This window comes from Syzygium oleosum, unplaced genomic scaffold (assembly GCF_021117445.2).
Source record: "Syzygium oleosum isolate NSW1041296 unplaced genomic scaffold, Sole_v2.1 Sole_v2.50, whole genome shotgun sequence".
NCBI lineage: Eukaryota > Viridiplantae > Streptophyta > Magnoliopsida > Myrtales > Myrtaceae > Syzygium > Syzygium oleosum.
In genome coordinates this window covers 1304060-1376148 of record NW_026607534.1, presented here as the reverse complement: position 1 = coordinate 1376148, position 72089 = coordinate 1304060, and the positions used below count along the sequence as shown (strand labels likewise).

At 39.5% G+C, this 72089-nt stretch overlaps 3 protein-coding genes across 4 annotated transcripts; 2 read left to right on the top strand and 1 right to left on the bottom strand.

Moving 5' to 3' along the window:
* Positions 1 to 7344: 7344 nt before the first annotated feature.
* Positions 7345 to 18214, top strand: LOC115689497 (uncharacterized). Of its 2 annotated transcripts, none has more exons than XM_030615552.2 (16): positions 7345 to 7543; positions 7672 to 7716; positions 7803 to 7843; positions 7941 to 8022; positions 8570 to 8614; positions 9184 to 9240; positions 9593 to 9652; positions 9737 to 9864; positions 9965 to 10235; positions 10331 to 10397; positions 11285 to 11355; positions 11452 to 11541; positions 13247 to 13355; positions 14760 to 14851; positions 17095 to 17200; positions 17878 to 18214. In XM_030615552.2, exons 1-16 carry the CDS (start codon positions 7418 to 7420, stop codon positions 18009 to 18011), a joined length of 1524 nt encoding a protein of 507 aa, XP_030471412.1. In that variant the 5' UTR covers positions 7345 to 7417; the 3' UTR covers positions 18012 to 18214. The 2 variants fall into 2 exon arrangements, with proteins under 2 accessions (XP_030471412.1, XP_056163115.1); XM_056307140.1 differs by lacking the exon at positions 17878 to 18214 and adding an exon at positions 17473 to 17815.
* A 4432-nt stretch (positions 18215 to 22646) lies between these two features.
* LOC115689488 (uncharacterized) lies at positions 22647 to 26317 on the top strand. Its single transcript, XM_030615532.2, has 4 exons — positions 22647 to 22880; positions 23004 to 23096; positions 24710 to 24891; positions 25895 to 26317. Exons 1-4 carry the CDS (start codon positions 22730 to 22732, stop codon positions 25967 to 25969), a joined length of 501 nt encoding a protein of 166 aa, XP_030471392.2. The 5' UTR covers positions 22647 to 22729; the 3' UTR covers positions 25970 to 26317.
* A 1649-nt stretch (positions 26318 to 27966) lies between these two features.
* Positions 27967 to 36483, bottom strand: LOC115689495 (protein NARROW LEAF 1-like). The gene is made up of 6 exons (XM_030615547.2): positions 36322 to 36483; positions 35184 to 35832; positions 34501 to 34644; positions 32869 to 33109; positions 29483 to 29983; positions 27967 to 28818 (listed from the first exon to the last, which is right to left on the bottom strand). Exons 2-6 carry the CDS (start codon positions 35676 to 35678, stop codon positions 28418 to 28420), a joined length of 1782 nt encoding a protein of 593 aa, XP_030471407.2. The 5' UTR covers positions 35679 to 35832; positions 36322 to 36483; the 3' UTR covers positions 27967 to 28417.
* Between the last annotated feature and the right edge of the window lie 35606 nt (positions 36484 to 72089).

Here is a 72089-nt window from a genome sequence, read left to right as displayed (position 1 = left end):
ATTCGAAAGCGATCTTTGAAAGCGATTGTAAGGTCTTAATTGATGCCATCTAACAAAAGGGTCTTTGCCCTTGGAGTATTCAACCTTTCGTTGCAAATTCTCGCTTTCAATTTCAGCACAATCCATGTTGGAGCTTGGACTGGACCCGTAGATCCAAGAATGGAGCTGCTCATGCACTTGCAAATTGGGCCTCCAATCATATAGGCACCAAATCCTCTTTTCTTTACCATGATCTCCCTGCTAGAGTTAAAAATATTGTACTAGTAGAGTCTTCTTTTATATTTCGCTCTAATGTAGGTAATGCTTCCTTTTTGTAATTGCTTTGTTTGCAATATAAAGTTTAATTTCTAGCAAAAAAAACGTATGTATCCCGACACTCTCCATTTCAGTTTCAAATAGAAATACCCGGGGATAATTGTTCAAAACGTACTAAACCTATTATACAAAACCCAAACAGGTTAAATTTAACACAAAAGTCACAGTCGCCCACATAGCGAAAAACCTAAATAAAACAGGAGAATGTTTATCCAAACACGTCGGGCAGTCAACGCCCCGGACCTTTCTTTCAAAAAAATGTGGCACGGCAAGCAAGGGACCGGCAAACCACCAATAACACCCAAGCACAAAAAATCAAGTGGAAGAATACACCAACAACGAAGCACTGAGCAAAAACACATACACCAAAGATCAATAACAAGCAATCACCAATTCTGATTCACTTATTAAAGAAATCAGCCAACAATGACACAAAAACAGCGATAACACCAGCAGCAAACAGCGCACGACGAAATATTTTTGTTTAGGGGTTAAAAATTTAATCCCTAATTTTCTATGCAAATTACACTAAATGATACGCCAAAATTTAGGTGTCAACAGCGATCAATTCACTCATAAATCTTTTAATTGTGTCAATTTAGTCTTAAACATTTTGTCGACTTGCCAATTTAGTCCACGTGTAAAATGACTCGAGCCTTTCCATGCCTCTCGAGATTTCTTGGATTTGCCGTAATATGCTTCCCTGTATAAATGAGAACGTGGGGATTATGCCGATTGTTTCTTTTCTAATTGCCGCGTGACCTAAATCTTGATAATATAAAGCTTTATTGTTTCAATTTTTCCTAACTTGGCACACATAATTTCGGCAAGCTTAATCCAATTAATTTAATTAAGCTCAAAACCTCTCTCGCTTAAGTCCATTGGCTCCAGTTGAATTATATGGGCTTAATTAAAATGCTCATAATATCATATGCAATTATTATCCGAATTATTATTAGTTATTGCAGCAATATTATTAGTAAATTCAACTCTAATTCCGTCACCTTTATTGCTATTTAACTTAAAGCAATTTCTTCTAAGATGTCCCCTATAGACAACACCACCAGTTTCAAACTGATTTCATCTATTTATATTCACATTACTCTTACTAACACAAGCACTAATTCTTCATCTATCTTCACTTACTAAAGCAGTAGGCATGAGTTCACCATATTCTCTCTACGGATGTCTTCACTCAAAATCAAATAGGGAACCTCATTAAACGTCAAACATCTTGATCCAGAAGAATTACTAACAACAGTGACAATAGTATTCTAACTATTAGGCAATGAAGATAATATAATCAAAGCAAGTACCACATCATCAAAGTCAATCTCAACTGAATTCAATTTATTAACAACCACATTGAATTTATTAATATGATCAACAATTGACGCATATTCACCCATCTTTAAGTTAAACAAACATTGCATCAAGTAGATTTTGTTCATCGCAGATGGCTTCTCATATATGTCCAACATACCTTCATCAAACCCGCAATAGTCTTCTCTTTTGTGATGTTAAACACAAAAAGAATGAGCCAACGTGAACCGGATACCACACAATACTGGTCTATTCACCAATTTCCAATCAGCTTATTTCATCAGCTCTAACTTCTTCCCAAATAAAGGTACGTGTAGATTTCACTGGTACAAAATAATCATTAATTTTTTTTTTTTGGTAACCGAGGTGTCCGGGCCAGCTTGCGCGCACCTCGACTATTCCTCGGGGGAGACTAGAACAGCAACCCACCGCCATGACCCCCCACTTAAATCACAAGTGTTCAGCTGGGGAATCGAACCTGGGACCAGTGCGCCTAACCACACAATCCCAAGTACGCCATAACCAACTGAGCTACCTATGGGTGGGTAATAATCATTAATTTGCGTCTTCTAGAAACCAAAACCTTTTCCCATCAAATCTGTTGATTTTTGCTTTTCCTTCCTCTCTTGCCATTGATTCGCTTCAACTTAGCTAAGCTTGGTTTTGATACTAATTATTGCTGATAGTAAGCGATCTAATGATAAAATAAACAAAACAATAAAATAAATTGAACATTAGATTTTACATGATCAGTTGGTGTAACCAACGTCCATGGAGAAAGCAGCAAACATTCTACTATAAATCAAACTATACAACAAAAATTTACAGTTATACTCAAATCACTCAATTACTCTTGGTGTTTCCCATTCCCCTATTACATCGAATAACCACACACAATTTTTAGCCTTCACAATTTCTCATGAAATAATTTTTCAATCTCACGAAAGAATTAAGCATATTTTATCACAAGATTTATTGCCTTCAATACTCTCGAATTTTTCCGGATGTAATTTGACGTAAAAGCTCCCACCTTGGATTACGGGCAGAATAGCTTACGGCCGCAACAATCTAAGACAACTCACTCAATACCGATTCTTCGTGATCAACAGAGAAAACCACAAGTATATATACACACACACACACACACACAGCCCACGAAAAAGCAAAAGCCCTAAGAATCCATGCATTGAATGTATTCCGAAACAAAAACAGGAAATTTGTTTCCTCCCGTGACTTGGACTCCAATATTGACTTTCCTCTTTACGGTCAAAGTCTAATATTACTTTGGACTCCAATGCCAAACTGGAAATGTAGATTTCAATGGCGGACGTACACAAATATTCACCTTTGGTGACTTTTCTTTGATCGACCGGGCTTCCTTTATGATTTATCTTGGGTTGGCTTTCGTTCACGTGCTTAAATTCGAGATATAATTTCAACAAGAACGACGAAAAAATTATCATCAAACTAAATGAACTCACGGATACGCTGATCAACTCGAAAGGGGTTACTTTGCTCTCACAACTTCATACTTCGTCTTGTCATATAGAATTTCAAAGTCATCACTCCTGAAGGAGGGGCAATACGAAAGTGGGCTGAGTACCATGATAACCACAATGAACATTTGGCCAACTGTCCTTATAATCTTTAGGCCTAGTGGATATCTACTGGAAGACAGAGGAAAGAGAGTTTTGAAAGAAAAGTTCTTTCGCATTGAGGAAGGTAAACCTCTTGTGGTGCTGAAGATCGATGGAGCCGTAAGGGAGGCCCCCCATCCACACTTGCGCGTTTGCACTTGGCTGACTATTGTTCATCTACCTGAAGGTAGCTATTGTTGTTTACGTCGCTTTAAGTTCTTGATATTGTTGGTGGGCAGGGCATATTCACCACGAGAATAGAGTAACAAGACCTCATCCATCCAACTTGCCATCTAACGGAACGAGAAGAGGAAGAAGTGGATCTTGACACGACAGTCTTACCATACAATGAGGGCCGTTCATGTCCAGAATCTCCACCTCTTTAATTATAGGGATAAGCGCATTAAAAGTCCTAAAAATTATCACGAAAGTGAAATTAAGTCCTAAAATTTTAAAAATGTAATCTAGTCCTAAAACTTATCAAATTAGTCCAATCAAGTCATTCCGTTGATTTCACTTTTTAAAAGTTTTTGGACTCGATTAAACTTTCGTGATAAGTTTTATGACTTGATTGTACTTTTTAAAAGTTTTAAGGCTTTCCGTACACTTATCCTATGTCTATGCCTCCAGTGTTGTTTCTATCTTTATATCTACTTCTAATCGAGTTAATTTTGTTGAAGTCTGGTGTTTGTTTTTATGGATGTCTATGTTGCCCCGCTATATGTCTTATGACATGGGTGTGATCTGTTTCTTTGATTTATTTCTGAATGTATTAGCGCGGTTCATCCGTGTAATCTCAATCTATGCTATGTTTTGGTTTTCACTCTACTATCTTTTGTGCTTTTCTGTGGAGCGGTATCGCTAGCCGCTACAGTGGGACGTTTGTGAAACATATGCGCTCCGCTGAAACATCCCAGAATGGGCCTCCAAGACATATTTGAATCTGTCCCGTTATGGATTGCTTACTTAAGCGTCCTATCCCATAATCAGAAACTATTTTTTAAAATATGGCTAGGTCTTGACGCTCGGGTACCGAGACCCCACACCTATATCCATGCTCTCGAGATCCTAGTGCCTATGCCTCAGTCGTCGGCAACTATGCCCGATTACCCTATTCCCACGCCCAATTCATTTGCGCTTGGGCCCAAGTCCATCGACATCGAGCCTGGTTCCATGGCAGCCAAGCTCGAGTCTGCCGAGGATAGGCCCAAGTCCCTCAAGGCTGGATTAGGACCCTAGTGCTCGTGCTCGGGTCCTAGGTGCCCATGCATGAGTTCCTAGTGGCTGAACCAAGAAACTCTGGCTCTTGCGACCGAAATCCAGGCACTTGGGCTTGGTGACCTAGCGGCTCGACCCAAGTACCCCTAGGCCCGACGCTTGACCTGGGGTCCTCGGCATTCTAGTCTAGTACCTTGGCAGCCAAGCTTGGGTCTCTCAACGCTAAGCCCAAAACCGCAGTGCTCATGCTGAGTTTAAGGCGGCTGTGCCCAAATCCAAGGAATCCCAAAGGCCGATCAGGAGTCCCCTGTGGCATCTACACTTTTAAGGTTTTCAAGAGGTTTCAAAATTGAGGTACTTGGGACATTTGGACATCCTCCAGCAAGAGATGAACTTGAAACGGTTTCCACATTTGTAGTCGCAGATTTCGAAAACACGAACACTTCGTGGTCAAATCGGATCCAGAAAGATAAGAAATCACCTGCTTACGTGGCTCTTTCGAGGACAATGGGTTCCTTCGTTGTCATTTATTGTGTGTGCTCTAGTATGTTGATATTTTTCTGGTTTCACCTCATTATATTCCAAAGGTATACTAACATAAATAGTTTCTGAACTTTGACTCAATATGTAATATAGTCCTTAAACTTTGAATTTGTTCAATGAGTTCTTGAACTTTATTTCAATGTGTAATGTCATTCCAGAACTTTTAATTTATTCAATATGTCTCTAAACTTTTAGTTTATGTCCAATCTAGTTCCTAAATTATATGAAATATTCAATGCTATCCTTGAGCTTGAATTAATAGATGGACAATATTGAACATTTCATATAGTCTATGAACTAAATTGAACATGTATCAACAGTTCAAGGACTACATTGAATAAATTTAAAGTTCAAGGACGATATTTCACATTGGGCTAAATTTCAGAGATCACATTGAACAAATTAATAGTTTAGGGACTACATTATATATTGGGCCAAATTTCAGGGACCATTCATGTCATTTTTTCAAATTTGAATAGGTGGACAAGATATGTACAAGGTGGCTATACACAGGTGAAAAATCAAAAAGAAACAATGTGTACAAGGAGAAAACTGTAACCGAAAACAAAAAAAATAGTGAACAGTTCTTGTAACGAAAAAAAAGAAAGAAAGGTCTACTTAAATAGTTAGCACATATCATATGGAGAGAAAAACATAATAATTTAGTTTCCATCACACAACATATAAAAAGTAACTTATTTTGTTCATTCATTAGAGTTGCTTATTTCAACCATAATGATAAAACAAATGCCGACAAAAACCATAAGAGAAAAAAATAAATTATTTTACAATTTATAGAAGTATTTATGTTATGAAAAATTTAACTCAATAAAACTTATATTATACTTTAATGATGTAGCATATGTAGCCTTTAAATAACACGAGAAAATACTAACAAGTTTTCCTTAAAATGATGGAAAATAATTTCGAGTTCATTTCTAGATTTCAGGCAAACACTATAAAATATTGTGACGTCTTGGATAATATTTTTCAGGAAAATCAAATTTTCAGCTAAAAACATAAGACTAAATGGATGAGTCCATGGACCTTGAACTTTGATCTTTGTATGGGGAGATAATCTATTGTATATAATTTGAAAGGTTAAAGTGATCATCTTACTTTTAAAAGATCTCAACTCAATTTTTTTTTTCGTTCCCGAGATATCTTTGATTAATTACTTCACAAATAATTTCTCCATGGATAAATAAGTAAGCTGATGGTTCAGTTTTATCTCTCCCGTATCTTAATATTAGAATGCAGTTTTTTTTTTATATCCAACAACAACCTTTTCTGAAATATGTTTCTCTTTTCCACATATATTAATACAAGTTCTTTGTATTATTCATCTTAATGAATAATTTATTTTCCTAATTTAATTACCCAGATGTTTTGTAATAAATTAATTTTACTTAATATTTTAAATAGCAATTTCTTAGATACATATATTGTGTGTGCACCGAATAGAAATCCAAACTACTATAAAAAAAAAAAGGAGACCTAGCTAATTTTCTAAGGAATCTCAATACATAATTATCTTCCTTCAAATTTCTTTAATTACTTATTTTACAAATATCGTGTCCATAGCCACATGCCTAATTTCATTTTACCTCTCACATTTTTCTATATTAAAATTTGGATATTTTCTATCATACGAACATTTTTCCTAAAAAGATTCCAGATCTCAAAATATTTTTCTCTTTCCATAAACATTTATACGACGTTCTACATACTTTTGTTTTAACCGTAATTTCTTTTATATTATATAATAATTCGAATATTGGTTAATAAAATTGTTTCTTTCTACTCTACACTTTTTGCACATTAAAGAATATATTTACGGGAAAATGACAAATGATTTTTGAACTTTGATCCAATATGTAATATGGTTTCTGAAATTTTAATTTATTTAATGTGGTCATTGAATTGTAACCCGATGTGCAATGTGATTCATAAACTTCTAATTTATTCAATGTGATCTCTAGATTTTTAGTATATATTCAATTTAGTTCATGAACTATATGAAAAAATTCAAGGTTGTCCTTGAACTTGTATTAACGGAAATATTTTCAAACAGTTCAGAAATTATGTTGAACATGTACCAAATTGAAAGTTCACGTATCTCATTATATATCGGGGACCATATTGCATGTTAAGTAATAACTCAGGGACCATTTGTCTGCATTTTACGCGTGGCTTCGAAGTTATGCGGGAAATAGCACAATCTAGAGCGGGCTGGAGTTCTCTGTCGGGATCGTTAGTGGGCCCCGCAGCAGCCTCCGAAGAACCCAACCCTACGACCGTTTAAGACTCCTCCTCCTCCTCCTCCACCGTCCGAGCGAAACTGGAACATCGCCGACGAGGAAGAGGAAGAAGACCACGACATGGGCGCGAGCGACACGAAGGAGCAAATCGACGTGAGGTCGGTCGTGGAAGCTATCTCCGCCGACGACGCCGGCGGCGCCCCTCTCTACCAGGTCGAGAGCCTCTGCATGCGCTGCCACGAAAACGTACCCTCCCTCTCTCTCTCTCTCTCGCGCGCAATGTGTTCGTTGGCGATTGCTTACTGTCTTGCGATGACGAATTGCTGTGCCCCCTGTCTTCGTTTTTCGCTGAATGATCATCGTTTGGTCGGCAGGGAGTGACGAGATTCCTGCTTACGTTGATTCCTCACTTTAGAAAGGTATGTCGATGCTTTGTTTCGATGAGGTTTGCAAATGATCGTTGGTTCTTTTTTTTTTTTTAACTGAATTCTTCCCGCTCTTGCAGGTCTTGCTGTCGGCTTTCGATTGCCCACACTGTGGTGAGAGGTAAATTAACTTCTTCTTCTTCTTCTTTGGCGACTGCGGTAGTTTGTTGCAAATGCGGCATTTTTGTTTGTTTGTTTTGAACCCTTGTATGTCGCAGGAACAATGAAGTTCAGTTTGCTGGCGAGATCCAACCTCGGGGATGTTGCTACAGGTTGGAGGTTCCTGCAGGCGACCAGAAGGTTTTGCTAATTGGAGTTTGATGCTTTTCGTTTTTAATTGGTCATGATTTTTGTTGTTCTCCTTATAGTTCCTCCTTTTTGTTTGTCGTGAAAGGACGAAGTAAAGTTTCTTAAATTTGTTAATGAAACTGCTGCTGCTGACATGTTGTCTGGTCATTTGGATGCCATCTTTTTTTTCTTTTTAACCTTATTGACTTCTAGTTTCGCTTTGTGTAAAAAGAGTTTGTGTGGAAGATCTTCATTGTATGAAACTGCAGCTGCCGATATACTGTTAGGAGTTAATAATTTGTATATTAGTTTTTTCGGGTGTTGACTCGTTTGCGACTTTTAATTTTGCATTGTGTAAAAAGAGATTATGTTGAATTTCTTGTTGTTTCGCATTTTACACATGCAGTGCATTGGTTTTGATGAGGTAGTATCTTGGTTGTGGGTTGCTGTTCCCTGTATTGAGAATGCCAGTGCTTATTATCTCTCTTGATGAAGAGTGAAGTGAAGATCATCCTGCGAACTTTTTTATGTACTTATTGTAGACGCTTTATGATTGCAGATGCTCAACCGGCAAGTTGTGAAATCTGAATCTGCCACTATCAAGGTATTTCAATGTGTAATCTATTAGGTAATGTACCGGTTTTCCACTTCATTGGCTCTCCCCTACCCAAAAAGAAAATAAAGAGCAGCCCAATCTTGCTTCAGTAATTTGATGTTACTGCAGGTTAAGTTGCATGTTGGCTAGTTGTGCATAGTGATATATAAACATGTTTGGATTCAAGTGGCTCTATCGTGATGATGCAGCACTCATTTGGTGAATGTGCTACTGGGCCATGTTTTTGGAAAATGACATGCCAAAGTAGTCAGCTTGCTATCTCTGCATTATATACTGTGATGAGGCAGTTTGTCCATTTAATTGGAATTTTTTTCTTGAAACTGCTGCTTAGCATGAACCTTTATGGCTGTTGGAATGAGGAGTCTTATATTATCTCAGTTGAACTTCCAGAAGTTAGATCTCCACACGTATTCATCTACCTCTGAGCAATTTTGGCTATTTTGTGCTTTTGAATTCCTTGACAAATACGTTTGAATTCTCTTGTTTTAAATATACTGATTGGATAATTTTATCTGTGTGCACTCGGGAGTTTAATTTAGCTATCCTTTTTACCGCAGATTCCTGAATTGGATTTCGAAATTCCTCCTGAGGCTCAAAGGGGATCCTTGTCAACGGTAGCCTCTAAACCTTTCTTTCTTTCAATTTGTGATTAGGCATTCTTCTTTTGTCCGTATCTGATGCAGTGCACCTTCCTTTGTTATTTTTTTTCTCAAGCGGAGACTTTTTAAATCTGTTAGGTGGCTAATAGTTGGATGACTTTCTGGGTTTTCCTGCAGTAATTCATTAAGTTCATTGATATCCTGAAAATCTCGGGTTTTCTGGATTTGCTTGTGTAATAGATTTAAAGATGCATAGGCAGTCTCTGATTCAGATGTCCTCAATATGCAGCATTTTCATCTCCATTCTTTCTTACTTTTCGTCACTGCTGCAGTTCTAATAACATCTCCTATGATCTTATGGGCATAGGTTGAAGGGATATTGGTACGAGCCACAGAAGAACTGCAAGCCCTCCAAGAAGAACGCAAGGTTCCTGAAAATCTTAGTTCCAGTAATTATTGCTGTATTACTTGTGTGCATTGTCTCTCAGTATATCAAACACCCTCTTTCCAGAAAGTGGACCCGCAGACAGCTGAAGCGATTGATCAGTTTTTGTTAAAACTGAAAGCTTGTGCCTCAGGAGATTCTCCATTTACCTTTATCTTGGATGATCCCGCTGGAAACAGCTTCATTGAGAACCTGTAAGGAATATCTGGCCTCAATTGGGTAGTTCATGAATGATTGTCATATAATTGGTACCTGTAAATTCTTTATCTGAACAAATATATTGACATGCAACAGTTTTGCCCCATCCCCTGATCCCTCACTTACTATCAAGTTTTATGAGCGGACACCAGAACAACAAGCTTTATTAGGGTACCTTGTCGACCCTGCACAGTGTAGAGAAGTTGGTGATGGAGTGACAACAGAGGAAATGGAAAGTGTTGTTCCAGAACCAAGAAGAAGAGAACCGCATGGTGCAGTTGGAGCAGCAGCCGCTCATCGTGCAATTGCTCAGAGTAATAGTGTAGAGATTGCTGATGTTATGTTTCGTTACTCAGCGCCCGAAGAAGTAAGTGTTGCCAATTTTGGAAAAGAAGCTTTGTGGCCATGCTGGCAATTTTGTTATTGCTTCAGATAATTGCTCATGGATCTCCTCTTTAATAGGTTATGACTTTCCCTTCGACTTGTGGAGCTTGTGCTGCTAGTTGTGAAACTCGAATGTTCGTCACCAGTATCCTTTTCAATTCTATGACACTTGGTGATAGTTTTGTCAATTGAGTAGTTTTAATATTCTAGTATACATCCGTGGTTTTTTGTTTTGAATGAGTAAATGTATAGGACATTCATTTTTCTGACATGGGAGAGCTTTTCTTCTGGTTTACTTTGTTATGGTTTTAGTAGATATTTCAATTGCGTATTGGCTCCATCCAATTTTTAGGACATATGCTAAGTAAAAGTAAACAAGTGTAATTGTTAATCTCAATTGTGTATTGGCTCTATCCTATTTTTTAGAATATGTGCTCAGTAACAGTAAACAAGTGTAACCACCCGCCTGGGTGGCGCTGCTGGAAAGGGCACTCTTCCTCTCACAAAAGGTTGGGTGTTCGAATTCCAGGCGCCGCAGGGTGACTTAACCGGTGCACGTGTGTGGTGGCTAGCACGTGTCGCCCCCAGGGTTTACCTCCCGGCTGTCGGCCGTGCGGAGGTTCCCTGGGTTACCCAAAAAAAAAAAAAAAAAAAAAACAGTAAACAAGTGTAATTATTAATCTGGGATTGATTTGATGAATCTATTTCTTCATGCTTGAAATTACTTGACATAATCAAGCTGTCTGTTATGTGAGATATAAGATAGCAGGACAAGGATTAGTTTCTTCTTTAGATGACATGCTAATATATCTATGAAAGTAAAAAGCAGGAGGAGGAGGAGAATTCTCTCTGGGCAGAAAGACCAAATATCCATTGGGAAAATCCTAAGAATAGTCAGGGACAGATTGGAACTTTAGGATTATATGTTACTATTAACAGGGTATGTTTGTTCTGAAGGGCGATAGTGCTTTTATGTGTGGAGCTTTAGATACAGTTTTCAAAATACATATTTGTTGAGCTTAAGTCATGAAGATATCCCATACTTTCAAGAAGTAATTGTGATGGCGTCGACATGCGATGCCTGTGGTTATCGTAATTCAGAGGTTTGCAGTTGTTGTTCGTGTAGCTTACTCCTAGTCCATGTACTTTGTCGTTTATTTACCATAGCAGCTTGTCAACATTAATGTTTTATCTTGCAGTTGAAGCCTGGTGGTCGAATTCCTGAGAAGGGGAAGAGAATATCTCTTTGTGTGAAGAATACAGAAGATTTAAGCCGTGATGTTATTAAGGTTTGGATGATATTCTTGCAAGCAATTTATGTTAATCTTATCTCGTTATTTGTTCGTGTTCCATATATTCCTGACTGCCTCCTGCTTCTGCTGATTTAATTCAATAATGACTTAAATGTTGACATCACAATGAGCTCATAGCCCATTGAAAGGTTGTTTCCTAGATTCCATCACCTTATCCATTGTGTCAACAGTAGTTACATTATTTCAAATAATGCATTGTGCGGGACCTCTAATTTGTTATGGTGGTCAGAACTGGTTTAAGGAAGTGGCTAGCTGTACGAAAGTCAAATTTCTATCTTCTCAATTGCTGAAAGCAGGATAATCAGTTTTTGAAAATAATGACAACGGTCTAGCAAAATCATGGCTCCTTTCTCTCTGATTCCTTGCCATTTGTTCTTTGTCTATGACAATGTAGTATAATAAGTTCCTTCTATGTCCTCCCTCACTTTTTCCCTTCAGTGTTAGTGAGTTCTTCTCAGTTACCTTCAGCTGCCTCTGCCCCAAGCTCGTAGGTTTTAGAGAGAAGGACAGTATTTTCGCCCACCATAAACTTAAACAGCTTTTGGATGGTGTAATATTGCACTACTTTAGGTTCTGTATTATGCCTTCCTGGATTGCTCCTCCTAGTTTCAGTGCTGTCCTGATAAGTTACAGAGAATATTTCTCGATTTCAGGTGACAGGACTCCACTTTTCATTACGTCAAGTGCGTCACTACTGTTTCTACCTGAGATATTTATCAAATAATTCAATCAAAACTTCTACCTCTTGCACCTTTGGTTTTTTTTTTTGTCTTCTGGATTGTTGTTTTTTCCTGGGTAACAATTTTTTTTATCTTCTCGATCCTTTCTTTATTGAAGTCTTTTGCCCTCTTTTGTGCCGCTGGCTTTCATTCTCATCTGTCGTTTTCTATCCTCAGACAGCAGCTGACATGAAATAATTACTGCTTTGGTCTCCCACTTCCTATTTGACTAGAATGCACATTGGCTTTCACATTCATCTTTAATTTCTGATCTCATCAAAGTTTCACATTTTCTTTTTAATTCTGTTATCGATTGTTGTCCTGGTTTTCTAACCTGGACCTTCCATTACTTCCCTCCATGTTAGTCACTTTCCTTGCCTTACACTCGTGGACAGCATTTTATTATTTTCTTCATACTTTTAATGTCTCTATCATAGTATGATGCAGAGCAAATTTGCCATAAGATCTCTACAGCAAATGAAGGATTGTTATGAGTAGGAAAATTTTTTCCAGAGCTTGAACTTCTAGTTCCTGAGGATAGTTATTTCTGTTTTCTTCCCTTTTTTGTGGAGTAAGGAAAGTGGAAATGGCCAGAATATAGTTTCTCTTCTTTTCTTTGGCCTTCAGGATTACTGAAGGAAGAAATTCTGATGAAGGCACAAGTTTGGTGCCCAGGATCAGAGAGAAGGGATTTTAAGAACAGAAAGACGGAATGAAATCAAAATATTACATGAGCTATTGCCAACAAAACCTGTTTATTGTAGATTGACTCTGTAGGAAAGAAAACATCGTTATTCTTTCTTTGTTTTATGATGTTGTGTGACTGCTATAGACGTAATCGAGGAGTATGTGGCAAAGCATAATCAATATGTCTAGAACTAATACATGAGAGCTGAAAGATGTTTCTTGTATTTTACAGTCATAAACTCTCATCTGATTGGAAACTTTATGAATTTCTGTAGTCTGATACTGCCAGCGTGAGTGTTCCAGAGCTTGAGTTGGAGCTTGCGAGTGGCACTTTAGGTGGAGTCGTTACCACTGTTGAAGGATTGATCTCCAAGATAAGTGAAAGTGAGTATTCATACTGCTCTGTTCTATCATTCTATCACTTTATTGTCCTGTGTACCCAGTTTGGTTTACCTTTTGTAATTGAATTGAGTGAGGCCAAATATAGATCTGAAGCACACATGAAGTATTTTTTATGTTTGAGTTGCATGCTGTGAAATTGAACATAAATGATGCTCATGCCTGGTTGGAAATCCTAATGTTAATCAGTTGGAATCGCCATTTGGTGACGTGGAAACAGAGTTAACAATAAATGCCTAATAGTCAAGTTTGTCTTTGCTCAAAAGAGGCTTTCCTACCCTGTTAAAAATGAATGTCAACTGATGATTACTGGTGGTATCGGAACTGAGATGATTTCATCATTGACTCTGCACTGTCGGGCTAGTGCCTGGCTCTTGAGTTGGACTTTTGGCGCAAGTTAATCGAATGATATTCTCATTGAAGTCAATTGAGTTGCTTGTCATTTATCTCATGATTCTTTACTACCTTTGCAAACATCCGGCTTCTTTTGGGTGCATATCTTTATGTTTTGGGATACGAACTAAGTGGTTGTTCAGGGGAGTTCTTGAAAACTTATTCTAAAATGTTTTTGCTGATAGAAAAGATTTTTAGTTGCTTTTAAGAATGTAAATGTGCTTGCTGGGCTTCAATTTGATAATTATTTTCACCAAGTAAGTACCTTGTTAAAATCACTCGCATACTATTACAAAATGTTCCAGAAGTTCAAGTAAGTTTTTGAGTCAAGGAAATGGAATCGATCGTATTTGTCCAAATTGTAGGCTTTTTTTTAATGAGGAAACCTATCTCAGATAGGAAAACCTCGGCCCTTAAATGTTCCTCTTACCTCATGGTTCAAGTAAGATGCAAGCCAAAGCATAGCTAGGTGGCCCAAATATGAAATTATATGCACTTGGTGTTATGTGCAATCGAACCTATGCCATGCACCTAATCAACACATGCAAGACTATGAGTTTAATTACTTGATATAATAGTTGCAAAGTGTTTTTTTTTTAATGTAGAGATGGCATTATCAAAGAACTTTAAGAGTAGGGATGATATGATTTCAGACATGGAATTTCATGGGATCTCAAGCTGACTTTAAAATCTCAGTGGAAGATGCATCTTATGTGAATAATTTCATTTTCAATTCAACATGTTTGTCTGTTTGAAGAATTGGGTGGAAAGATTATATCAATGGATACATAGAAAATTGGAAACTTTAAGTACCACGAATTGATTGTCTTGTGTGCATTTATAGTTTATTCATTGGTTCCACTTCAAGTGATAAGGTTTATAAGATTGTTTAGCAGATTATTCCGAGAGCATTTCTTGTTCTGTATGTATAATGGTCAGTAGTATATTCGTCAATAAGGCAGTTTTTAACTTAAGTGAACATCCCTATGACTGTAGGCCTTGAGAGGGTGCATGGATTTACTTTTGGAGATAGTCTGGATGATCACAAGAAAGCAAAGTGGAAAGACTTTAAAGAAAGACTACGGAAGGTAAAGTATGATTGCAAAGAAAAAACTTTTATTAGGTTGAAGGATTGTTTAGATATGCCTCCCTTCATAATGATCTGTCATCCCATGTTGCATATTTCCTTTTTTCCTTCGCTCTTCTTTTTTACGTGTTATTTTGAGTCAACTTTTTTACTGATAGGACTGTGCAATTAATTGAGTGTGGAAGTGCCATGATGAGATGGAGCAGATTCCAAAAATTCAGTTTTGCCGAAAACGGAATTTTTTTCATGGATGGTAAATATGTAAATATTGATGGCAAGTAAAAAGTGACTGGTAATTTGTTAGTCCAGTCTACTATTTATAATTTACCAATGATATGACAATTTTACCATCAACGAACCCAATAGTGTATTACCACTTGTTTTTAGATTTTTACAAGTAGGCGCATAATCGCTTGTAAGTTAAATATTAAAAACTATCAATGAAATTATCAATGAAATTACAATTTTACGATAAACAAACACAATAACAGATTTCTGCTTTTTTTTTTTTTTTTTTTTTTTTACAATTGGTTGTATAACTGTTTGTAAGTTAACTATTAAATGATAATTTTACCATCCACAAACCCAATAGTGGCTTACCGCTTGTTTTTTAGATTTTACAAGTGGGTCTGTTATATAGTTTACTAGAAGTCTCGGTTAACGTTTGTAACTTATGAACAAAGTAACTATTTTACTATTGTAAATTTTTAGTTGATTAGTAACATTCTTTCGAATCCAGACAATTAAACCTTCAAATCCAGAAGAAATTAGAGAAAACATTTCTTATTTCTTTCCTTCGTGAAACCTGAATTGATTTCTAATACTACCATGCTAAAGCAATTTTAGTAGACACAACAAACGAATACCTGGGATCGATTCCCCAGCACTGCTATCGCGATTTAAGTGGGGGGCCATGGCGGTGGGTTGCTGTGCTAGTTCCCCTTGAGGTATAGTCGTTGTTGGCTGTCGGCCGTACGTGCGGTTCCTTGATTATCAAAATATATATATATAGATTATCTCCTTACGAAACTTAACTTTTTCTTAGATCTTACTTCCATAATCATCAATAATCTCCTTCAGTTTAACATATGCAGTAACGATTTCATCAAGAAAAATCAATGAATAGAGAAATCGAAGTTCTCAAAGTAATATTTAGAACCTTATAATTGATCGAAACCTCAATTATTTATTGTGCAACTTATTACCTAGTTACCTCAAAAAACTAAGATGTTAGCGTGTGAGTTACAAGATTTAGATGAAGGGAAAAATTTAGAACTAAAAGTCAATCCCCACAGGATGATTTGTAGATGTTCTATTCTCACTGCTAGGATTTGGCTTTGAGTAGTAAACATATAAGATACTTCGTGAGTATCTCCTGTTGCTTGGACTTGCTTTTTGGTTTAGCAATGAGGTTGGGACCAACTGCAGGCCTTTTAATTCACCCCTTTTTAGTTTAGTCTTTCATTTTCTTTAAATGTCAATTGGCAGCTGAGGTGCAGACATATTTGAAAGAACTTGTCCTCTTACAGCTTGAAATGGGACTCTTTAGAGGCTTTTCTGATGTGATTGAGTTCTGAAAGTTAACACTTTCAGCACTTAATTTGCATATATTGCAGTTGGTAATTATTCCTTACATTAGATGCGAAAATCATTTTGGATTAGGGTATGACGCAGGAATTTACCGAGAAATAAGCTGCTTAGTACGCATATAAATTAGTTTGTCAGATCATTGATTGGTGAATTTCAGTGTACATTTCCACCTATTTTCCCATTGCTAAAGAAAAGTTGACTTTATTAAATAACTTAATTGTAAGTCTTTAAACATTACAATTCACATTCTGCATAATATAACATGTATTCTCGTATAATTTCCAAGTAATTAGAGCACAATATAATCGAAGCAATGGGGTTTTTCCACATTTCATCAAGTTGAGTACTTTATGAACATTCTCCTTGTGGATGCATTTCCGAATTGGTGTTGTTGTTCTTTTTTATTTTTTTATTTTTTTGAGGGGGGGGGGGGTGGGGGGGTGTTTGGATAAATCAGCTGTAATCATATCCAAACAGCACAGATGAAGCAGGCTCAGTCAGCAAGAAATAGATGGCTAGTTTTTCTTTCACTATGTCCTTTGAGAAGGAAAGAAGTATTTTATTATCTGCTTCAGACATTCGTGGCTTGTTCTGTTAAGTTCAAGTAGTTGCTTATGTTCGTCTAGTCACTCTGGAAGCTTGAATATGCTGCAGCTTTTAAGTCTGGAGGACCACTGGACTTTGGTTCTGGATGATGCACTGGCAAATTCTTTCATTGCCCCAATAACTGACGATATTAAGGACGACCATCAGTTGACATGTAAGTTTGTTTTTCCCTACTAGCTTGCCTGTCCTACTACTATTGGGATGTGAGATTGACATGTTACTGGAAAAAGAAAAAGGAGGCTACATTGGCAAATTTACATTTGGTATTAATGATTTGTCCTCATTTTCAAAAAAGTGCCCAAAAAGCTGCTTGAGGACTATATGTCCCTTTGTAGTAGCTGTAAGTGTTGGAGAATATAGTAGTCCGTTTAGGTGCCAGCGATTCTTTATGGGAAAGAGGCAATTCTGATGGTGGTAATGTTGCAGCTTCCAGTATTGCCAATTGGTAATGTCTTGATGGCAAAAGATACATGATCTCATCCAGGCAGGTTTCTTGCACAAATGTTGCCTACCAAGGAAACCACAGGGTTTGACACCGGCAGTGGCAGATACAGATCCGTCTGACCACTGTTGACCAGGGGAGGGTTTATATTTATCCCAAAAGGAAGAGACAGTATCTGAGATACGCAATAACTTGCATATAATGTCTCAACTTGTAAATGAGACTTACGAGGGAGCTATACAAGTACATTAATGGAAGTATTAGTTGTGTTCCAGCATAGAGTGAATTTTTTCATGTGACCAAAGATGGATGCATGCTGAGTAATTCTCTTCTTTGTGTCAATGAACCATTTTTTCTCTTCTGACAATTCTTGCCCGACTTGTTTGCAGTTGAGGAGTATCAAAGGTCGTGGGAGCAGAATGAGGATTTGGGTCTGAATGATATGGACACTTCTTGTGCTGATGCCGCTTATGACTCATCGAATGATCAACTCAACGATGGATCGGTTGCAGAACAACATTAGTTTGTGATATTAATGCTACTAATTGGCAGGCAACCTCTTCTCTGTCCTTAGGTTTTTCTCTTTCCCTCCTTTAACTCTGTTCTTTTTCTAAGTTATGGAGGGATGGAGTATGTTGAGCTCCGCTTACGAGGTTTGTATTCTGTAGCATAGTAATGTGTCAATGCCATGATAAAGTTATATATAGCTTTTTTATTTTCTGGCCATGATGAAGTCATTTATGGCTGACTCTAGAGTCTCATGAGTATCTATTTAACTGGCTGCTCACTTTTGTACTTTGGTGAAAATGGGGAGATGATTGTGTTGCCTGTACTTCAAGGTAGTTGCTAAGTCAAGGTGTTTGACTCAATAGCCATACTTGCTTAATAACAATCCAATAACAATTTGATGATCATATTCTTCTTTGTTGAATTGTCACCAGAAAAATGTTCTTCCCATGAAACAGTATTTTCCTCCTTGAAGAGTTTGTTCTTTGATTTGTTCTGCCTTTGAGGTTTTAAGACTTCGAGTTAGAATTATCTCTAATCTAGGTAGTGCATTTGGTCCAACACGATTGATCATTGATCCTTTGTCAATCTGCATCCCGCTAGAAAATTTAAAAGCTATAGAAATATATGCTCTTATTCTCGTTTCGCGAGTACTAAACATTTGCTATATGGAAGTAACCTTGGTTCTACCATGTTTCATGTTTCATCCATCTTTATGAATCATGGCTTAGAAGTTTCCTCAAGTACTTTTGAAAGTTTAGGACACCAGCAATCATTTCCTCCTCTTCGTGTATAAGAAGATTTACTTGTTTATGTTATTTGATTCTTCTTTGGTAAGAGTTCGCTTTAGTATCAAACTTTTCCTAAGATTTCTCATAGAGAGTGGCCTTCCAATTCTAGATGCATGTCCAAAATCAAATTACTTTGTTACAAACCTGTAGTATCTAAGAGGAACTTAATGCTGAAGATTATCCAGAAGGTTTAGTCATTGCTCAGCTCCAAACCATGTTGATTGTAAAGGATCTATTTCCTCCCGATGAAAGCTGTTTGCAATTACCAGAGACTTCGTCAAACAACTTTGTGATCTGGAAGGATTAGTAGGTATTTTGCTAGTATGTACTATGTATATGTACTATGTACCCTATCCTAGAGTTGTATATCAAAAACTTGGCTTGCCAAGTACTTAATTGACCTAATTAAAAGGCTTAGGACTCGATAGCACTTTTTTTGTTCAAGTTTAGGACTTGATTGAACTAATTGAAAGGTTTATGACTTAATTACATTATGTACAAAATATTTAGGACTTGTGGTGCAATTTTTCCATCAGAACTTCATGGCGCCATTTGAAACAAATATAACTCTAGGTTGCTGGTTGACGTGATGATGGACAAACTTTCCCCTTGGGATGTGGGGGGGCTGCTATTTCTACCCATCTATGTGAGTTGACCGGACAAACCATGGATCAAATATTACTTGCTATAAGTAATCTACAAATCTATTAATCTTAAAGACTTGTCGTTGGATATGCTAAGACTACTTTTTATTAGGAAATTATCAAAAAAGTATTAAATTTAATGTACGATGATCAATTTGATTTTAAACCTTTTAATTATGCTAATTTAGTCCCAAACCTTTTGATGATTTGGCAATTTTAGTCATTTTGGCCAATTTTGGCCGGAACTCGCTAATGTGAATGCCGGCTGTTTTACATGGCACAGTCAGCACTCACGTGAACAACTTTTTGATTTTTTTTAATTTTCTGAATTTTTCATTATTATTTTTGTGTTTTCTTTTTCTTTCTTTTCTTATTTTCAACTCTAGGCCAACGAGGCCGTTGGCCCACCGTCATCAGGTCTGAGCAAGGGCATTGCAACCCTCGCTTGGTCTGGTCGGGGCCCTTGCTGACCAACATTCGTGTGTTGCTTGGATCTAGGCAAGGGTCACTAGGCCTTGCCTATGGCCAGTTTGGGTAGGCCAACGACCTCACCAGCCTATAGTTGAATACAAAGAAAGAAAAGAAAAATAATTAAAAATTAAAAAATTATCCATGTCAGTGCCGGCTGTGCCCCGTAGGATGGCCAGCTTTCTCGTCAATGATTCCTATCAAAATTGGCTAGAACGGACTATATTGGCATATTCTTCAAAATGTTTAGACTAAATTGGCATAATCGAAAGGTTTAGAATTGACTTGGTTGCCATACTGATTTAGGACTTTTTTGGTAATTTCCCCACTTTTTACCATGGCAAAGGAATTGAAATACTACTATCATGATTAGATGAGATTGAGACAAACCAACCTGTTGCTAAGCATGCTAACCATTGGGACCTCTCGACCTCGACTAGTAATAGTCATAGTTATCATAAGAACTGGAAAATCGATAACCCAAACATAATTAGTGAATGTATCACGATCATTCAAACGAGAGATAGGTTAGTAAGTGTTTAATAAAACTGGTAACTCTCTGAAAGCATTGATGCAAATTAGTACATTCTACTCAAAAGAATACTCGTAATTCACTAAATATGGAGGTAAGTTTGACGAGATCGGAATAATAACTTACATTGTAAATTCTCCGTCCAATAGTAAATTTCTTTCAATGAAAAGTATATCATGCCTTTTAAAACAATAAACTGACTTTGTTAATTACTAACAAGTTAGCAAATTTTAATTTTTGCGTTATCTTTGAAGCGAAAGTTGTATGCTTGGATAGCCATTGGTAAAATTCAAATGTATGTTAATGTATCATTTGGTTAATCAAATGATTTATCAGGTAAATGATTTTCATCTCTTCTACGTGTTGTAAAATCTCATAGACTAGCATTTAGCATATCGGTGAAACGCGAATTCATGGTATTAGAAAATAAAAATAAAAAACAGAATTTTAGAGCATGTTCTTCATGATGCACATGGATATGATATCAAATAGCGTTTTAATTATTTTAAGTTACATTGTGAATTGTGATGTATCTTTAAAAATGATCTATGAGTTCAATTTAGAAATATGATTTATTATTTTAATTGTCTGAATTATTTTAAGATGTTGTGGGATTCTACCCACGCATGGCCAAACCTATGGACTTGAGATGTCTAGACCAGTTCCTTCCTTTGTGCACTTAGGTAGTTAGACTTTCCAAACGCTACCCAAGGTTAAGTGTCCAATCGGTCTAGATTTCTCCAAACTGATGGGTGGTGACTGAGTCTAATATGGTATTTTAAGTTCATGATCGTTTTTGCATTTCATAGATTACCCGAACCTAGAATTTGGGAAGATCCTAGGAACCAAGGCAATACTAGTTGAGGACCCACGGTATGCAAAAATCGTGATGCTATAGTGCACAATCATCGGGAGCAACCGGGTTTTGGCCGAAAATGTAGGTTGTTTGTGACTCGTTGCCAGCGTGACCGGGTGTGCAACTAGGGTATCATGGTCTAGTTTGAGCATAAGGGTGTTTGTGAACGTGACCATAGGGGCAAGTTCACTTGGGTTGGATCGTGCTATGCGTGGTCTGACTCGTGGGATTGTGTCCGTGGGATCAAGTATACAATTTGTGTAATCTTTTGTTTGACACTATTCATATCAAGGACCAATTATATGGATGATTTTCAAACTATAACTATCTGATCGACGATAATAAAAGTGAGATGTGTGAAACAATTAGGAAAAATATATATAAAAAACATACATTACCTTTCACTCAATGAGTTTTACCTCCACTTTTGTAATTACTAAATACATATATAAGCTTCATATTCTTGGAGATCACTTTGTATCTTTACATCAGTTATCATAATACCCTTATTCACGAGAATGTTATTTTCTTTCCAAGAAATTCCATTTCGTATCATAAATCTCACACCCACCAAAAACACTTAGGGACAAAAATCAAACCATTTAAACCAATCAAATGAGTTTGCAATGAGGGACAATTTGATCTTTGCAATGTGAAGTTTTGATAAAGAGGCATGCGAATTGTTTATGCAAAAGTAGAAGTATGTACATAGTCATTGGATCAGAAGCGAGATATATATTGATATTTCTTCGAAAAATTATCCTGTAATTAGGCACATTGTATTGCATTAGAAATTGTCCATTCTTATTCGCCATCTCGAAATTACCACCCATTCTTTTTGCAAATAGATAATGACACAAATGGTCATGATCTCTGAATTTTTAATTTATTTAATATGATCCATGAACTTTATTCTAATGTGCAACGTGGTTCCTAAAATTTTAGTTTGTTCAATGAGATCCCTAAACTTTTGGTACATGTTCAATTTGATCCATAAATTATATAAAAATGTTCAATGTTGTCATTCAATTAATTCAAATTTAGAGATAATATTCATCATTTTCATATAGTCCAAGGATTACGAAAAAAAAAAATAGTTCAAGGATGAAATTAAATATGTATCAAAAAGTTCGGGGATTATATTGAACAATTTAAAAATGTATGAATGACATTACATATTGGGCTAAAGTTACAGGGATAAAATTGAGTAAATTAGAAGTTCTTTTTTTTGTTAAAAAATGAATAAATTAAAATTTCATGAATCATATATTATACGTTCAGTAACCATTTGTCAATTTTCCCTTTTGCGAATTTGTGGGGTCACAGTGCGCGGGAAAATTCGGTTTCTGTGCAATAAAGAAGAGGAAGACTGCAGAATTAGGGCTTGCAGGGAACTCGTTTTGAAGAAGAAGCAAGGAAGAAGGCAGAAATTCGGGTCGAGAAATGGATTGCTCGATGGGTTCAACGGGCACACTCGACTTGACGGCGCCGGAACCGCCGGTGGACCTGAGCGGCGGCGTGCACCTCCTCCCCTGCACCATCAAGCACGACGGGCCCTGCGCCGTTTCTCACTACTTCAAGCCCAGAGCAACCGGTTCGTATCTCCCCGCGAATCGAACCGAGCCCGTCTCGTTTTGTTGACATTTCCCGTGCGTGTGCGCTCGTGTCCGTGTCCGATTGGGTGACTTCGAATTTTGACGTTGCGTTTCGCTTCCAGGGATGGAGGCCGATGGGTTGGCCGTGCAGGAGGCCTACTTCCGGGGGCGGAAGTTGCAAGGCGCCGCCGTTCCGCTTCCTCGCGGATATTCCGGTAATTCGGTTCGTTGTCGCCTTTTGGATTTGTCGTTCTGTTGCAGTTTTTCTGTTTATAATTGCGAATAATTTGTTTCTGGAGTTGTTTTCTGGGTTTGTGTTTTCAGGTTGTTGTGGCTGCCTGCTGTTGATGTTTGTATTGCTAATCCTCGCATTTTATGTATGGTGCTCGCCGTACTTGCATGGTTTCTGCAATCCCTTTGCATTTCTCCCATATATTGGGGGGGCGCTTTATTTCGTTTTTCCATGTAGGGAACCTTGTGAGCGGTCTTTTCTGATTTGGACACTCCCCGCAAAATTAACATTGACATTTTCACTGGATGGAAGAGACCAGTAACCTGTTTCCCTTGAAGTTAATCTGGATAAGTTCCATAAGAAGGGTTTTGTTGTTTTGCTTTGTTTTGTTTTTTGTTTTTCATAGCCTGTTTCCTAGATTTCTAGTGGGTAGAAACCTTTGAGCCTTTGGAAATTAGGGATCTTTGTGTGCACGCTTGCACACTCGTGTGGGGAGTGCGTGTGGGGTGCGTGTGTGTATTGGAGGGTGGGTGGGTGCTTTCTTTTTGCTTTGAACATTGTAAAGATTGGAGGATTTAAATCGGTTATTTATGAGTTACTGGATGCCAGTGCTGGGTTTTATGAAAATTTCTTATTACTTTTTGTTTGATCTTTGTAATGATTTTTCTGTTGATCGCCAGTTTATGGTGTTAAATTATGGCTGTTTTTTAAGAGAAAGCTTCCTGGTCTCTTGCCAATGTGAATATTAATGACTTTGCCTAATCCAATTTTCCAACTTTTGTTGTTACACTTGAGAATTATTCACTTTCATTGTACTTGTTCTTTTTTTGGAGTTCTATTTCTGTAATTTGGCATCTGATTGTTGGGAGCCTAAGCTGTGCAATTCCTCAGGAGACTGAGGGGGTGTGTAGGGTGGGTTTTACTTTAGCTTTTTGAGTTTGTAATTAGATTTTCATTTAATATTGATCGCCTTGAATCTATGAATGCATACAAATGCTAATGGTGAATGTCACCTGAAAGTTTCCATCATTTACTTTTAATTTGGGGATATGTTGACTTATAATTTTGGTGGGAAAGTTCAACCAAGCACCCCCTGAAGTTTTCGTAATCCGGTGGTTAATGTCTAAGATCTTTAGATGAAATCTTGGAAACTTCTTTACTATTGCTTAAAGGAGATTTCACCACAAGCTGGAAGGCTTCTATGATTTATGAATTAAGACTCTTCTTGTCAATCTCCACTTACTGTAATGATGATATTTTTTGGCCAAATTAGTTTTTTTTTTTGGCCAGAGTAGTTCACTAGTTCATTTTTATAGATGTTTTGCAGCCACTCCATTTATGCTCTAGGTTCTATATCATTATTCCTTTTCTAAGTAAAGGAAAAGGAGTATCTGAGGGTGCTTTGTACTGGATAGATGAGCTTTGCATTGGCAAAGTACGATTGTATTGCACATGATCTTACTGCACATGATTAAAAAGCACATCTAGGACTGCAATATTTTATCTAAAGTTGTCATTACTTTACATATGCATGTAATTTGTGAGACAGAAAGAAGAGTTTTGATGGAATATGGAGGGAAAACTTCTTGCTTGCAGGTTTTGTCATAGGAAAGAAGACTTCTGGTGAAACAAGTGGTTCAGAAATCTCTGAAGGGGACCTGAACTATTGGGAGATGAAAGCAAAATTTGGCAGTGTAACATATTGGAACCACGACTGTCTTCCATCACAAGATGATGCGTTTTTGCGTTCTTTTCACTGGATTGCTGTTGCAGAGGCGGTAAATCTCTTCATCTGATTGTTTGTGATATATATCTACTGAAATTTCCTATTATTATTCCCAATTGTACTGCACGAAGTACCCAGCCCAATCTGGCGCAAAATATGCTTTGTTCGTGTTCAATAAGCAGGTCTAGCTTATATTGTAGACTGGATGATTCTAAATTAATCAGATGAATAGTAAGTACCTCTTTTGCGTCAATGCCCTTCACATGGAGTCTCGATGATTGCTATCACTTTTTCAAACTTAGGGTGTTTAACATGTAATGGACCCCATGTGCTCAGATTTGGAACATGGGATTTTGTTTGTTTGGATGTTTGCTTGCTACTGGTCTGATTTACATACTTAAGAATTCATCCAGTGACTTAAGGCATAAGTTAAGGTTCATCTTTGTATATCGTAAGATTAGCTCTGGCATAAAGTGACAGTGCTGGTAAGAATTTTGTGGTAGTGTTCACTTTTTTTAACTGCAATGTTGGTAGGACTTAAAACCAAGATTGACTGGAGTAAAGTGACAATTCTGGTGAGGATTTTGTGGTAGTGTTCACTTTTTTTAACTGCAATGACATTAGGATTTAAAACTACTAACTGTGTTGGAAGAAGAACTTCAATCATTTTGGGACTCTTGTTTGGGTTGAGTTATATCAATGCAACCAGCCATCCACCAAAACTTGGCCGAAATTAAATGGAGTCCACTTTAGAGAATATGCCCCCTTGTCTGCAGATATATACAGACCTTTGTATCTTATTCTCTTTTCTTCCCAGCCAGAGATTCCAGAAGATATGTAAATGACAAGTTGAAGCTCTTCAGCTAGATCCTACAGGATTCTCATCAATGCACAAGCACATTGTTTAAATTTGCTGTGTTTCATCTTAAGTTCTTTAACCTCATACACTTGTGTTGGAGGAGGCTTTACTTTGGATATTTAAATTGATTTGATTAATTATTCGATATGGTTCTTGGTCTCTGTTTCTAAATCATGAATTTATCTGTTCACTGCAGCTTCACAAGCCAGTGACAGCAGAAGATTTAGCTACTTCTTCAGTCCGAGAGAAAACTCAAATTTCTGAGAACTAGAACGTGATCGTGGGCTCTTCTATTCTTGGGTAGAGGTTGGACATTTGGAGCGATACTAATCCAGGTCCTTCATGCCTTCCTGCTTCCATTGCCGAACTTAATCATGATCCCTAATGCCTTGTATACTCGGTTGTTTGTCCTTAGTAAATTACCCCAAATTATTACCTCCATACTCGTAAGTTCGGCTTAGGTAGTTCTTTCTGTCCCCTGTTTTTCATGCCTGGAGGCATATAATCTATTGATGGTGGTCTCGAAATCATCATAACATAGTTTTGTAAAAAGGACATTTGGAGTAAACGAAAAGCCTAGCATGGAAGGTCGATGAAAGCATTCAAAAAGGTTCATATACTCGATTGGGGTGAGTGACTTTGATTAGTTGACAAACGATGTTGTCCTTTGAAACATCTGCACCAAAATATGTGGCAACTTTGATCGACTCCCTCTTGCTGACTTGTTATCTCCTTGCATTAAGCATCGTTATGCTTAATGCTTAACGCACCTATCTTAGTTTTGGTTTTAACTTTTCTTTTTCCGCTGGTTAACTTGACCTGAATTTAATTGATTCAACTTTTGTACCATGCTTAGAAACTTTATTTCGAGTTGAGTGTGGTGACATCGAGGAAGGACAAGTTATTTCTTCCTTGCACGGGTGTCGCATATTAGCCTCCACTTTATGTTTCTCTCCCTTTCATCTCAAGTCTCCTTTTCCATTTAATCCGGATGTAGTTTTTCGTAGCGTTCTTGTGTTGTCTATTATGCCAATAGCCCCAAATTCCAAGAAGGATTTCCATTTGCAATCATAGAAAGACCTAACCCTTCATGTCAGTTCATTTGCATCTGTCCCTCATTTTTTCTTTTTCTTTCTGTTCTTTGTCTATTCCCCATTAAGTCTTTCATATCAAAGAGAACAATGGACGCCTAATATCTTACATTATGTTTTGCCAGCAAATCGAGTTCGATGGAACCACGATAGAGAAACGAAAAAGAGAAGAAAGTGAAAAATAAACAGTAAACTTTAAGCCTTCAACACTATTTGTTAGGATTTAATTGTTAGGATTTGGTTCATGAGGAAGTAGAGATTAAAAGTGAGAAAAAGAAATCGAGACACAAGATTTTTATACTGGTTCACTGTTAAACTATGGTTATTTCCAGCAGAGGATTCCATTATAATTAGAATTTCACACATCCCTATTATATATCCTTCAATTATAAGAGAAAGAGATTATATATACTTAGTAACTATTTATAGGCTTATGCCTAAACTACCAATAAAATATGAGCTCAAACACCAACTCAACACTAATCAATTTCAATCAATGGCCATATCTTCATATTGATGGGAAGTATGAACCATGCCCCAATACTATTCAATCCCAATCAATGGCCAAACCTTCTTGGAGGGTTGAGCTGCTCACCACCATCTCCGGAGCTGCCCTACCACTATCCTCCTGGAAGGGATGCGTGCCGTAGCATTCCTGACGTCGGGCCTGAATGCAAAAGCTATGTCTTTGCTTCAACGTGCGCATTAGATCGTCCCTCTCGATCCTCACTGTCGCCGCCTGATCAATTTTGAGGTCTGTATTGCAGGTAGTGATGGGCAGGAACCGCTTTCCCTATCCTTTTTCGTCTTTCAATCATCGTCTCTCAATATTTAATAACTTCATTTTCTTCGTCTACTTAAAATCGAAATCTTGGATTTGGATTTATTCAACCAATAATTGGAACCACTACGTCAGCACTTCAAATCGTAGTAATGGTTATAATGGAAGGATTGATTATAGTAGCTGTGCATTTCAAGACCAAATTGGACGACATAAGTGAAGAAAAAAATCGAAGTAGACGTGATACTTTCAAATTTTATATGTATGTATGTACGTATCTATGTATAAAATCCAATCTACAGGACAAAGAAATCAAATTATTTATCATTGCCAACCCAACAAAAGGAAAATAAATATATAAATATATAAGCAAAGGCTTCCAAGCAAGAAAAGACAGAAAAAGAAATAATATCTCACTCATGTAACTTCTTCCAGTACTTTTCCATAACTCCCTCTTGAGGAGTGCATACAGCACAATTTTATTTTCTTTCGGCTAACTAATACAAATCAAAGAGAATTAGCATGAGTCCCCCCCGCCCCCGAATTTCCCCTTTTTGTACTGTCCCATCTTTCTACCTATACCGATGACTTTTTGGTTGCACAAATGCCACATTATACACTAAAATAGGAAATACTCAAAGCTCATAATTATTACCTCTCGATGAAACTAATAGCTATAGCCTCGATTGCAAACCGTGAACTAGAGAGATTCGAGAATGCACCCGAGTGGATTCGAGCATTCGTTCATTCGGATGCCGGCATGAAACTCGCAGTAGACGAAAATGTGGGTTTTCCAGGCGAGATAATCAATCTTCTCCACCTTCAAAATTCGTGTTCGTTCCCTCTGCTACAATTGAAAATCAGACTGCTTTCTCCTCTTCGGCTCGGGCTCTCCCAGCTGCAACGAAACAGTGACCTCCGCGTCGGCATTACTTGCTAGAGCCGACAGGTTCCTGAGTTCCGAGTTCTCCTGTTGGTTGTTCTGATGGAGAGGCGATCTTGCGGAACAGCTCGATATGAATTGATGTTCGATGCTGGGGGTTGCTTCAATCCCATCTTCTATGTGAAATTCACGGCGCATACCCTGGCTGGTGTCAATTTCGAGAGGGCCCTGTTGGTTGTTCAAGCTGAAAGGCTCCATGTTTTCTTCGGTTTTGTCTCTGGAAAGATGCCTAGAAGGAGGAGATGATTCTCCCACTGCTGAATCCACGTTTCCTGCAGAAGCATTTCTTTGTTCCAAAACTGCAGCTACAATTGCCGAAAACAATGAAGAAGGAACAAAGAAACAGATATTAGAATGTTAAGTAGCAATGGCAACCCAGAAAACAATGAAAGATGAATAAAGAAACAAATTACAGAATGTCAAGTAGAATTGCCAACCCAAAACATAGGGAACACCAAACATAAGACCCCTTGGAACTTCACTGTTAACTACGCATACATTTCAACGCAGTTCATCTCTAAGTTCTCGTCAAAACTGTAATATGACTGACCAATATTGTTAAATGGTACAGCCCAAGTTTAGCTAAGACACTTACCCCATTATTTCACTACGATTATCAAGCATTTTGGAAAAAGTTTCTCAGTAAAATAAAACAGGAAGGCTCGTAAAGAAAAAGTAAAATGCTCAAGAATGTCAAGTAAAATAGTGTAGAATGTTTGCTTAGTGAAAATTATATGTTAACGATTGAATAGATCCATACAAATTAGTTATTTGATTTACTAGGACACCGAAAAGGCTGGTGAGAATATTTGGGCAAATTTTCCCCAGTGTTATACTCGACTAAATTTTTAAGTATCTTGTTATACTCAGAAACATAAAAGCAACTTTAGAAATGCCAGACATGGGAGAGAAGTAAAAGAGCACAGTAAATCAGGAAAATTTCTCATAAAACTTTCAGATAATACAGACCTTGAAGACGTTCACTGCTTGTAATGAGATCGAGCTCAAGAAGATCAAGAAGACGCCCCAGATCAACTCCACTAGTCCAATTCTCAGGAGGTTGGCCAACCTTTAACTTTAGGCGGCCCCGATTAGCCGTTCCTCCCCATATGATCCCAACTGGTCGCGGCTTCTCGCCATTTGAAGCAGTTAAGAGAATGAGGCTTCCACTATCACCTTCAAGATCAAATGTCTGCTGGTTCTCCCCAACTACGAGAAAATCAGTGAAGAAACAAATACCTTTTTCATCATTGTATTCAAGGGCATATGCCATGATTGTTCCAGTGGTCAAACCAGAGCTTCTTCCGACTTTGACCACCTGCCTTCCAATGAGACTGCCAATTGGGGACTGCAAGTCAATAGTGTTAACTTCGCCAACCTCACCAATTCCTCGTACAGATGTAGTCACATTGTTCATATTAAAATCCTCAGCAAAGGGAATGAAGGCCCCATCTGCTCGCACAAATGTTTCTGCCACAGAACCAATTCAAATTGATATTTATGAGTGAATGGGACCAAAAAGATAAACGTTTGGCAAGAGATATAATCTCTTATTTACAGCCATCAGGAGATATTTTAGAAAAACGAGTCATGACCTACTCAAACATCAGGAGATCTAATATGTGAAGCAAGCCCTCATATATTCTCTTTCAATTAAAGATCAGAATAAGGAAACCCCTGGAAAAACTACAGAGCAAGACAGCATATAGCTCAAAAGAATAATCCATACAGTCGTCATTGGGAAATTTCGCTGCTTAAACTTATAATGCAAGTCATCTGGAGACTAAGAGCACAGCCCCAGTGTCAAACCAAGCAAGCAAAGATGCTTGAGCTTCTCCCATGTAATTTCATAATCTATGAAGAAGTATTTAAATGTCAATGAATTCACAAAGCCAACATTAAAAGAAATGTGAATAGAGCACAAGTGAATAACATAAAACAACAAAAAAAATAATGATTGTCCAATTATTGGAACAAGATGACATAAGTTTGAGAACTAAATATATACAAAATATTTCAGTTACTACAGGAGCTAAGCCTGTCTGGGAAATAGGCAAAAGCTCCCATGAACTTTTTTATACCTGTAGTTTTTTTTTTTTTTCAAAATACCTGTAGTTAACTAATCTGGAATATATAAAAAAAAAAAGATGAGCTTTTATGCACGAAAGTTGAATGTTCTAATGGAAGAGAATATATTATGGTCATCATGGAAACTAACAGTGTATTTGGAATAAGGAAGTGAGGCAGACTTAATCAATTACTAGGGTAAATTCAATGGAGGTTCGAACGGTTGGGAAAAATCAAATCAGACATTCATCACAGCTCTTTGAATAAAGAAGGGGCATCCCAAAGCATGAGGCTCCCACATTGTGGGGTCTTGGGATGGTCAGATGTACACAATCTCATCCCTGCTTGAGTAGAGGTGGTTTACGTGACTTGAAGTTGTGGCCTCCAAGTCACAGAGGAGTAACCTTACAGTTATACCAAGGCTCGACCTTCATTACAGTTCTTTGAACAATTTAAAACAAAGAACAACTGACCCAGTTATGCCAGTGCTGAAAGCATACATAAATTGTTTAAGGATAATTACAAGGCAAGTCCTACAACTTGTCAATTTCATGCAATTAAGTCCTAAAAACTTCCATTTTGTTCATTTAACTCCAAAAACTTGCAACTTCAATGCACTTTAACTCCTTCCTTCCATTGACAGAAGGACTCGATTGGACCAAAAGTTACAAATTTTAGGACTCGAATACACGAAATGGAAGTTTGAGACCTAAGTGCATGAAGTTGACAAGTTTTAGTTCTTGCACTGTAATATTACATCTTGTTTGGGCTACTGGATTTATGTTCTTAATTTTCTGGCGTTCCCAATAGTTTATGAATAAAGAAGCTAACAGCATAACAAGTATTACTGTTAAGTGCCCAAGTTATAGCTTCCAGTGACTGCACTCAAGAAATTTTGCTCCTATGAGCAAGCAAGGGCATAAAACATAGAGATCACGTGACATCAGCTATAATGGTGGAGCTTCAATTTGCATAAGAAAACACCAGTATTATTTCAAGGTACAAGACAGAAGTCTGATTAGAAGATTTGTATTTTAAGAAAAGAAGACATGGGCACAAATGTCCAAAATTCACGTCTACGACAAACAACAGTAAGAGTAGCTGCAGCAACAGAACATTTTCCCCTGAAGTGGAGTCAGCAACATGGATCGTATATAATAAAAGGAAATATTTGTTTTGTCAGCTAATAGGATCCTTCTGTGTGACAAAGGAATCAACTATTGTCGAAAGGAATACTCAGTTTCTGAAGGTGAACACAGAATTTACTCCCAAGCTACCCTAAAGAAATAGACAACTGTCAAAGGAGTAGGAAGATCCAAAATAAATTTTTAGGGAGACTTCATTCTTTCCCCCTCAACTTGAGAACTGATAAACTTCTGTAATGAGGATATAACAGTGATACAGCCTGTCCTGTTAGAACAAATATAGGCTTGTCCACCCAAGGAGAGAGATAACAGTCTCTTATAATATAAAGCTGAGTAAAAGAATTTTTCAAAAACCTAAACCTCCCGAGTCCTGAGTTTTCTTCAAAGGTCTTTGGCATAAGCAAAAAAACAAAAAAGCTAATCAAGCATTGTTTTTTTTTTGGTAAGGACTAATCAAGCATTGTTTTTTTTTTTTTTTTCAAGCATTGTTATGTGGGGCAATTTGAAAGAAATATTTTCTAAAGGAAAATGACCACACCAATACCCAAGAAGATGAACATTGGCTTTCCACTAACAATCTTGAAGCAAGAAGATGGAAAAACTACATCCCAATCCACCTAATCCATCTTCACACTTCCACTCTGTAACTTCGAGGTTGATGTCAATCCATAGAAGCTGATACATGAAGCTATGACATGAAGTAAACAGGAAGATCAGACAAAGTGCTTTTAATGAGGATCAGTCTTGCTCCCGTGGCCAACTTATGTGGCTTCCACAGCATGTCTGGGGCTTATCTTGATACACAAGCTCTTCCCTATATCTGTTTCCGTAAAGGCATATACAGGGTACACATCTTATCACAACCCACGCGAAGATGTGCAGCCACAAGTATGGTATCGAGAAGAGTATAATCAGATTAATGCTGCATATATGAATGTTACAGATCTGTGCTTCACATGTTTTGTCCCTCCTTAGGAGACTGTCTGACAAAGGAACATTTATCCTTGTCCATCTCCTTGAATTAGCATTCACTTTGATTAACAATTAAATAAAAAAAGATCGTACAAACCCATGAAAAATTGCTTCAAAGGTTTATTCTATAAGTAGCATCCCAGATGATGACAATCCAGGATCCAGTATTACCTGGATTGTTAGCGGCAAAGATGCCATACCAAAGATCATCCGTTATAAAAGATGTAGCCCTCTCAACAGCACCAAGATAGACACCTGGTCCAAGGCTGGGTGGTAAAGGGTGAAACATTTTCTGATTTGGATAGTCCAAATTTACTGCCACATGCCGATTTGTTAGGAAACCCACTTGTCGATTACCAGTCCGGCTTCTCACTATAGCACCCAGGGTTCCATATGTCTCTTGACTCGCAACCTGAACCATTTGAAAACACAGAAGAGAATTAGAGAAGAAGATGAACCGATAGATCCTACAGCAAAGGTAATGATAATGCTTGTGTCATGGGGAAAAAGAGGTATGAGATATGGACTTTAACATATTAAACTGTATGTGCTCATGACACCAAAATTTAAAATGAACGTAAGATACATCTGTGAAGACTAACATTAATATGGAAAATAAAGTAGCCACTCGAAAAAAAGGAATGCCCTAGAACCTTCAGATATTTTGTAGTCCAATATTTCCAATGTTGACATATCCAATGATGCAACTTTCAGTTTTTTAACTTCAATGCCAACAACAAATATCAATTTGACTGTAGCAACATATCAACATGTTTGTCATGAAAGTTCTGTTAGTAAAGAAAGACAAAGATTATGATATAAGAGAGCTTCCAATGGTATTTTCACTAATATTATCAGCTGAGAGAGAGAGAGAGAGAGAGAGAGAGAGAGCGAGAGAATAGATATTTTAAAAGTGATACTAGAAGCAAAATACTGATGAATCATGAGAAAAAATAATTTAAGGACCTAGATTCCTGGCCTCACTCCCATGATCACTTATCCAAAATTTCAAGTGGACCCTAAAGAATGAGACTTTCTACTTAACATAGTTATAACGAGGAGACAACTTGAAAGAATCTCATTATACAGATTTCAAAAATAAAGAAAAGTCAGACAGTTCCTACACAGTGAAATTAGAATAGCCACTTATTATTTATTGGGAGGAATTTCATCTACTCATTGTATCTCATGTTTCAATTTTCTCAATCTTAAGCAAAGGCTCAACTATAGGAATCCCCCACCAAGTCCAACAAATCAAATTTCACTTCCTGAAAAACCTTAATGCACTTGAAGTTGAAGCTAAACCCGAAGAAAGTCTCCAACCATAATATATTACCACATTCTTATTTATTTCTACACCATCAAATCAAGATGATTCCAATTATGCCAGCAATTTCTAGTCAGTTATTTTCAGGAAACCAAATAACAACTACTTTCTTCTCTTTTCTTCCCTTTGTTTCATTCATCTCTCTTTCAAGAGAAGATGATCTACTCTCCTTGTACAACGTCCATTACTGAGTAAGAATTGAGAATTAAGATATGGAGAACAGTATAAGCATAAGCACATTGAGACGACTCCAAACAGCACTGCAAATGAGAAACTTAAAGCAGGCCATTGAAATAATTCTTATAGTATTATGATTAGGAAATTTATTCCTCATCATAAACATTCTAGCAATAGAAGAATTTTCATGCCTAATATTTGACATAAGTATCCATATCCTGATTGGAAAAGAATTATGTTCATTGCATGTAATTTACCGCGTATTGTACAAGAAATAAGAAAGGAGACTAACAGGATACCTGAGAACCAGAACCAATACATGGATCGCTACCCCGCAAGCCATCTACAAGCTCATTGTATAATTGCTCTGTTGGTGTAGGAGCTGGTGCACCATAATAAGAAAATTCCACAACATCTACCTCGCACCATACACCTCCTGGCCCCTGCACATCCGTTGTAGAGGTAGTCAGCTTCTCCGAGTTTGCAAGGCCCAAAATCACATATTTAATCCAGCTCAATATGCTCCATGACAGAGTAGATGTTTCAAGACCTTTAGTTTACTCTACTAGGGTTCTCAAGTTATTCCATTGAAGCTTTTAAGCCATGCTAATTGCAGTCTATTTGACCAATTTAAGTGGGAAGATTGAAACTAACCACATTGTCAGCAGGTCAGTAAAAGCACAACAAACAAATTTATTTCTGTAACTTCAAACACGAGTGGCCTAACAATTGCTTCTCAAATCCTCTCTCTCTCTCTCTCTCTCATGCGATTGATGAACCAAGTCAGTTTTTGACAAGGATACCTACGTATTGCTGATATTATCAAGTAATAAAGTAGATCATTTTATGTTGTTCAGTGTTCACGAATTTTCTCAGATCTCAAAATACATTGAAGGATCTCGTAGATTTTAAAAAAAGTTACATCGAAAGATCAATGAAATTCGTGCTCAAAACTTAGAAGAGAAGGACCAATTTGTTTCACCTCAAGGGCTGCGGGTAGACACTGGATGCGGCTGAGCCATTGTTTATGAACTTTTCGGGCAACGAAGACTAGAATTGCCGGTATATCAGTCAGAACCCCACGTCGAATACGAAAACCAATGGCTGTCCCAAGACTAAACCGACGCAAAATCTTGCTGTGGAATGCCCTAATTGTCATCAGTTCAAGCAAGCTTGTAGCTTGCTGCCCCATTGGCAACTGACCTAGAGTTTCAGGAAGCACCCCTTTTTGAAGGTTCCCAAAATAGTTTGCCCTATCTTCTGCTGCATCTATCAGACGGCTCGAAGTAGGCCACGAGAAATAAGCAGCATTACTTTCAGATAGCTGCCCACCGGAGGCAAAAGGCTGTAGAGGAGATGGACTCGAAGACAGCAAATTCTGATGATTGCAGTAGTTTCTTTCCAAATCTAGAGCTGACTCCTCTGACTGTGCCGATCCAGATGGCTGAAATGCCAAGTCTAGTCTTGTTCTGTCCATGTTTCAGCTCTAGCAAACAATAAGGACTGAATAGCTCGAAGTACACTCAATATCCAAAACTCACACTAAAATACTCCAGCCCCAGTTTAATCAGCGCCCTGCAAAATCACATCTTTCTGAAAGGTTCACATCTTCAGGCGAAGATTGATTTCATCTACAAAGTCAGAGAGGAAAGTTCTTTCTGATAAGAAACTGCAGGGTCAACTACACAGCAAGCGCTATCAAATTTGTGCAAGCATGCCAGCAATAATAAAACACAAGCCCATTGAAAGCTGCAAATTCAGTCAATACAAAGCTACGCGTCGAAAATCACATTCATTGAAGGGGCAAGTTTTCAGAAGCTCCATATAGGGTAACTCCAATTCATGGCTTCACAGCTCAAACAAAGAAGAAGAACCCAAGAACCCAAACAAGGGACAAAAGCCATCGACCGAGATAGCGCAAAACCCAGATGAGACTAAAACGCGAAATCTTAATGCGGAGGCGAAATCTGCAACCGGAGCAAGAAATCAAACTGGGGTCGCTGATTGCGCGGAGGAAGGACCCGGGAAATGGGCGATTGAAGAAGCGACGGTAGAAGGCAGTGCAACAATCGGCAGCCGCCTTCCTATCTTGCTGACAGAATGAGAAGAGAACGACTCACTGATAAAAATATGGGAGACCCTGAGCTCGGACCGGAAGCAGCATCCGCGACCATGAGCGAGGTCCTCGTGTCCATAGAAATAGAAATTTGCCTGCAGAGAGAGAGAGAGAGAGAGAGAGAGAGGGAGAGATCGTCAAGTCTTGAGAAGACTTGGAGGAGAAGTGGCAATGCATAGACTATATGGACTTTGGGCGCCTGTACATATAAATAAGAAATATCTAGGATCTGCAACAACGATTTTATTATTGGGGTTCACTCCTTATTAAATCTGACCCTTTTTTCCATCTCTCTCTCCTCTCTTCTTTTTGCGGTCTTCCTCATCTTTTTCTTTCTAAACTTTCATTCTCTTGGCCTCTCACGGGGATTTACTCCAAATTTCTCAGAAAAGAAAGATTGGATTCATTGGTTACAAGAATTGATAAAAAAAAAAGTAACAATAAGTTTCTGATGCAAAGACAACAGATGAACTGGGGGCTATGCAGGAACTTTTTGATTTCACTGTTTGTTAATGTTTTGTTTGCCTAGCAATTATGGAGAAGGAGGGTGGAAGAAAGGAGGAGGAGAGAAGATTGGTTTTCTTGGATGCTACTTGATATCTCGATTGGTGGTGGGGAGACTTGACAAAACCCAAGAAAAAAAAAAGGGAAGATTGGTGGTGGGGAGGATTAGGGCCCATGCATATTTGCTCCCCAAAGCCAGCACACTTATCGACTCTAATAATTCAATTCCCACTTATCATAAAAGTGGGGATAAGGTAAGTGAGCATTGTTCTCTTTGTTCTCTTGGTCATGGACTTTGGTTGATCTACTAGCATACTTCAAGCTAAGAAGTCACAAGTTTCTTGTAGTTTCTCTGGATTGTGGTCATGCCCCAAATGACTTATCTGTCATGTGAATTTGCCTAGGCCCTATCTACCTTAAGAATGGTTAAAAAAAAAAATAGCAACATAAATTACCTCAAGGTCTACTACAAAAGTATGTATTTGTCTATTCAAGCTCATCTTAAGCCCGTTGAAGGCATAAAAGCCCTCTAGTTTGTTAGTGGTATTGTCCGTCTTGCACTCCACACTCGCATCATGATGGGGTAGAGGTGATGGGCTTGCCCAATGGGTAGCATTACGAGTAAAATTTGCAACTTTAAGCTAAATACTCTTTAAGGTGATTTATAGCTTGCCAGTTAAGCTCCTTTCTTTGAGCAAAATGTTAGGGTAACTTGGATGTTTGTTTTGATTTAAAGAAAGTCTAAAGCAACTTTGTTAATTACCCGCTAAAATTTGACCCCAAAAAAAAATTACCCACTAGGATGTGTATAAATTTCCAAAGAGAAAAAAGTATTTTGGAATCTACTTTTCAATACAAGCACACTTTGAATACTTCGAGCATGTCAAAAGTGTATGCACGGCAAAATTTTTAAAAATTAAAAGTAAAAATATAAAGGGTTAATACTACAAAAAACCTCAAACTGGTACATCTGTGACAATTTTACCCCTCAAACTGGTACACATGTGACAAATTTACCTCAAACTAAATTTTTTATCACTAAAAATCCCGAACTGATATATTTGTGATAAATTTATTCTCTGTTAGTTTCCATTAAATTGAATTAGTACCACAAAAAATCATTAACTGGTACGTCTGTGACAAACGGAGGGTAAAACATAAAATTGGTGCACCCGTCAATTGCTACATATCATTTAACAAAGCAATTTGACGGTAAAATTTAACGGAAATAAACTGAGAGTAAATTTGTCACAGGTGTACCAGTTTGGGGTTTTTTGTGGTCAAAAAATTAGTTTAGGGTAAAATTGTCACAGGCGCACCAGTTTGGGATTTTTCGCGATATTAACCCAAATATAAAAGCCACTCTAAATAAACTTTTTCGGCAAAAGTACACCAGAAGTGCCACAACTTGTGTATGGAGATCACTTTGGTGCCATAACTTTTTTTCGGATCACTTTGGTGCTAACTTTTTTGAAAAATGATCATTTTAGTGCCAATGCTAACGTGGCTCGCCGGAAATCCGATGTGGCGCTGACACGGCTCGCCGGAGAGGTCCAGTCAGCATTAAAAACCAAAAACGACGCCGTTTAGCTCGCTGACATAGTACTTTTTTTAAAAAATTAAATTATATTTAAAAAAAAATAAGGTTGCAGCAGCGGCGAGGGCTGCCGCCAACCCACCACCACCGGGAAGGGCCAGCGGTGGTGGGCGTAGTGGTCGGCGAGGGTCGCTGGCCCCTGGTCGGGGCCCGGCGACCCTCGCCTCGCCCAGCGAGGGTCGCCGGCCCCGGTCGAGCCGGCGACCCTCGCCTTGCCCGGCGAGCGGATCGCGAGCGAGACCTCGCCGTCGCGATCCCGAGCGCGGGACGGCGCCGGCGGGCGAGACCTCGCCGTCGCGACCCAGCGACGGCGAGGCGGCGCTGGAGTCGCGAGGGCGAGGTCTCGCCTTGCCCGGCGAGGCGAGGCGAGACCTCGCCGTCGCCTGGGTCACGACGGCGAGGTCGGCCTCGCCTTCGCTGGGCGAGGCGAGACCTCGCCCTCGCCGGAGGAGGTGATCGGCGCCGGCGCCGTTGCCGGCCGATTCGGTCTCGGCCGAACCGGTCTGAACTGGTCCGGTCCGGTTCAATTCGCCAGCGGGAATTAAAAATTCAAATAAAAAATAAAAAAATAAAAAAAATCAAATAAAAAAATTAGGAAAATCAAAAATAAAAAAATCAAAAAAATCAAAAAATTAGAAAAAATTATAAAAAAAATTAGATATTTTTAGAAAATTAGAAATTTCGGGAATTTTAGAAAAATCCATAAAAAATTGAAAAAATTCGAAAAAATTCAGAAAAATCAAAAAATTGAAAAAATTGGAAAATTCATAAAAATTTTCATAAAATCATAAAAAATCAATTCTCGGTTTAAGAATTTTTCCAAATAAAATAAAAAACAAAAAAAATCAAAAATTTTGAAAATTCACAGAATGATTCAAAATCACCGTGGCCATCCATAAAAAGTGAAATTTGAATTTTCGGAAGTGCCCAAGTGGCATTTTTGGAAAATTCCAAATTTAGGGGTTATAACCCCTAAAAAAAAAACCTAAAACCCTAAAAATGCGTAAATCATGAAATGAACAAGCTATTAGAGCTTCATTAGGGTTTGGGGTGTTTTGATTGATTTTCGTTTTAGAGACCACTTAGGATTGATTGACTTGATTGATTTTGATTGTGCATTAAATACTTTTTGGTCTTCCCTGCGATTAGAACGGATAGGATTAGTGGGTAAGCCTCGGAAATTCGCATAACACGTTAGACATCATATCGTTCTTAGGTACCAAAATGGCGTTAGGGATATCAATTTGGGATCAATAACATAACCAAGTCCCCGTACTCAGAATCTCTGATTCGTAGGATCGGGGTATTTCTCCCGTACCTCGTTTAGGTTTCTAGTCTACCTATCAATAATGACTAGTGGCGACTTAAAAATCACAAATTTAGAAATCACTTTCCACTGTCACGTGAGGTATGGTCTGGGAGAGACCCTTATACGGAAATACCTCCTTAGCGCGCAAATCCCGATAAAACCCAAAAAAAAAAAAGCGCGGCGCGACAGGCTTGGCGACTCCGCTTGAGGAAATTTTGAATTTTTGGCTCAATTTGGGTTTGATTTTGTCAAATTTTGGAAAAACACATACCCAATTGACATTTTTCAAAATTGATGCTGTATTAATGAAATTGAATTTGAAAGAAGACTAATGACTATTTTTATGGAATTTTTAGATTCCATTTGCTATATTTCTGGATTTTCTTCTTTGTTTTGATTAAAAGAAATTAAGGAAAAATTCAGAAAATTCAGAAAATAAAAAAATAAAAAAATTCAGAAAATAAAAAAAATTTGAGAAATTGGAAAATTCATAAAAATTTTCGGAAAATCATAAAAAAATCAATTCTCGGTTTAAAAATTTTTCTGAAAAAAAAAATCAAAAAAAATCAAAAAAATCAAAAATTTTGAAAATTCACAAAATGATTCAAAATCACCGTGGCCAGCCATAAAAAGTGAAATTTGAATTTTCGGAAGTGCCCAAGTGGCATTTTTGGAAAATTCCAAATTTAGGGGTTATAACCCCTAAAAAAAAACCTAAAACCCTAAAAATACGTAAATCATGAAATGAACAAGCTATTAGAGCTTCATTAGGGTTTGGGGTGTTTAAATTGATTTTTGTTTTAGAGACCACTTAGGATTGATTGACTTGATTGATTTTGATTGTGCATTAAATACTTGTTTGGTCTCCCTGCGATTAGAAAGGATAGGATTGTGGGTAAGCCTCAGAAATTCGCATAACACGTTAGACATCATATCGTTCTTAGGTACCGAAAGGGCGTTAGGGATCTCAATTTGGGATCAATAACGTAACCAAGTCCCCGTACTCAAAATCTCTGGTTCGTAGGATCGGGGTATTTCTCCCGTACCTCGATTAGGTTTCTAGTCTACCTACCAATAATGACTAGTGGCGACTTCAAAATCACAAATTTAGAAATCACCTTCCACTGTCACGTGAGGTATGGTTTGGGAGAGACCCTTATACGGAAATACCTCCTTAGCGCGCAAATCCCGATAAAAACCCCTAAAAGCGCGGCGCGACAGGCTTGGCGACTCCGCTGGGGATATCCTACCTTTTCTAAGTGAACTTAGGCCTAGATAGAATGATATGCTTGTGTTTTGTGCTTGCAAGGATCCCAGGTACGTCTCGCTAATGATAGTGTTAAATGATTTTGCAGGCGGGTGGTATAAGGGGTGTAGTCTTTGTTAACCCTTGTTTTGTAGGTTGGTGTTTGGAATGAATGTGTTTGAACGAATTTTAGAAGTGTTGTTTGGTCATTAATTGCTATGCATGCCTTTAAATTGCTTTAGCACTACACCATTGGCACACACCACCCGTGGCCCAACCCCGGCTATATTTAGGATTACCCTTAGGAGGTATGTGTTTAGGCGGAACTATGAGCCGATTGCTCATGGGATCGTTTAAATACAATACCGATCACCGAGGTGGAATAATATTTCATAACTTTAGGCCGATTGCCTATTGGAATGGAATCCCTTGTCCATTAAGGTGATGACCTTAAGCCTTTAGTATATCCTATCCTTTTAAGCGTCAAAACTTCACTAGTTGCATTCGCTTGTCTTTGTGGTTGGTATACCTAAAACCAAACGAAAATATCATGGTAAGCAAGTATCGTTCCATTCCATTCTTTTACAATTATGTATGTTAGTTGGCACATTCTTAAAAAATGCCTAAATGACATTTAATGCTTGGTCTAAATGCCCTTTCATTTTAGAATGCATGATTAAGGCGTCGTACTCCATTTGACCATTTTTTCATTTTTAGATGAAATGTATAGGTCCATGGCGAATTTCTCATGTAATTCAAATGCTTATTTCAATGTGTTTGAAGTTGCAACCCATAGTTTAGGACTTTATGGTCTAAATGGAGTATGACAAAATGGGCATTTACATTACACATTGAATTTGTCCACGATTTCAACTATATGCTCTTTTAAGGTTTAAACGGATTCAAAATGACACTTGCATTACTTTCTAGGCATGCAAATGTATTTAACCTCCGTCTTACTTTAAAAGAATATATAAGTGAAGCGGGGGCATTAAAATCAATTAGTAATCCATGGTGAATAATAATCACTTTCTTTTACATGCTTTAAATTGAAATGAGGAAACTAGATATAAGAGTCATTCCTATTCCAAGGAAGGAGCTTTTGGCATGGTGGGTAAACATGACAAAGGATAACAAAGCATACGTAAAGGAAAGGCTCGGGTATTTGTTCAAGCTCATCAACCTGGAGTACCAAGTGAGTCTAATCCAAGCATTATCCCATTTCTGGGAGGTTACCACTGCCACATTTCAATTAGGCGAGCACGAGATGGTACCTACATTAGAAGAATATAAGGCAATTATTGGGATTGATTTCGAGTCAAGAACCGTTGAGCCCCTAGTCGGATTGAAACCTACAAGTGTTATAGCTGAATTTTTAAACTTGAAGACTCCTCAAGTGGAAAAATTGATTAAGTCGAATACCGGAAGATTTCCTCTATCATACTTGGTGGATAATTACTCCAAATTGCCAAAAGAAACGGGAAACACTTCCGCGAGAGTCTTTATTCTGCCTTCTTCGGATTCGTTTTATTTTCCACATCAAGGACAGGATTGAATTCTCTTGTTGCGGTAATTGCTAGGCAAGCTTGCCTAAAATGATACTTCTCCAATATGCTCTTGGCAGAGACCATCATTTCACTGAACAAGTACCAAAGTCAACAAAAGGGTGTACTGCAAGCTTCAGCTGGGTTACTTTCTGTATGGTTTATCTCCCATATTCGACCTTGGGAACGTTATATACGCATTCGAGAGATCGACTCATCTACCAACCCTATTGAGAAGTATTTGAAACTCCAAGACAAAATGCCAAAGTACTCTTTTCATGAGTGGGCAAACTTCATTAGAGCATTAACTCCCGACCAGCTTCAATGGAGAATTCGATGGCCAAAGATAACGGAAGTTCAAATTACTACCCAAGACGGTAATTTTGTGCCTTTGCTAGGATTGAGTGGTGGGACTGCTTATTGTCCACTAAGAGTCATGCGACAATTCGGAATGGTCCAACAAATTCCACCTATTTGGCATCATGAGGAGTTCACATTTGAGATACCGCAAGGACCTATACTGGAAAAGAAAAGTAAAGAGCTGTGAACAAGGGTCGATGGGATCGTGAATTCTTTGAAGAGATCAACCAAGCAAATAGTACAATGGTCGGAAGATTTGGAAGGAGAAATGAAGCTCTTTTCGGCATCTAATGAGTATATAAGGTGGTTGAAGGCTAAGCGACCAGTTGACGTCGAACCTTATGTACCTCTGAGTGTTACAACTCATTCTGATGAACCGTATATCCCAGAGTACATTGTGCCAAGCACGCCAGGTGTAGAGCCGTATGTTCCCGAGGAGGTGGTGATCGATGTGGAAGAATGGGAGACACGAGTCAAGGAGTATGAAGAAGCTGAAGCTACTTTAGCTAACAAGAAGCCTAGACTTGTTTAAACTAGTTTTCCCCTATTTTGATGAATAGCATTGTAATAAAAATTTTCCAAATTGAAACAATTGCTTAATGAAGTTTCAAAATATTTTGGTGAAAAATCACCATGGATTACGATTCTTTGAATTGTATGATTCTTTGAGAACGACATTGATGAAGAATTTTATACAAATCTAGGGCTTATACGAAATTTCTTATCCTTGACAATCTCACGAAATCATACAATTAAAAGGATGTAGGGTTTCATGATCATTTTACTATGCTGATATTGAGTCTTTTTATAAAGTAGGTTTTCTAGCAACGGAAGACAAAAGACCTCGAACTCATTTACTAGTTGAAGTCAAGAACCAGATGACGCAAATGGCTGCCATGATGGCAGAAATGAAGGCCTTCATTATAGCTGCGAAGGGATCCTATCCTACTGTCTCAAATCCAAAAGCTGCACCTGAAATAATGAATCTGAAATAAGACATTCAGGTCAAAAAGACATCTAAAGATGAAGAGGAGGTCAAAAGATTGGCCAAAATTGAAGAATGCTTTGCAAGCCAAGGATATGAGCTTCAAAGGTTCACCATGTTGGTGAAGGATGGTGAAAGAGTTGAATGGTCGTTGAAAGAAGAGAAATCTCAAGAAATGACAACGCGAAGACGTTATCTTGGGAAGAAGGATAAAGACCCTGTGCGTAACGTGGCTATGGTGTCTAGCCCCAATGTTAATCAGGCTTCATTCCCAAAATAGTCTAACATCCCTTGGAAAAATCCAAAACAGTTTAAGCCAAAGAAAAAGCCCGTAAGACAATTCACTCCGTTGCCACGACCCCTGTCAAAGTTACTACCGATGCTATTAGAAAGACATTCGGTGGCCAAAGAAGTGCCAAGAGACAATCCTACAAGGTTCCCCTGGTACGATGAGTCAAAGACTTGCACATACCACATGGGGGAAAGAGGACACGATGTGGACAATTGTCTAGTCTTGAAAAATAAAGTTCAGCAATTCATAGACAAGAAGATATTAAGTTTTCAAGAGCCAGAGCCAAATGTGCACCAGAACCCTCTTCCTGAGCACAATATGGTCTTTACTGAAGCAGAAATAATAAGGCTCGACGATGAAGATGAGCATGAGACCAAATTAAAAACTGCCCGACAAGGAGATAGGCGATTTGTTTGCAAAGTACGAAAACAAGGCGAAACTGTGGATTATCTAGGATAATACAGTGGCCAGTATAATTACCGTGTCAAATATACACTACCTCCGTGGTCATTCAAGGATGAAAATATCGTGCCTGACGGTTGGGGTGGAATGGATATTGTTGAAGCCAATAAAAGCATGGTGTCCATGATTACACCACTTTTGATCAATCTTGATGAAGTAGATAGGCTTAAGGAAGAGAAAGATCATGTTGAACCAATTACCATTCAACTCCCAATTGATCAACTAAAGATTGAAGATAAAGAGGCTCAGCCTGTGATCATCACTTTGCCTCCAAAGGAGAAATTTGATACCAGATGTGTACCATGGGACTACACACCTAAAGAAGTTGATGCAGTAACCAGATTGGGAAGATGTTATGTCCTAAAAGAAGGTGAGCGCGAAAAGAAAGGAGTAACTGAAGAAGATGTCAAGTAGTTATTGTCAGTCATGAAGACAGGCGAATATGAGGTAATTGAGCAATTAAGGAAAATGCCAGCATAAATTTCCTTACTGGATCTTTTCAAAACCTCAGAAAGCCACAAAATGGTGCTTATGAAGCTTCTTAACGAAGTACATGTTCCCGAAACGCTCAATGAAGTGCAACTAGAAGATTTCGTTGGGGCTATTCTTTTGAAAGATCAGATAGCCTTTTCTGACGAAGACTTTTCAAGGGATGGCCGTTCACATAACAAGGCCTTATATATTGCCGTCAAGTGCCGGGGCAAAGAAGTATCCTGTGTGCTGATTGATGATGGCTCTGCGCTTAATTTGTGTCCATTAAGCACGCTGCATCGTCTAGGAATTAACAAAGAGTTCATCAAGCCTTCAAAGATGACTGTACGTTCATTCGATGGGATGAAGAAAGATGTTATTGGTGACATCGAGTTGGAAGTAAATATAGGCCCTGTACCTTTCCTAATCGATTTTCAAGTGGTAGACATTCCAAGGACTTTCAACTTGCTGCTGGGAAGGCCTTGGATTCATATGGCTGGCGCCATTCTTTCTAGTCTGCATCAAAAAGTTAGATTTGTCATTGATGGTAAGATGATTACCGTGCACGGGGATACGGACTTCACCACCTACAAAGAAAGTGCAATACCTTACGTCGAGCCTGAGATAAAAGAAGAACCAAGTTATCATTCCTCCGAGATGATTTCGATAGTACAAAGTCCCGCTGGTAGTGTCATGAAGTCTTCGGAATTTTCGGCATCGTCCATTATGTCTGGAAAAGTGTTATGCCAACCTTGGTGATGGATTTGGACCAAAAGCACAAGGAATCAAGAAGCTCATTATTCTATTTGGCATAAAGAAAAGATATGGAGTGGGGTATGAGATTATTAGTAATCACCGTGGAGGCCGAGGCCAAGGTCAAAAGAATCATGGAGGCCATAGAAGTCGAGGTGATCGAACTATTAATCCATCAACCTGGAAGGGTAAAGCTAGAGAGTTACCCTATCATCAGATTCATATCAGAGAAAACTTTCCTGGACCTTCCAAACTGCTTTCGGAAGAAAATTTACACGCAGAAGAAGAGTCTATCTTGCTGGGCTTATTTAAAGAAAACGTTATCAACGTTGTTATAATTGAAGACGAAGATACCTACGCACTGGAGTAGGAAGATTCTCTTGAACCCTTTCCTTATTGTTGCTTTTACAATTTTTCTGCTTCGTATTTATGTTGTTTGCAATTTCGGCTTAGTTGCAATTTTCATTCTTGTCAGTATAGTTGTGATCACGCTTTTCAATTCAATAAAAGTGTTTGATGTTTTGTTAAGGACATATGGAAACAAAACCAAACCGATGATGAATATCGTTCTCACTCGTGAGGCGTGAGGCTTTGGGTTTCTATATGACTCCTAATTGTGAAAACGGTTTTGAGAGCAATGATGTCCAAGGATATGAGGACTAGCTCTATCCTCTTGGTCCTTTCAAAACTGATTTCAAAATAATTTTTCAAAATGGTTTTTCATAAAACCTCATGCATCAAATTCATTCCAGATGCTGTCAAGACGTTCTACTCATGAAATGAAGTTGAACATTTCAAAAACAAGATTGGCACCCTTTATAACATGTGCATATCATGCATATCATGCATTCCATAGAACATGTTCGTTCATTTTGCAGGATATAACAAAAGGAAATCTGAGATGACTCAAGACTTCTAAAATCCTTCAATGGAGTTGGAAAACAAAAAGGGAAGTGTCATTCTCAAATTCACTTTCCTCAATGTTGCTTTCTAACGTACTTTTCCCTTTTATCATCCCCAGGGAAACTGGGAGAAGAGATCAATCAAAGATAAATCCCTAGCAAAATTGCAGTGGAAACATACAAAAGAATTTTGGTGAGTTGATCAAGTGAACATTCTTCATTCACAAATTTGAATGTTGAATTTTTTTTTTCTGCTATGAAATTCAATATTTTCTACCCAAGAAGAAACAGGGAAGAACATTTCAAAAGTTTTGAAACAAGCATTCTTCAAAGCATGTATTTTACATCAAAATTTCATGCAAAAAAGGATGTTTTGACAAATAGCTCAAAAAGATTTTGAGAAAATGTTTGGAAAAAATCAAATAGAAAGACCTTCAAATGATTAAAGGTAAACCATATCCAAACACGTTCCCTATACACTCGAGTGGAATGAAAGAATGAGTCATAGAAATGAGAAAAACATCATCCAAAGGAAATAGGGGATGTTCGCAATGATTACATGGATTGGAATGATGAAAGGCAGTCATTTCGCTATCCCAAACACCTGAATATCTGTTGCAAATCAAATTTGAGCCCAAAAAAAGTGGAGAAGTTTTCCAAAACAGCCCTATTAAGAACCACCCCATACCGGGGCAAACTAGGAGGTTTATGATTGTCATTCATGGAGAAAAGGATCAAGAAAGACTTTATTGCATACACTTGCATCAATCTTTATGTGATAACTTCGTGTGAATTTGTATGGAAGCTCACGACATCCCAAGAGGAAGAAGAGCATTTCATTTCTTATCCCCAAACACAATATCCTTTGCAAAAATCAATTGAGCCTGAATATTCATTTCAGAACCCCAAGTTGGTGATCATCTCTTCGCACTGGAGCATTAGCATATGATCCACTTTAATAAATAGAAAACAAAAGGGCAGAACACAGAGTCTTTAGAATGCAAAAAGATCAAGGACAAGGGAGTCTGGGGCATGAAAAAGCAGTGTGCCTAGTAAAAGCAAGGCCAAATGCCCAAGAAAAATGAGAAAGAAAAGAAAAACATTCAAAAGAAAGAATGACAAAAATCAAGTCAAAAGCAAAGCAAAAGTTGTGAAAAATCAAAAGTCACAACAAATCAGTGATTGAAAAGATCTCGATGAAAATTTAGGGGACTCTTGTGTTCATGATAAGAAAAGATCTCCGGTGAACAAAGAAAGGGGTGGTGACGCCAAGAAGATCACCAGTTTCACAAAAATCATAAATTCAAAAACAATTGAGCCTTTTGAGCCTACCCAATACCAACATTACAACCTCTCCCCAAAAACTCTTCGGATTGGGATGTTGAGAGTGAAAATATGATTTCATGATAGAAGCCATCACTTAAAGAAGTGTGTGCAATGTTGTCTTATCTTATCCTCCAGGTTCTTAACTTGAAGACCCGAAGTGAGTTGAAAGATGATAAGATCTTTTCTTGGCCACAGAATGCCTATCCTTTGAATAACCATTAATCAAGCTGACATTACAGTCCTTTGAAAGACCTTATCGGATCAATCGGATTGTATACATTGCGAACATCTCTGAACACCTAAGGATTGGTTAAGAGAGATGAATTAAGGGTTCTAAGAAGATACCCATTCCAACCAGTGAAGAAAAGACCAAATTCATAGATCGAGACAAATCGTTTCTAATGAAGGTCTTCTAAATGATCGTTCAAAACATTTCTCGAAAGATTTCGAGTTATTTGCTCAAATACTTCCTTTAAAAGGAAATTTGATTGTCAAAATGCATTGACATGAAGAATGATGTTTTTAAAACCAAGTTTCAAAAGTTTTTGGTTAACTAGAAACCAAGTTTTCAAAAGTTTGTGGTGATCTAAAAAACCACGTTTCAAAATAGTTTTTGGTTAGCTAAAAAACCATATAAAAGTTTCGTGAAATTATCCTTAAGATCACATTTTTTTAAACAGATATTCTAAGGCAAATTGCACTTCGTAGCCTCTGAGTGATGATTCTCACGAGTGATCACGATTTTGCAGCTTTGAATATGGTGATTTTTACAGTTTTCTCAAGTGATCGCAGGATTGTAGCTTCGGAGCTATTACCCTTCAAGTGTTCGCAACCTGTAGCCTTGGATAACTTTTTTGGCCCAAAAGCATGGCCTCATCCAAAGACCTAATGGCAAGAAGCCACTAGGCAAAACATATATTCTAAATTGCACTTCGTAGCCTCTGAGTGATGATTCTCATGAGTGATCGCGATTTTGCAGCTTTGAATATGGTGATTTTTACAGTTTTCTCAAGTGATCGCAGGATTGTAGCTTCGGAGCTATCACCCTCCGAGTGTTTGCAACCTGTAGCCTTGGATAACTTTTTTGGCCCAAAGCATGGCCTCATCCAAAGACCTAACGGCAATGAGCCACTAGGCAAAACAAATATTCTAAAGCAAATTGCACTTCGTAGGCTCTGAGTGATGATTCTCACGAGTAATTGCGATTTTGCAGCTTTGAATATGGTGATTTTTACAGTTTTCTCAAGTGATAGCAGGATTGTAGCTTCGGAGCTATCACCCTTCGAGTGTTCGCAACCTGTAGCCTTGGATAACTTTTTTGGCCCAAAGCGTGGCCTCATCCAAAGACCTAATGGCAAGGAGCCACTAGGCAAAACAGATATTCTAAAGCAAATTGCCCTTCGTAGTCTCTGAGTGACGATTCTCATGAGTGATCGCGATTTTGCAGCTTTGAATATGGTGATTTTTACAGTTTTCTCAAGTGATCGCAGGATTGTAGCTTCGGAGCTATCACCCTCCGAGTGTTCGCAACCTGTAGCCTTGGATAACTCTTTTGGCCCAAAGCATGGCCTCATCCAAAGACCTAACGGCAAGGAGCCACTAGGCAGAACAAATATTCTAAAGCAAATTGCACTTCGTAGGCTCTGAGTGATGATTCTCATGAGTGATCGCGATTTTGCAGCTTTGAATATGGTGATTTTTACAGTTTTCTCAAGTGATCGCAGGATTGTAGCTTCGGAGCTATCACCCTCCGAGTGTTCGCAACCTGTAGCCTTGGATAACTCTTTTGGCCCAAAGCATGGCCTCATCCAAAGACCTAACGGCAAGGAGCCACTAGGCAGAACAAATATTCTAAAGCAAATTGCACTTCGTAGGCTCTGAGTGATGATTCTCATGAGTGATCGCGATTTTGCAGCTTTGAATATGGTGATTTTTATAGTTTTCTCAAGTGATCGCAGGATTGTAGCTTCGGAGCTATCACCCTCCGAGTGTTCGCAACCTGTAGCCTTGGATAACTTTTTTTGGCCCATAGAATGGCCTTTTCATGGTGATTTTTATGGTCTTGCCAAGTGTTCGCAGGTTTGTAGCTTCGGAGCCATCACCCTCCGAGTGTTTGCAACCTGTAGCTTTGGATGACTTTTTGGGCCTAAAGCATGGCCTCGTTATAGTTTTTCTGAGTGATCGCAGATTTGTAGCCTCGGAGAATTGACCCTCCGTAAGTGATCGCAAACCGTAGCTTCAGAAAACTATTACAAAAGTCCTACTGGTGAGGAACCACTAGGCAAATCCCAAAGTCCTATTTGACAATGAGTCATTAGGCAAAATCATCAAAATCCGGGGATAAGGAATTCTAGGTATTCATGTTTCATGAAGTTCCAATTCAATCCATCATAATTGTCAACATCATTCACTCATACTTTGAAAGTGATCAGCCAAGAGATACTCTCAAACAGGTAAGTTTCTCTCTCTCAATCATCAAGAACTTTTCAAGCACGTTTGAAAAAGAACTTTTGGATTAGATCTTGTATTTCAAAGCAAGATTCCTGAATCAGTTGTTGTGAAACTGTCATTTGTCATTTTATTTGAGTCGATTTGAGTTTAGGTGTCACCTTGTCTTTGAAATCAACCTCTAACGAGCTCAATCTCAAAGAGGGGTAGCTGTTGACACCTAATTTTTAGCTCATTTTTCAAATTTTTCAAAAATCTCAAAAATAGGATTAGGAACCATTGGCCAAGCCTAGAAACCTAGTTCTAAACCAAAAATAAATTTTTTAGAATCTTCTTGAATTTTTCCTTAATTTCTTTTAGTCAAAACAAAGAAGAAAACCAAGAAAAATAGAAAATGGAATCCAAAAATTCCATAAAAATAGTCATTAGTCTTCTTTCAAATTCAATTTCATTAATACATCAACAATTTTGAAAAATTTCAATTGGGTATGTGTTTTTCCAAAATTGGACAAAATCAAACCCAAATTGAGCCAAAAATTCAATTAGATCATTTCTAGTCATTTTTGGGTCATTGTGTCTTCACAACAAATGATCCTGGGACCTTGAATTTCATAATAGTTAGTCCAATTACACATTTTGCAAAAAAATTCAAAAATCCCCGGAAATTAATTGAAAATTAAGGATTTTGAGCCAAAATTGCAAATCATGTCCAATTCGAAATTGTTGAAACATGAGACCATCATTTCTACGGTTAATTAGACCTGGGTAATTCAATTTTGGCATCGGTTTTGCCTAATCAGGTCATTAGGACATCGAATTGAGAAAAATCCGAATAACCCGGATATGAAATTTGGAAAATTTTGGACATCGTTATGTCAAAAATGGGGGAAAAACACATTTTTAGGTTCAAAATGTAATGGGAAATTCAATTTTGGGGTCAAATTCAGAAAATTCGATCAAAATCGGGCTTAATTTTCAATTTTAGGTAAAACCGGAACTACCGGGTTGGACGGGTCAACCCGACCCGACCCGAACAGTTCATCTCCTTCGCCCGGTTTGTTCTAAACGCGATAAAAGCCCAGAAAATTCCCGCGTGCCCATCACTTTGCCGACTTATCCCGATCGATCTAGCACGTGTTTGATCGAGATGCCAGCTGGAGAATCTCCAGCTGGCACCAGATAATCATCCCAACCGATTCTAAGTCGGTTCTAACCACTTTTGGGCGGGAAAATTTGATGAAGAAAGGAGGAGAAAAACCTTATCATACACACACAACCCGTTCGACGAAATGACAGAGAGAGATTAGAGAGAGAAAGAGCGAGAAAGAGAGAGAGAGAGTTCGAGAGACGTGTAGAGGGTTCGAGGACCGAGTGATCAGCGTTTTCTCCGACGAGAAAACGCCGGCAAATCGGCTCCGATCGTGATCCTCCATGTCCGGTGAGCCAGAGACGAAGCTTATCACGAAGGCCTAAAAACAAGCCTCGGTCGGCGAGTCCAGAGCCTCTCCGGCGAGTCCGAAATCATCTTCTTGAAGCTCAGTTGTCAAGGAAGAATTCTACAATCGCCACTTGCTCCGAAAACCTCGTCCAATCCTTCAACGAAGAAGGTAAACTTTGGTTCTCACCACGGTTTACCAGAATTTCCAGATTATAATCAGAATGTAATCTTGCAAATCAGATGATTTTTGTTGCGATTATGAGCTTATTGATGCATAAAACTTGCTTCTGACCACGATTTACATTGTGTTATTGCATTTGGGGTGATAAACGTGCATAAACTCTTCTCGGCCTCCATTAAAACCCCTCGCCGGAGCTTGAAGGTCCTCGCCGGAGCATCCCGTGGCCATAGGCCGCTCAAGTTAGCTTCTATGAACTTTGTTTGTTGATTTTCTAGTCTTTAGGCTCGTGTTAGACGGCTAGGGCGATGTAGATTGATGGTTTAAGTTCTGAAAATGTTGATCTTAGCTAATGGTAGTTTCAGTTTAGGTTAGCGTTTTTGAGCTCGGTTTTCGCCGGCCGGCGGAGGTCCGGCGGCATGTCAATTAGGGTAAATCAATAGCTGGTAACATGAGGTTTGCACATAATCAAAAATCAGCTCCGAAATACCACCGGAAGGTCGTCGGATTTCAATCCGAAGTCGCGGCCTTGATAATAAAAAATCCAGAATTGTGCATGTAAGGTGTTCGGCGTAATGCCGAAGAGAAAAATGGCAAAACGACGCCGTTTTTGGCGTCGTACTCGCCGGAGTAGGTGATCGGCGCCGACGCCGGTGCCGGCCGATTCGGTCTCGGCCGAACCGGTCTGAACCGGTCCGGTCCGGTCCGGTTCAATTCGCCGGCGGGAATTTAAAATTCAAATAAAAAATAAATAAAAAATAAAAAAAATCAAATAAAAAATTAGGAAAATCAGAAAATCAAATAAAAAAAAATCAGAAAAATCGAAAAATTAGAGAAATTAGAAAAAATTAGATTTTTTTAGAAAATTAGAAATTTCGGGAATTTTAGAAAAATTCATAAAAAATTGAAAAAATTCAAAAAAATTCAAAAAAATCAAAAAAAATTGAAAAAATTGGAAAATTCATAAAAGTTTTCAGAAAATCATAAAAAATCAATTCTCGGTATAAGAATTTTTCCGAAAAAAAATAAAAAAAATCAAAAATTTTGAAAATTCACATAATGGTCCAAAATCATCGTGGCTAGCCATAAAAAGTGAAATTTGAATTTTTGGAAGTGCCCAAGGGGCATTTTTAGAAGATCTCAAATTTAGGGGTTATAACCCCTAAAAAAAACCAAAAACCCTAAAACGTGTAAATCATGAAATGAACAAGCTATTAGAGCTTCATTAGGGTTTGAGTCTTTTGATTGATTTTCGTTTTAGAGATCACTTAGGATTGATTGACTTGATTGATTTTGATTGTGCATTTAATACTTGTTTGGTCTTTCCCACGATTAGAACGGATAGGATTAGTGGGTAAGCCTCGGAAATTCGCATGACACGTTAGACATCATATTGTCTTAGGTACCGAAAGGGCATTAGGGATCTCAATTTGGGATCAATAACGTAACCAAGTCTGTGACATTCTGAAATCTGACCCACTTGGGATTTATGAAATGGATGATTTTATGGACGTGCTTGTAGTTAGATCTCGCCCGGAACTGATCACTCATGGGATACTAACCATTAGGGAATAGCTAATTAGGGATTTAAACTAACGCAACCAGAGAAACTCGATCGTGAACCGACTTTTGACCATAAAAATTGTCGAGGTGACATTTTGAGACAATGTAAGCCGATCCAAGGATAGTTAGGGATCAATTCGCCGCTGTCATACGAGTGGATCGCGGGTGATTCCGCTTGACCATGAGATGAGTTGACGAATGACCCTAAACCTATGCCAAACGATCGCGCCCGTCGGAACTAGCGATCGATCCTCGCGATTACATGACAACCGAGGTCGCCACGATCCGAGTGAACTAAAACGTCGTGGCTTGATTCAGTATCGGTCACGGGTCGAATGTGCGAATTTCCCGAAAGTCACCCGTTAGTTCGAGATACGCTCAAGTTATGTTAATTAAATTTAGTCATTAATTAGAGACCAAGTTTGGGCATTGGAAATTTCGAAGGTCACGACAGGATAATTGGACGATGTTGTTATTAGCGCGGTCAGCCTCACATTTGTCCGGATTCTTCAGAAAGTTCGATGCTCGGTATTACCGAAAGATCGCCAACCTGAGGGGTGTTCGTTAACACGGGTTGTGCCGTAGGTGGAGGATGTTGAGCCTAAGGCGTGTACTGTAACGCGGGCAAGAGACATAGCCAGAGGCGTGTACTGTAATGCGGGCTAAGGAGTGTTGTCAAATTGAGACGGTCGTATGTGAACCGTGGATTTAAAATGGACCTGAGGCGTAATTACGCGGGTGTGGGCAAGTTTAATGAAAATAGTGTGGTGAGGCATGACCGAGTGTGTGAAATGCGGAATTGGAAATGCCATATGTTCGACTTGTGTTTTGAGCATGAAACTAATTTGGAATGTGCATGTGGTTAGAATTTGTGTAATTGAGACTAACGTGCAGATTGTGCGCATTAAAAGCCCAGGTAAGTGTAATTGTGTGCCTGTTATGTGGGTGTTGAGTGTTATTGTGTTTGGACTTGTCTGGAGGTACGTGTTAGCCTAGGTGGGGTTTAGGGTGTTTATTTGCTGAGACGTGTCTCATGGTTGTTTAACCAAACAATTTCAGAACCCCGGCCTGGATCATGAACTTCCACCGCCACGCCTCAGCGTTTTGGTATGCCTATGCACACCGACCATGCAGTTGTAGAGTATCTGATAGATGATAATATTGCTTGTATTAAGCATACTACAGTAGTCTAGGTAGATATAGGGTAACCCCTTTGGCAGGCCCACACTTATACCGCCTCGTGTTTCCGGGATGGGCTGGACGAGTTCGGTCTTGTTCAAGGTTTTGATGTCCCTTTTGATGGAGTGAGAGATTGGGATCCGTCGGCCATACCCCCTCCTGATGGCGAGATGACTAGTCTGGACACTAGCCTAGCACAGTCGAGACATCAGCCTGTACCTGCCGCACCCGAACCTTCAGTGGCTGAGCCTGATCCAGAACCGGAAGAGTAATAGGCAAGGTATGATCCAATGGACGTGGATATAGGAGAAGTACCCGAGGAGGAGCCCGTAGAAGAGGAAGAACCAGAAGAGGAACCAGAAGAGGAAGAGCCCGTAGAAGAGGAACCCGAGGAAGAAGAGCCTGAGGAGGAACGAGAGGAGGAACCAGAAGAAGATCCAGAGGCAGAACCAGAGGATGAGCCAGAGGAAGAGCCACAAGAGGAGTCTGAAGAGGAGGAGCGAGTTGAGGTTCTGTCAGAGTCGGGTGATGAGGACAACCCGATTGAGATCGAGGCGGATTCTGAGTCCTCAGAGGAGCAGGTGGCTCAGAGGGATTTAGACTCTGGTTTTGGGGAGTCTGACCCGGAGTGGACGCCGTCTAGAGGGCATAGGGGCTAGTTTAGGGGTAGAATGAACCTTTCTGAAGTGTCCCATTTTTGGAGTTAGAGTAAACCCAGACTACTGATCCTTTTTGATATCGGTGGTGTAAACCTTAGAAGCTCGGTGTGCTTGTATATTGTGTTATGGATTGTAAGTAGTGTGTATTGTATAAGTTTGAATTGGTAATGGATGTATATTCTCCCTTTTACCCCTAGTCGAATATTGTCTGGGTGTTTGTTGCTTCCGCTAGTGCTTTTATCTCTAGATGTGTGGGGTTGGTGATACCCTGGGACGTCGCAATATTCGACCATAGAGGTATGTTGCGAGCTCGACGGGGTTCGGGGCGTGACATCCCGAGTTGATTTGGTATCAGAGCAAGGTCAGCTCGATCCAAGTTGGTTGAAGTCTGGAGTGATAAGGAGCGATGACTTTTGGGGTAGTTGACTAGGGAGACCTTAGCGAGTCATAGGTGCGGAACGAGCTACGCGTGCCTCCAAACTGTTTGTTGTGATTGCTGAGTGAATTGAGTGATATAACGATTGGAATGCAGGTGCGTCTGGACCTAAGGTAAATGCACAGACCTTATTGATTGTGGCCTTGTGCTGTTGTGATTAATTACCTGCTGAGTGAATTATTGTGTTAATTCGTTGCCTAGGACTAGACTGGTATAGTTGGCCTAGGTCTCTAATTCCCGAGTGGAATTATAGCAGGTAGGTGAGCGATAGAAAATTGTGAGGATGAGTTCGAGAGGTAGAGAAATAAGAGGCCAATCAAGTTCACAAGCCCAACCTGCGGGGGATCCGAGAATGGATGCGGTCATGAGGACCCTAGAGGAGACTGGAAATCTTATAGGACGGCAGACTCAGGAACGAGCTGCCACTATTGCCTAAGCTGCTGAGGCCGCTGTGGCCGCCGCTGCCAATAATAACAATGGGAATCAAGGGCAAGTGAATGTGAATAGGCAGATGCATCAGCTAGTTGAGCAGTTTTTAAAATTAAAGCCCCATAAATTTGATGGTAAGGGCGACCTTGAGGTTGCATCGCTGTGGGTAGAGGAGTTAGAAAAGGCTTTTGATGTATTATGGTGCACCGAGGAAGAGAAAAGGCTTTTGAGTTAGACCTTGGCGGTGTACCAGCTCTAAGGAAGTGCGAGTGATTGGTGGAAAGCCACCAGAGGAAGGGTGTTTCCAGCTAGTGCCGCCTAGACTTGGGCGATGTTTGTGGAAGTTTTCAATGGTAAGTACTTTTCTGAGAGTGCCTGGGAACAGAAGCTAGCCGAGTTTATGAGGCTTCGTCAGGGACAGAGGACTGTAGATCAGTATGAGGCTGAATTTGCTCGGTTATCTAAGTTTGTCCTAAGGATGGTGGAGGACCCGTTGGATAGGGCTCGGAGGTTCCGAGACGGTTTGAAGCCAAACCTTCGCAGCTAAATGATTTCGCTGAATTTGAGGGATTATAACGAGATCTATGATCGGGCCCAAGCTATCGAGCGTGACTTAGCGGATAAGGCTGCCGCTTCTGGATCAAGATTTGCCCAGGGTAGGGACAACCGTCACTTATGGAAGAGGCTAATGACAGGTAATCGACGTTTCGTCCCTTATGTTAGAAGGAATATCGGGAAATCGAACCGTTTTCAGAATGGTCCATGTCGGATGTGTGGGGAAAGACATGGAAATGGACCTTGTCCGAATAGGGGCGGAGCATGTTTCAGATGTGGTGGGTTTAGCCATCAGATAAGGACTTGTTCTAACATCAGGCAGAATAGATCGCCTGTATTGCAGCCACTCCGGAACGGGAACCAAATTGGAGCTGCCCCGCCGGCTAATCAAAGTAGGCCACCGGCCCAAGGACGGGTGTATGTCATGGCCAGGAGAGAGATTGAGAACGCGCCAGGGGTAGTCACAGGTACGGTTTCTCTATGCGATTATGCTGCATATGCTTTGTTTGACCCTGGGGCGTCACACTCATTTATATCAGAACAGTTTGTTAAATTGATTGGTATAGAACCGCAATTGCTTGACATTGTATTGTTTGTTACTACTCCACTGAATGATAAGGTGCTAGTCTCATTAGGGTGCCCTGATTGTAAGATTATGATTGGTGATAGGGAGGAAAAGATAGATCTAGCGGTTTTAGCCATGTATGATTTCGATGTGATCGTGGGTATGGATTGGTTAGTTAAGCAGAGGGCTGTTATGGATTGTAGTAGCAGGGTGATCCAATTTAATCCGGTTGGACATCCAAAATTCGAATTTGTGGGAAATCGAGGAGGAACCTCGATCCCCTGGATTTCGTTGCTAGAAGTGACTAAGTTGTTGAACGAAGGGTATCAAGGATTTCTAGCGGCTGTAATTGATTCGACGGCTGAGGAGCCGAGGCTAGAGGACATAGCCGTGGTGTGCGATTTTTCCGATGTCTTTCCTCAGGAATTGCCGGGATTGCCACCAGAAAGGGAAGTAGAGTTTGTAATCGAGTTGGCCCCTGGGACTGAGCTAATCTTGAAAGCACCTTATAAAATGTCGTTGTCAGAGTTAAAGGAGTTAAAGGTGCAAATGCAAGAATTATTGGACAAAGGCTTTATTCGTCCAAGTGCGTCTCTATGGGGAGCGCCAGTCTTATTTGTGAGGAAGAAGGATGGGTCATTAAGGTTATGTATTGATTACCGGCAGTTAAATCAAGTGACGATCAAGAATAAATATCCCCTGCCAAGGATAGATGATTTGTTTAATCAGTTACAAGGGGCTTCAGTATTTTCTAAAATTGATTTGAGGACGGGATATCACCAGTTGAGGATTAGGAAGGAGGACATACCGAAAACGGCATTTAGGACGAGGTATGGACACTATGAATTTATAGTAATGCCGTTCGGATTGACTAACGCCCCTGCTGCCTTTATGGACTTAATGAATCGGGTGTTTAAGGAGTTTTTAGATCAATTTGTTATAGTCTTTATAGACGATATATTGGTGTACTTGAAGAGCTCGGATGAGCACGAGTTCCATTTGAGTAAAGTTCTGCAGACCTTAAGGAAACACGCGTTGTACGCCAAGTTTAGTAAGTGTGAGTTCTGGCTCAATCGAATAGCATTTCTTGGACACGTGATCTCTGGGGAAGGAATCTCAGTAGATCCAGCAAAGATTGAGGCCGTAATGAAATGCCGAGACCAACGACGGTAACAGAGGTTCGAAGCTTTTTAGGTTTGGTAGGATATTACCGACGTTTCGTGGAAGGATTCTCGGCAATAGCAACACCGTTGACACATTTGTTGAAAAAGGAAACAAGGTTTGAATGGACCGACAAATGTGAAAGGAGTTTTAAAGAACTAAAGCATAGGTTGACAACGGCGCCGGTATTGACTATTCAATTAGGACCGGGAGGATATGAAATTTATAGTGATGCGTCATTGAAAGGACTGGGGTGTGTATTCATGCAAAATGGATGAGTAGTAGCCTACGCATCAAGACAGTTGAGACCGCATGAGTTGAATTACCCGACGCATGATTTGGAATTAGTTGCAATAGTATTCGCCCTTAAGATTTGGTGACATTATTTATGTGGAGAGAAATTCTAGATATATACGAACCATCAGAGTTTGAAATATTTGTTTTCTCAAAAGGAGCTTAATATGAGACAACGTCGTTGGATGGAGTTGCTTAAGGACTACGATTGTGATATTTTGTATCACCCCGGAAAGGCCAACCGGGTAGTCGAGGCATTGAGTCGAAAGTCAAGCATCGCACATTTGATGGTCAAGGAATGGACTTTGTTGGAAGGAGTGCGAGACTCGGAGTTTAAGTTTGAAGTAAGTCAAGTCTCGAGTTTGATTGCCACTTTAAGAATCGAACCAGAAATCCAGACTAAGATTAAGGCCTTATAGTCTACGGATCAAGAAATTCAAAAGATTCTGGAAATGGACACTACCAAGAGAAAGTCGGACTTCCAAGTATCTGAGAACGGAATCTTAAAGTTCCGTGGACGGTTGTGCGTACCTGACGATGCGGGACTTAAGGAAGAAATCTTGTCGGAGCGCATCGTAGTAATTATAGTATCCATCTGGGGAGTACAAAGATGTATCAGAATTTGAGACAGTATTATTGGTGGAATGGCATAAAGGTAGACATAGCTAAACACGTGGCTAAGTGTCTGACGTGCCAGCAAGTGAAAGCGCAACATTGTAAGCCCGGAGGATTGTTGCGACCTTTGGAAATCCCAGAATGGAAATGGGAACATATTACTATGGATTTTGTGATGGGATTACCAAGGAGCCAAAGAGGCCATGATTCCATTTGGGTGATTGTCGATAGATTGACAAAGTCAGCGCATTTTTTGGCCGTACGAAAGGACTTCGCATTGGATCGGTATGCGGAGTTGTCCGTACAACAGATAGTTCGTTTACATGGGGTGCCAGTAACGATTACTTCGGATCATGATCCCAGGTTTACCGCTAACTTTTGGAAAAGTCTGCAGACGACATTAGGATCAAAGCTGCAGTTTAGTACAGCTTACCATCCACAAACAGATGGCCAGTCTGAGAGGACGATTCAGACTCTACAGGATATGCTTCGCGCATGTGAGTTGGATTTTCAAGGCAAGTGGGAGGAACAATTGCCCTTAGCGGAACTTGCGTACAATAATAGTTTTCAGCAGAGCATCGGGATGGCGCCATTTGAAGCGCTATATGGCAGGGCTTGCAGAACGCCCATATGTTGGGACGAAGTTGGAGAAAGGAGTATAACCGGGCCAGAATTAGATCAACAGTCAGTTGAGGCGGTTAAGATAATTCGTGAAAGGTTGAAAACAGCCCAAAGCCGTCAAAAGAGTTATGCAGACAGAAGGCGAAGACCTTTGGAATTTCAAGTAGGGGATCACGTATTCTTTAAGGTATCACCCATGAGAGGATTATCCCGATTTGGCAAGAAAGGGAAGTTGAGTCCGAGGTACGTAGGACCCTTTGAGATTTTGGAAAGGATTGGAGATTTAGCTTATCGCCTTGTATTACCGCCAAATTTGTCGCAAGTGCATAATATATTCCACGTGTCGATGCTGAGAAAATATGAACCGGACCCGACTCATGTGTTGAATTATGAGGAGATAGAAGTTGACGACAGGGTGTCGTATGTCAAAAGGCCAATAAGGATCGAAGATCGAAAAGAACGAGTTTTAAGGAACAAAATGATCCCGATGGTCAAGGTGATTTGGGAACATCACGAGACAGAAGGCGCTACTTAGGAAAGTGAAGAGCTAATACAATGTCAATACCCCCACTTGTTTGAGTAGCTAGGTTAAATTGTAAATTTCAAGGACGAAATTTTTATAAGGGGGGAAGAGTTGTGACATTCTGAAATCTGACCCACTTGAGATTTATGAAATGGATGATTTTATGGACGTGCTTATAGTTAGATCTCGCCTGGAACTAATCACTCCTGGGATACTAACCGTTAGGGAATGGCTAATTAGGGATTTAAACTAGCGCGACCAAAGAAACTCGATCGTGAACCGACTTTCGATCATAAAAATTGTCGAGGTGACATTTTGAGCCAATGTAGGCCGATCCAAGGATAGTTAAGGATCAATTCGCCGCTGTTATACGAGTGGATCGCCGGTGATTCCGCTTGACCATGAGATGAGTTGACGAATGACCTTAAACCTATGCCAAACGATCGCGCCCGTCGAAATTAGCGATCGATCCTCGCGATTACGTGACAACCGAGGTCGCCACGATCCGAGTGAGCTAAAACGTGGCTTGATTCAGTATCGGCCACGGGTCGAATGTGCGAATTTCCCAAAAGCTACCCGTTAGTTCGAGATACGCTCAAGTTACGTTAATTAAATTTAGTCATTAATTAAAATGAAGAGAATGGAATCGATCATAACTTCTCAACTCCCTACACTCCATAACAAAATGGTATTGTTGAAATGAAGAATAGATCACTTCTAGAGATGGCAAAAACCATGATGATCAAAAGCACACTCCTGCTTACGTTTGGGCTAAAATAATTGCGACTGCATGCTATATCATCAGTAGGGTATTCTTATGACCATTGTTGGAGAAAACACCTTATGAACTTTTCAAAGATAGAAAGCCAAGCATTTCATACTTTCACTTTTTTGGTTGCAAGTGTTATATTCTTAAAAACACAAATGACAATATTGGTAAGTTTGAGACGAGAGCAAACAAAGGTAGATTTCTTGGATACTCTACTACTAGCGAAGCATATTGTATTTTTGACAAAATATTGCGAGAAGTGGAAGAATCCATCAATGTGAAGTTTGATGATAGTTTGTTGAGTATCCATGGAAGTAATGAAGATGATGAGTCATTATCAATGCAAATTTTAGATACAACTCAACATCAACAATTCGAATTGATCAATCAAAATCATGTTCCAATGTCCAGAGATTGAAAGTACAAGACCAGTCATCTTAACGAAAAAATTATCGGAGATGCTAGTGAAGGCATCAAGACCGGATTGTCTTTCAAGGAACTCATGAATTCCTTAGCTCTAATATCTAAAGTAAAGCCTAAAGAAATTGAAAATTGTTGGGAAACATCCATATGGAATTTTGATGATTCCAAAATTGTCTTTTGTTTTAATATCTACTATGATGAGTGTGAGAGCGTGGCGTCCCAGACACGCCACTCACTAATACGATCACCACAATCTTATATAATTATGATTTTGCGCAAGCAGAAGATAATCCTCTTTAAAGTCAGCGCTTATAACATGAATTATACATAAGAAAAACACTTGATTATAGCTGATTGAAACAACTTTCTTTCTTACGGGCCATAATAAAAATAGTACCACATACGACAAACATGTAGAAAACACAACTTTTATATATTTCCTCTTGACTTGCTTTTATCTTTTTTTATATACAGGAGTGTTTGATCAAAAAGCCATCGAAAGACAAGATAACACTCTCATAGGCGCTCTGAGAAGTCAAGGTATCCTATCACCATTATCCAAAAATCCGCCTGCTTACACACCCACTATACATACTACAACTACACACCCCGTCCTAGCTACACCTGGCCATCTCCACCGCCTCCACCGAAGCTGCCGTCGTCTTGCAGGAACGGGATCGGTGCTTAGAGTCTCCCGTCGTGGCGCACGTAGACAGCCACAAACTAATAGGTAAGCAGTCCCGTCTCCAATCCCGTGTCAACCAGCAGATATGATACGTACTTCACAAAAGTAACCCCAGGATATCTGGGTTCGTAAACTCAGAGAGCGACCCCGTGAAGTCGAGGGGTGCTCTATACAGTGCGATAGGCGAGGTGGGAGGCGCGGCCATACTAATACTAATCTGGAAAATTTAATTTCAACAACAATGAGCTAACGCTCAGCAAGTGGAATACTCTAAATTAATCGTCCCATTTCTAATATGTAGTCTAACCAAACCACGTAATTTACTCACAATTTATTATAACACTGTCGCAAACACGTACGCCACACATATCACTTTCCCGATTCACGAATTCACACACGCCGGTTTTCTGTCAGACCTACCAAGGTTTGTTGTCCTTGGGCATCTCGCTCCAAGGCATCCCTAACAAGATAGGGGCATCCCAGACACAGAGCACGGAAGCATCCTGACTCCTCCAAGGAATATGCATATCGGTTTGTTGTCCGATAGCTTATCACATTTCCCGTTCAATTTTCACGTCTTTCTCGCACCACATGTGCACATTTCAATATCAATGCAATAAACATCACTTTTGTCATGATATAACAATCACACATGCATTACTAGCCAAATTGTCAATTTCACCCAATCAACACTAGACCAGGCCAATTTACACTAGAATATTACAGAACCACGTCTTAATTACTCAATCTTATCAAAACCGATCACCCCATCCCTTTCACTCCACGACGCGATTCAACGAGATTACACTAAACCTCCGAACTTTCTACTCACCGTAAACCCTACTTAATCCATTCTAAAAATTACCACATTTAAATATGTCATAGATTAGGACATTCTAATCAAATTCCATCAAGGGAGTTCATTGAGATTTGACATCAATACGGCCGAACAAAAATCGACAAACCAAAAGTTAGAATTTTCGAAATCTCAAATCCACGTCCGAAAATCAAGAACAATTTTAGTTTGGAATTCGAATTCTAGGCCCAATGACTATCACAATCAACGACTCAAAGATTAATCAATAAAAACGGATTAGTTTCCACTTGCCTATTAATGTTTGGATTTCCGCGAATCCTGGTTGGTCGACCGGCGTTCGTGCGAGCGGTGCAGCGAGTGGCCGGGTGGTGCAACCGTGGCCGAGCGTGAGTGAAGACGAGCGGTGGCTGAGAGCAAGCAAGATGAAGACGAGCGGCTGTGAAGGGCTGAAACGTGAGAAAATGGGAGGGAAAAGAAAAGAAGGAGAGCCGGCAGGTTATAGGGGAGAATGGGGGCATGAGTGGAGGACGCGGGGGGAAGGGAGGTGTAACGGCTGGGGTAGGTGGCAAGGGAAAGGAAATGAGGTGGCTGATGCATGGGGAAGGAATTGGTGTCATGCAAAGAGAAAGTGCTGGTGGCGTGAAGGCTGAAGGCAGTGGCAAGAGGGATCGGTGGTGGCCGAATGGGGGAGGGTATATGGCATGACATGAAGGAGACTTGCATGGGGGGCTAGCGTGGCAATGGGGCGAACAGCAAGGGGGAGTTGGAAAGAGAGGTGGGCGTGGCAATGAGGAGGAGAGGGTGAGTGGAGGAGGGTAGCTGGCCATAGGGAAGGGGAAGGCATGCATGGGGGAGCAAGGTGGCGTTGAGGGCGTAGGGGAAAAGAAGGAAACAATGCTGCATGGCTGATGGCGTGGGAAAGAAATGGGGAAAATGGTGGCTGGCGTGACAGTGACGTAGTGGCACGGTGGCAAAAATAGTGATGGTAATGGTGGCGACGTGGTGATTTCCAAATTTTCCGAAATTGACACTTCCCAACTTTCATTGATGAACTGACTCATCGCCACCATCCATTCGCTCACTTTGTTCGTTAAACGAACTGATGAAATTTTGGGATGTCACAATGAGTGCAAATGGTGAATTAGTTTTGCAGATGTCAATGATTCCTTTGTATTAGGAAAGACGAGAAATTAGGTTGTGATAAGTAAGGTGAACAAATATCTATGTGAGTGGTCTCTCATGGTAGCTTGGAGGTACCTATGTCAAGCTAGTGTTCCTGAAGTTCTTTGGATACTGATAAAAGTGGAAGGATCATTGATCCTGTCATCACACGTCATTTCATCAATATCGTCACTGGAGTCGCCATCCAACTCGCTCACAATTTGCATGTGTTGATGATGAGTTTCGAATCATGTTGATGAGGAATTAATCTGATAATGTTGAGATACGACTATGAAGATGACCGTTAATGGTATAGAGAATAGTCAATACAAGACTGGGATTTTGTAGTTGAAAAACTGGATAAGATATAAGAAAAGTAGTTGATAGGTTTTTTCTCTTAGACAAAGTGATAGCTAACATTAGACTCCATTTTAGGAAACTTGCAAAAGTCAGAAGAAACGATTGTATGCACAATCTTGATTCTAGCATAGGTCTCCGCGAGCTCTTAAACGGCTAGCTAGATCTCTTTGATGGTCTCCAACGGTTAGATTGAAGACTTCTATGAATAAGGATTAGCGAAACCTAAAAGAAGTTGGACTCGAGAATTATGTAGTTGTGCTTTGAGCTAGAAATCCTCTTTGATGATATCACTCTGTAAAGGTTTTGCCTTGTAATAGCAAATAATTAAGTGTACAAGTGTAAGTGTAGTGGTTGTTTCCTAATAGTGTGATCTATCTTGTGAAATGAACAATACTTACCAGTTCTAACTTGCAATGCTGATTATTGGTGCAAATCTAGCCGCTGTTAGGCTGTTAGTTGGATAGTGGCATAGACTTGGATATAAAGCCAAACCACTATAAATTGTTATGTGATTCATCTTCAATGTTCATTATTTGCATCATCAATACATTATCTTCACACATGCCTTTTCACATCTTTCACAGTCTGTGTTGCTAATTGTTATTATCCTGCAAAAGATTTTCAGCATCCTCATTCAACCTATTCAACCCCCCTTTTAGGTTGCATTGTTAGCCCCGACACATATAGCCTTCCACATTATCTTTCTGAGTATGACCATGATTGTTTAAGTTGTTCACCTTGTCACGGTACCTCCAAGTCCTCAAGAACTTCCCATTCTTTGACTTGTTCACCTTCATTAAGGTCCTCCTAGCCATCATCAATCTTGCACTTCATACTCTAGATTCTATAAGTGGTGATAGAGCTTTCCTTTTACGTATTCAACCTAAGATAAGACAACATTTGCATTTATCAAATATTCGATATGTGACATTCTGAAATCCGACCCACTTGGGATTTATGAAATGAATAGTTTATGGACGTGCTTGTAGTTAGATCTCGCCCGGAATTAATCACTTCGGGAATACTAACCGTTAGGGAAAGGCTAATTAGGGATTTAAATTCGCGCGACCAAAGAACTCGATCATGAACCGACTTTCGACCATGAAAATTGTCGAGGTGACATTTTGAGCCAATGTAGGCCGATCTAAGGATAGTTAAGGATCAGTTCGCCATTGTCATACGAGTGGATCGCGGGTGATTCCGCTCGACCACGAAATGAATTGACGAATGACCCGAACCTATGCCAAACGATTGTGCCCGTCGGAACTAGCGATCGATCCTCGCGATTAAGTGACCACCGAGGTCGTCACGACCCGAGTGAACTTGAACGTGGCATGATTTAGTATCGGCCACGAGTCAATAATGCGAATTTCTCCAAAAGCCACCCGTTAGTATGAGATATGCGCAAGTTACGTTATTTAGAACTTAGTCATTAATTAGAGACCAAGTTGAGCATTGGAAATTTAGAAAGTCACGACAGATCATTTGGACGATGTTGTCATTTGCTCGGGTAGCTTCGAATTTGTCCGAATTCTTCAGAAAAATCGAATTTCGGCGAGAAATGGAAAATGACCATTTTACCCCTGGAGGTTTGTTAAGGCCAAGTGTATTTGGGGAAGGGTGTTTTGGTCATTTTGCCCTAGCCTTAGAAATAGAGATTTTTGGACAATTTTGCCCTTGGAAATTTTGCCCTTTTCCAATTATACCCCTGGATATTTTTGGCCAGGATTAATCCAAACCGTCGATCTTAGGATAAGATCGAATCTTGACCGTTGATTTGATTTTAGAGAGGAGAGCATGATGGTCAATTGGCACACCAATAATTGGCTTTGGATTATTTAAACCCAATTTTCTCTCTCTCTCTCCTCACTCTCTAATCTCTCTCGGCACCTCTCTCCCCCTCTCTCTCCCTCCCGGTCGAGCCTCCCTCACCCCGCCGTGACCGTGGCCAGCCGCCTAGGCCAGCCGTCACCGTCGCTTCCCCGCCAAGCCGGACTGTCGTCGTCCGCCCTTGGAGCCTCGGCCGTGCCACCACCACGCCCCACCGTCTCTCTCTCCCCTGTTCTATTTTCCCTCACCGAATCACCTCCCCCACCAGCCCTTCGATCCTGTTCAGTCATGGAACGCCAGCAGACTGCCAGCCATCGCCGATCGCCGTCCAGCCGATCGCCGTCAGCCGCTCACCGTCGCCGCACGCCGCCGTGAGGTTACCGGCCTGTCGCCCCATTTCCACTCTAGCCGAGCTAGTCTAGAGTCCGTGTAAGTCGCCCCCTAAACCCTATTTAGGATGTCGGGTATCGAAAGACATGATTAAGGGTTGAATCGGGTTAATTATTGGCTGTTTCGGGGATTAATTGGGACTGCTTAGGGCTGTTTGGTGTGGATTAATTAGGGGCTGATTTGGCTGACTTTAGTGGTGAAATGGTGATGGTTCGGGACTGAATTGAGGTGGAATTGGGTGCTGGAAATTGTGGTTCGTATTGATGAGCATTTGACTTGATTTGAGGACTAAATGGTGTCGAGATGGCGAGCTGTGTTGTGGCTGAATTGTGGTGGTAATTAGGGCTGGAAATGAACTTGAAAATGTTAAATTTTATGCCATGATTATGGCTGTGTTTGTGGGCCCGATAGTGGCCTTGTATGTTCGTTGGATCGTGACTTGATTGATTGAAATGTGGGTCGTTATGTGCATGCATGGGCTGAATTGAATTGATTGTCAATTGGCCATGTTTGGGTGTTTATTAAGCTTGAGAAATATGTGTGGTTTGGTGCGTGCACAGGCCAAGTGTGATTGACTAATATATTGGCATGTTGGTGTCGAGCAAATGAACGAGTGAGAAATTGTGTGTGGTACGGTATGTGTGGATACAGAAATCCCTGAGGCGATATCATTACGCGGGGAATTGATCCATCCTGAGGCGGTACCATTACGCGGGACGATGCCTGGTATTACCGGAGGACGGCTAACTTGAGGCGGTACTATTACGCGGGTTGTGTCGTAGGTGGTGGATGTTGAGCCTGAGGCGGTACCATTACGCGAGCAAGATACACGGCCTGAGGCGGTACCATTACGCGGGCCCAGAAGTGTTGTGAATATGAGTTGGTCACAGTGAACCTGAGGCGGTACCATTACGCGGGTCACTGGTGAGTCGAGTGGAAAATATGAGTTGGTCGCAGTGAACCTGAGGCGGTGCCATTACGCGGGTCACTGGCAAGTCGAGTGGAAAATATGAGTTGGTCGCAGTGAACCTGAGGCGGTACCATTACGCGGGTCACTAGCGAGTTGGGTGAAAAGAATGTGATGAGTCAGGAACGAATGCGTAAAATGTAATTAGAATATGCATGTGATTGGAAATTGTGCTATTGTGGCTAACGTGCAGGTTGCATGCAGGAAAGGCCCAAATAAGTGTAAATTGTGTGCTTGTTATGTGATGGCTGAGTGTGATTGTGTTTGTGATTGTCTGGAGGTAAGTGATAGCCTAGGTGGGGTTTAGGGTGTGTACTTATTGAGATGTGATCTCATGGTTGTTTCAACCAACAATTTCAGAACCCCGGCCTGAGCCATGAATCTTCCGCCACCGCCGCCGCATCATTTTGGGATTCCTATGCACACCGATCACGACGTTGTAGAATATCCTATAGATGACAACATGACCCGGGTTAAGCATACTACGGTAGTTTGGGTAGATATAGGACTACCCCTCTGGTAGGCCCACACGTACACAGCCTGGATGTTCCGGGACGGGGTAGATGAGTTTGGTCCTGTCCGTGGCTTCGACGTTCCCTTTGATGGAGATTGGGATCCATCAGTCATACCTCCTCCTGATGGCAAGATGACTAGTTTGAAGACTAGTCTAGCGTAGTCCGGACTTCAACCTGCGCTTGCAGCACCTGAACCATCGAGGGCCGAGCATGAACCGGAGCCGGAAGAATCCCAGGCGGGGTATGACCCGATGGATGTGGATCTTGAGGTGATACCAGAGGAAGAACCGGAAGAAGAAGAAGACCCTGAAGCAAAACCTGAAGAGGCTCTAGAAGTAGAGCCTGATGATGAGCCCGACGAAGAATCGGAGAGCGCACCAGTGTACGAGCCAGAGTACGATCCCGAGTTTGTGTCCGAGGACGAGTCGGATGAGGAGCCGGAAGAGGAGGAGCGGTTCGAGGTTCCAGTGGAGTCGGGTGATATAAACAACCCGATTGAGATCGAGGCTGAGTCGGAGTCCTCAGAGGAGCAGACAGTTCAGGGGGACTCAGATTCAGGTCCGGAGGAGTTAGACTCAGAATGGACGCCATCTCGTGGGCGTAGGGGCTAGTATAGGGGTTAGGTAAACCTTTTGATATGTCCCATTTTTGGAGATAGGGTATACCCAGGCCGCTGATCCTTTTTGACATCGGTGGTATATAGTGTAGAAGTTCGGTGTGCTTGTATATACTGTGGTTTTGTAAAGAGTGGATATTGTATAAGTTTGAATCGATAATGGATGTGTTTATTCTCCCTTTTAACCCTAGTTGTTTGTCCGGGTATTTGTGACTTTCGCTGATTGTTTAAAATCTCTGATAAGTTTATTTGGGTCAGCGATATCCTGGGACGTCGCATTATTCGACCGGAAGAGTGTGTCGCGTGCTCGATGGGATTCGAGGCGTGACACGATACAAAGAGATGATTTTGTCAACTTCAAAATATTACAGGACATGAAGTTTTCCCAACAATCTCCCACTTTCTGATAATGAAAAAACTATCTATGAGTATTCTAATTAGGTAAGTGAAAAAATTGATAATCATTCAATTACTTTTTTAACTATGTGAGGATAAGTAGTTTTTTTTTTTGGTCGAAAAAGGATGTAGTTAAACGTAATAAGCAATTAATATAGTCTCCATAGTTTGAAATAATTAGGTAATAGCTAGAAATAGATAATGGGAGCAGAATGTGATATGATCAGAAATAACCTTATGCTTCCATATGAGGAGAACTTTCTAAATAGGATGGGATTTGATTTCAGCATAGAAGTTATCAAAATATTACTTACCATGAAGATAATAAAGTTAAATTTTAAAGATGCCATTTGGAAGAATTTTAGAGGCTAAAAATGGCAACTTTTGTTGACACCTAAATTTTGATTACCCCGTTTCATCATACAATTAGGGATCAACCCCCACCCTAAACAAAAATATCATTATTCGTATTTGTATTATGTTCTTTAAGTTGCATTATATTGTATTTTAGGACTAAAACCTGTTACATGGAGCCAAAGATGAATTCATTGAGAAGCTAGAAGAAAAACTCATGATCGACATATTGAAACAAGTTTAGAACGAGATGTTCTAACATTCTTGGAACTTAAAACTGAACCCGAAAGGTTAGGTGGCCTTGGAATCAATTTCTAACATTGTGGTAGTTAAAAAATAGCTCAAAATGTGATTTCCAAGAATGTGGGAATCCAAGGGTCCTGAACGGTAACCCAAAAGTGATAATTCCAAGATTGTGAGAATTGGGCACGACCAATGAGGAAACATTGCCCGACACCAAGTGACATGATCCCCGAGTGTCCGCATGCCTTGAAAATCATGCCTACATTCCTTAGGGATTCTGGATGAGGTTCGGGGACTAGGTTACGTTAATATTTCCACTGACGCCCTTTTCGATCCCACTAAACTTAATTTTGGTCGTTATCTAAGTGGCCATGCATTTGTTTTTATCGCTTTCATGTTAAAGTCCTAATCCACTATGTGATCAAACATCTTGTTTTTGTGTTTTTCCATTTAAAGTTATAAACTAATCCTATCTTAGTCTAGAAAAGAAAAATCAATAAACAATGAATTGAAAAGCGGTGCGTGAAGTAAACACTCAATAAAATTGAAAACAAGCTATTCTAAGTGCAAGAAAAGAAAACCCCCAACTCGTTGGGTCATTATTACAAGCTAAGTTGGAAAACCCGAGACATGATCTGGTGACATGAATAGGATACAAAAATTGAGACCGGATTAAACATTAGTCTTTTGCTACCATCTTCGAAAGTTTTGGCCCCCTCCTCCTTGGACAGCCTCATGGATGTCGGTTTCACATTCGAACTATACATTTCAAATACATGTAATCAACCAATGCACAACAAAAGCATGTAATTTACCAAAAAAAAGGGCCTCGGGATTGGTCTTTGTATTTCACGTATTTGGATCACCCCCATTCTTAATGACTAAAATTGATTAACGGTTAATGATAATCGGCCACCATTTGCAATTCACAAAATGGCGGTCGATATCAATTAACCCCTAAAGTTGGTTCTAGATGTCCCATCATAGGCTACCCACCGAACATGCACCGAGCCTAAGCATTCATCTAACAAATACATGCACAAGCAATGAATTAAACATGTGATTAGGCCAGATGACCCTATTTCTCAATCAAGCAAGCAAATGGCAAGGGTCACTTGTTCAATTGAATTTGCGAAATTCGGGTCTAATCTGTTTAAATGTAATTAACACACTAAAAAATGTTCAAATGACGTGATTCAAGTACCCTTAGAATTCTTAAGATGTGTAGTTCAAAGTTCAAGAAGACCACTTCAGCCGATTCTCACCCAATTTTTCCGAAAATAAGGATTTGGCCCGGGTACCCTAGATTTGAACCGATTTGGGTCCGAAATTTGAAAAAATACGGGAAAAATAGAAACATTACTCAAATTGCGTGAAATTTTATGGGAAATTAGGAAAACGCGTAATAAACAACTTTAATGTTTTTAGTTTTTGCTAAAAACCCCATTAATTTTCTCAAAAAAAATGATTTTCACCCGGGACTCGGTTGCAAATAGTTTTTTCAAGGCCGAATTAACCTTATTCGAAACTTTTGTGAAATTGACCCCCCAAATGTTACAATTAGGTTTTAAAACTTTCCAGTTTTGAAATTAACACCCCAATGAACAACTTTGAGGATTTTAATTTTTACAACAAAGGACCTCAAGTTTATCGAAATTGCAAAAACATGTTTTGATGTTCAGAGGAATGAATTTCCGGATCTGAGTATAGAATCCAATCAACATATTGATCAAACCTTTGAACATTCATACGGGATTCAATTTTGATAAAATTGATACCATTGGAAAGCTTAGAATCTCAATGAAAACTTTCATGAAGAACACTTTCCGAG

Bases quoted from the DNA above. Each gene is read 5' to 3' on its own strand.
- LOC115689488 (XM_030615532.2), top strand. From the start codon at position 22,730: ATGGATTGCTCGATGGGTTCAACGGGCACACTCGACTTGACGGCGCCG. The intron at 23,097-24,709 runs GTAATTCGGTTC...TCTTGCTTGCAG, and splicing joins GCTTCCTCGCGGATATTCCG to GTTTTGTCATAGGAAAGAAG. The intron at 24,892-25,894 runs GTAAATCTCTTC...TGTTCACTGCAG, and splicing joins GGATTGCTGTTGCAGAGGCG to CTTCACAAGCCAGTGACAGC.
- LOC115689495 (XM_030615547.2), bottom strand. From the start codon at position 35,678: ATGGACAGAACAAGACTAGACTTGGCATTTCAGCCATCTGGATCGGCA. The intron at 29,984-32,868 runs GTAATACTGGAT...GTTCTGTGGCAG, and splicing joins CTTTGCCGCTAACAATCCAG to AAACATTTGTGCGAGCAGAT. The intron at 28,819-29,482 runs GTCTGTATTATC...CGGCAATTGTAG, and splicing joins AAGCAGTGAACGTCTTCAAG to CTGCAGTTTTGGAACAAAGA.
- LOC115689497 (XM_030615552.2), top strand. From the start codon at position 7,418: ATGGGCGCGAGCGACACGAAGGAGCAAATCGACGTGAGGTCGGTCGTG. The intron at 8,615-9,183 runs GTATTTCAATGT...TTTTTACCGCAG, and splicing joins CTGAATCTGCCACTATCAAG to ATTCCTGAATTGGATTTCGA. The intron at 11,542-13,246 runs GTTTGGATGATA...GAATTTCTGTAG, and splicing joins TAAGCCGTGATGTTATTAAG to TCTGATACTGCCAGCGTGAG.